This window comes from Lactuca serriola, chromosome 5 (assembly GCF_051521515.1).
Source record: "Lactuca serriola cultivar US96UC23 chromosome 5, Lser_US96UC23_V15, whole genome shotgun sequence".
Taxonomy (NCBI): Eukaryota; Viridiplantae; Streptophyta; class Magnoliopsida; order Asterales; family Asteraceae; genus Lactuca; species Lactuca serriola.
The window spans coordinates 343112703-343184791 of record NC_136412.1 but is presented as its reverse complement, the minus strand read 5'-3'; the positions used below and the strand labels follow the sequence as shown (position 1 = coordinate 343184791).

General features: G+C 36.6%; 1 protein-coding gene and 2 long non-coding RNA genes across 3 annotated transcripts; all 3 read right to left on the bottom strand.

Annotated features, from left to right (window-relative positions):
- Positions 1-29122: 29122 nt before the first annotated feature.
- On the bottom strand, positions 29123-30489 carry LOC145055426 (uncharacterized). Its single transcript, XR_013685181.1, has 2 exons — positions 29672-30489; positions 29123-29413 (listed from the first exon to the last, which is right to left on the bottom strand). It is a non-coding gene; the product is annotated as an uncharacterized LOC145055426 (long non-coding RNA).
- Positions 30490-43060: 12571 nt separating this feature from the next.
- On the bottom strand, positions 43061-45931 carry LOC145055424 (FRIGIDA-like protein 3). The gene is made up of 4 exons (XM_079003743.1): positions 45735-45931; positions 44195-45244; positions 43805-43977; positions 43061-43729 (listed from the first exon to the last, which is right to left on the bottom strand). The coding sequence occupies exons 2-4, from the start codon at positions 45222-45224 to the stop codon at positions 43292-43294; spliced, it is 1641 nt and encodes a 546-aa protein (XP_078859869.1). The 5' UTR covers positions 45225-45244; positions 45735-45931; the 3' UTR covers positions 43061-43291.
- Positions 45932-46871: 940 nt separating this feature from the next.
- Positions 46872-47607, bottom strand: LOC145055425 (uncharacterized). Its single transcript, XR_013685180.1, has 3 exons — positions 47321-47607; positions 47022-47216; positions 46872-46942 (listed from the first exon to the last, which is right to left on the bottom strand). It is a non-coding gene; the product is annotated as an uncharacterized LOC145055425 (long non-coding RNA).
- Positions 47608-72089: the final 24482 nt, after the last annotated feature.

The following is a 72089-nucleotide window of genomic DNA, read 5'->3' as shown; positions in this document are numbered from 1 at the left end:
GGCGAGTCTCGGGGTGACTCAGCGAGTTGATTCGCGGATTGGGGAAGTTCTGAGCATGGGGACTCGATGAGTCATCGGGTTGAATCGGCAAGTAGAGTCAGTCAGGTGATTGAATTTGACCAAGGGTTGACCAGTTGACTTCCAGGGGCATTTTGGTAATTGTTGGCTTTTTTTTTTGAGTTCAGTGTTGGTGTCGGCTAGTGGTGGAGATCGTATCAGTGGTCGGAGCATCTTAGTCTTATGTTTTCAGTCGGCAGTTGCGAGGTGAGTTATCCTCACTATATCGACAGGGTCTACGGCACCAAGGCCGGCCCTTTATCGGATTGTGATCCAGGTATTGTTGTTATGTTATTTGCTTTGTTATGTTACATACTGGTAATTAGGATGGTTTATGCTAGTGACCGGTTAGGTCGGTATCTTGGTTAGGATGATGTTATGCTATGTGATCTGCTAGATCGGTTTGATTAGATGTGAATTGTTATATGATTAAATGTTTATGTGCACATGGTTGTTGGACTGGAGTTGGGTTGAGGCGGGTCCTGCTTTGTGTTGTAGGCCAGCATACCCAGGGCGGACCGGTTATCCCGAAGGCCCAACAAGCGGTCCGGATAGGCTGTAGGCTCCAAGAGGGCGGACCAGACGTGCCGAGGCTCGGAGAGTGGACCAGGCCGACTGAAGGCCTAGTGCGGGCAGACCAGTCATACTATAGACTTAGAGAGTGGACCAGGTGGATTGAAGGCCCGGTGCGGGCGGACCAATCACACTGTAGACTTGATGTATATGGTAGGACTCGAAGGGTGGACCAGGTGGACTGAAGGCCGGTGCGGCGGACCAGTCACACAGTAGACCCGACATGCATGGTTGTTATGTGTTCTGTTATGTTATGGCATTTTGTGCGTGTATGGTATATGTGGTTGGTATTTTGGAGGTATCTCACTAAGCTTTCGGGCTTACAGTTGTGGTTTAATGTTTTTCAGGTTCTTCAGGAGACCGTGGCAAGGCAAAGGCGTGATCGTACCGCTCCTCATGATTATGTTTTATGATGTGGTTCTGGGAAGACTCTGATAATAATTGTATTGAAAACCTTTTTGTAATAACTTAATGAAACGGGGTTGTTTTTGAAAAGTTTAAATTGGTTGAAATTTTTAGAGCGTTACACATTCAAGACAATCTGTTTACATTCAACCACATTTCCCACTTTCAACATCTTCTTAAATTCATTAGATATGACCATTGCTTGTAAATCTTCTTTATGGTCATACAAACTTTGCAATGCAATGAACATGGTACCAAACCGAGTAGCACCTGGACGGATAATTTCTTTCCAACCGAGTCTTTTTCTTAACCAATTCAAGGGCCACTTATGATTATAAACAAAAATAGTAACCCTTGATGGAAGATTGACCAAACTTTTCACATTATCCAATTCTAAAAGATCCTTTAATACAAGATTAAGACAATGCGCTGCACATGGAGACCAAGTAATAGAAGGATATCTTTCACATAACTTAGTACCAGCAAGTTTGTAATTAGCAGCATTATCAGTTAACATTTGCACCACATTTTTTTTCTCCTACCATTTCAACAATCTCAGCAAACAAACACAAATTTGTAGCATTGCTCTCTATATCAGATGCATCAACAGATTTAAGAAATGATATCCCTTTCGGACAATAAACCAAGAAATTAATCAAATGTCGTTGTGAAACATCCCTCCACCTATCACTCATAATTGTGCAACCCGTATCAACCCATTGACTTCTTAACGAATCAATTATCAATGAAACCGACTTTTTTGCATCTGTCAATAAATTAACCCTCAGAGCATGATAATTAGGTGCTTTGTACCCATAACCAATACTTGCTATTTTATCTACCATAAGTTGAAAAAAATGAGAGTTGCAAGCATTCATAGTTATACATGCATCATAAAACCACATAGCAATAACTAAATCCACATCATGTATTTTTGCCTTACTTTGCATTGCAAATTTGATAGTGGGTTGGGAAGGATCATTTATACCTTTCGTAAAAAATGGATGCAAGTTTGAAGTAGATTTCCTTTTCCCCTTTTTCACAGTTGAAATTTCTGCTTCCTCCATCTCTTCATCATCATCCAAGATAGTAACACTAGTGGTACATTTTTCTTTTTCTTTTTGAGCGGTCTCTTTCAATTTCCCTTGCATAGTAAACCGCACTTCTTGACTAACTTTTGGGCATGCTGCTACCTCGCCTTTAACACCAGCAAGATGTTTCTTAACCTTGTTTATTCCACCACCACCTATAACTTTTTGACAAAAGTTACATATCCATGCCTTTTCCCCTTCTCATCAACGACTTGAGTAACATGTTCCCATGCTATATCCATCTTTGTTCGTACATTTGATTGAACCGAAGAATGGGATTGAGCTTGCAATGGTTCTTCTTCCCTTGATTCCATATCTAACTGCATTGAAAAGTAATGTTACAATCAAAACCTTGAAACAATAAATGAACTGTAATTGATAATTAACAATAAATAAACTTACAAAATAACATGGCCTATCACACTTGGTTAGCAGGAAGAATGGAATCCATAGAAGAATTGATAAATGATATGCATACAACAAAATCTATTCATATAACTCATATAGTGTTGTGAAATGGCTGAATTGATTTGATATAAATGGGACAAAGCTAACAGTGGGGTTCATTAAATCCTGAAATGCCATTGGAATGGAAAATATGATTACACGATAAGTATAGTTCTTTATTTTGTATCATATTAGTTAATGAAGCCATTCTCATTTGTTGAAGCAACTGTAACAAAACCTTAAATCACATAGAAAGAACAAAAAGAAAAAGAAAAAAAGATTATGTTTACTATGCCTCTGTACATGAAATCAAAAGCAAAGAAAGAAAAGAAGGAAATAAATAGAGCAGTTGGGCCATTCTCATTGGGAGAATAATGGGGATAGATTCAAGAGTTCTAAGTCAAATTAAATAAAATTAAAAAGAAACAAAAAAATAAGCAAAACAATGTTCATGTGTTTGTCATTGAGCAGTTGGATCTCTAATCTATCACTTGATTTCGATGTAGCATGGAAAAAAAAGTCGTTGTTTTCATAACAACAGTCGCTGATTTCATAACAATTAACAACAGTTGCAGGAAAAAAAACTCACCCGGAGAAGAATGGAAGTCGCCGGAGAATAACCTTCGCAGTTGGAAGTCGCTGCCTTCTTTAAGTCGTCGGAGAATTGCAGTCGATGCCTTCTTTCAGTCGCTGCTTTCGTTTCCCAGAGAAGAGAAGAGAAGAACGGCGTTTGTTACTTTGTTTTGAGGCCTGGAGCAGCGATACCCACTTAATTATCCAAGCCCTAAAAAACGGGCCAATCCGGTTTTTTACCGGTTCAAATTACCCGGTTCAACCGCGGTTCGTGGTAAACCCGTCCGGTTCGATCCGGTCGGTATTTTTACAAAAACCCGGTCTTAATTGACCCGTCTTCTCACCCGGGTCACGGTCCAACCGGTTCAACCGGCCGAGTCGACCCGGGTTTTAAAACATTGGTTATTACGATTTTAAGTCGCAACTAGGGGTGACATGTGCGTTACGGCTGGCAACAAGTTATTAATCTTATATTTTCGAAATTATTTCTATAAACATCACTTAAATAGTGTCATCTTTTTAATTTTTCTTTAAAACACAGGGATCGAGTTGGGAAATTCAGTAATAGGCAGGCAACATTTTGTAACTTTATGAAACATAAGGACCATTTATGTTATTTTGCTATTAGGAAGTGACTATCTATAAATTTGTTGAACATATTTACCAATTTTATAATTTTGCTATTAGACATGGGTATTTTTATAATTTTATGAAACAGGGGACCATTATTGTAGTTTTGTGAAAGAGTAAATTACACGAATGGTCCCTATGGTTTGGTGTAATTTATTTGTTTGATGCCTAATTTATTTTTTTAACTCGGAAAGTCCCTATTGTTTGTTTTTGTTACGCTTTTGGTCCCTACTCTTTGTTTTTGTTACACGCTTGATCAGGGTCGGCCTCGAGATTTCGGAGGCCCTGCGCAAATTAACCAAAAATATGCTCTAAAATTTGAAATATATAAAAATTTAAGCAAAACAATTATACTATTTCATATTCTATTACAAAAATACATAAATTACAATTTGATTCAAAATAATATATACTTTTTTTCTTCTGCTTGAAACAACCATCCTTCTAATATTACTCAACTTTTCGATAATATCATTCTAATATTTAAGCAAGTTTTAACATTTATGCAGTCTATAAATCTGTAACAAAAAATTAGAAATGAATCATAAAGAAAAAATGGGCAATTAGAATGCTATATTACACAATTTGTAGAGTGAAAGTCTCATTTGCTTCTAATAAAAAAAAATAGAAATCAGAAATTTATCTTCTTATTTTCAACACTTGAAACTACTCAGCATCAAAAACTTCGAACCCTTGAAATTGGACCGATAGATATTGTTTCTGAATTGAAGAAAACATGAACATAAATTCAGTAAAAAAATATGGATCGATAGATTTTGCTTCTGGAAGTCTAATTTCCTTTAGTTTCAAATTCTGATTTCTTCTTTTGAAACAAATATAAACTCAAAAAAAAAAGAACAATAAATTCAAGAAAAAATATGAATTCAAGAAAAAAAAACATAAATTACTACAATACAAAAATATGTATCAGATAGATAAAAAAAGTGTATAGTACCATCTGATTTTTGTCCATAAAAGAGGCCGAGACTTGAATTCTAATTTTCAGCACCTTCCTACCGATGATTGAAGGATTTTTTTCCTTATCATTTGGAAGATTTATGAAATAAAGAAGTAAGAACTCAATGGGTGTGAAATGTTTCATATGTTCGAAGATTGAAGGTTTTCATTTGAATGATTTTTCTGATTTCAAGCAAAGAATGAAAGAAGGAAATCGTTGCCAAGGAGCTCGACGGTGATTCGCTCAATCGATGGCATCATTAACTTGTTCCTCATACTTAAATCGTAATCACTATCACCGAGATTGAAGGAACCTAAGCGTTATTTTCTTCCCCAAAAACATCTGATTCCCGTTTATTTTCTCGCTTGCATCGTTCCGTTTTTCCACCTGATACATAACCTAAGCTAATACAAAGACCAAGGAATATTTGGGCCCCTAGATTTTAGTGGGCCCTGTTCAAAGGCACACTTTGAACATGCCTTGGGCCGGCCCTGTGCTTGATTCATGTCTTACCTAAAATGACTATTATTTAAATAGGGAAAAATGGTGAGGTATGTAAGGTAAAGTGAGGGGTGGGGTTGGGAGTGTGTTTATTTAAATAAATTAAAAAATCAAGTGCAAAATAGTCTTTTTAGGTAAGACAGGGACCAAACACGTACCAAAAACAAACAGTAGGGACCTTCCGAGTTAAAAAATAAGTTAGGGACCAAACACACAAATTACCCTAAACCATAGGGACCATTCGTGTAATTTACTCTTTGTGAAAGGTGTAACACCGTAAAAATTCAAACCAATTTAAACTTTTCAAAAACAACCCACTTTCATTAATTCATTACAAAAAGGTTTTCAATACTTTTATTACCAGAGTATTTTTCCCAGATCCATATCATAAAACATAAACACGAGGAGCGGTACGATCACGCCTTTGACTTGCCACAGTCTCCTGAAGTACCTAAAACATTAAACCACAACTGTAAGCCCGAAAGCTTAGTGAATTACCCCCAAAATACTACATACAACACATACGCCTTTCCAGGCCATAACAACACATACGCCCTTCCAGGCCAACACATACGCCCTTCCAGACCATAACAACACATACGCCCTTCCAGGCCATGACTCCATGGGATCTTCCGATCATGTCTCAGGGGATTTCCATCCCATATCTCTATTGACCTTCCGGTCCATATCATATTAACCTTCCGGTCCTTATCTACATGACATACATAGCACATACATATCATATAACCGAATATAACATGATGACCTTCCGGTCCATAACATACTGCTCATAACGTAACTTAACACATACAGCTCTCATAACATCTATCAGCATATATCTCATACTCTATTAGCATATAAGACCTTCATCATATAACCACATATAACATGATGACCTTCCGGTCCATAACATACTGCTCATAACGTAACTTAACACATACAACTCTCATAACATCTATCAACATATATCTCATACTCTATTAGCACATAAGACCTTCCGGTCACACATGTAACATCCTAACTATCAGGATACCGACCTTAACCAGGTCCCTAATGTGTACCATCCTAACTACCAGGATGCAAACATAGCAAAGCAATAACATAACAACAACACCCTGATTTCCATCCGATAGAGGGCCGGCCTTGGTGCCGTAGATCCTGTCAGTATAGTGAGGATAACTCACCTGTAACTGCCGACTGAAGAATAAGATCACGCTGCTCCGACCACCAGCACGAACTCCGCCACTTATCATTACCAAAAACCAAATCAATAAATACCAATAATTACCAAAATACCCCTGGAAGTCAACTGGTCAACCCTTGGTCAAAGTCCAAGTCCTCAGTCAAAGTCAACCTTCCTGGTTGACCCTACTCGCCGATTCAACCCGTTGACTCGTCGAGTTCCCATACTCAAAACTCTCATATCACGACTCAACTCACCGAGTCGCCCCAAGACTCGCCGAGTCCAACAAACTTTGAGTCCCTTCATGCTCAACTCATCGAGTCATCCTTCGACTCACCGATTCACGACTTAACCAGAAAAGGTTAGGACTCCTCGACCAGACTCGCCGAGTCCAAGAACAGACTCACCGAGCCTAAGGCAATCTTCAACAGACTCACCGAGTTGTTCTTCCAACTCTTCGAGTACCTGCCTATCTTCATCCAACTCGTCAAGTACACCCATGTGACTTGCCGAGTTACTACGCGATTCATGCCAAATTTGTAGTCCGACTCGTCGACTCATCTCCCAGACTCGCCGAGTCCATACGTAATACCTTCATTCAGACGATCACAGGCCAAACCATTGCTTCCAATACATAGATCTGGATTCCTAGGGCCAGGTCCATACGTAAAGTTTCCAACTTTACGTGCATGCAAGGCTCAACAAGCTCTACTCAAGCTAAAGTGAAGGTTTAAGGCAAGGATACTCTCAATCAAGCCCCAAAGCTATCACTTTCCAGATTCATGAGTCAGGACCAGTCTAGATCTATAGTAGCAACCACAGATCTAAACCCAATACTTGAAAAGAGGCTCATATATGATAATTTGGCCCTAAAACTTCATTCATGATCCATCTAAACACAACAAAGTCAAGGCAACAACTTTTTACCTTTAATCTGATGCCAACAAGCAAGGAAATCAGATCCACTTCGCTCCTCTATGATCCCACCAACTCTTGCTTCAAGTATCCTTTTCTCCAAGCTCCAAAACACACTTAAATCCCTCTCACTCTCAATTTAGGGTTTGAAATCGATGGGGAAAGTTTTTGGACGTCAAAGGGAGTGCTAAAGAGGCTGGGGTGGGACTTAAGGTTCCTTATATAGGGTGCAAACCCCAGGAATTATGGTTTCTCATTCCAGCACTGACTCGTCAAGTCAGTCACTTAGCACATGGCCAAATCGTGTCTCGACTCGCCGAGTCGATCTTCCTTAATTACACCAGGAACCTTGAACTTGCACTTCTGAACTTGGGGTGTTACAAAATGAAAGGAAATTTTTTACAAATTCCTTACTAGAAAAAGAACTATTTTGCAAGTTTGTGGAAAACATGGACACACACACGTGGCATGCCAAGTGAACACTGATTATGTTCTAGCTTTTGTGAAAATTTTCGACTTTTGGGTGAAAGTTGCAAGAATTTCGTAAATCTGGGTATAAACTGTGAATATCAGAAATTCTACAGGGACCCATTACACCAAAAACAGCTTCCAATGCGAAACTTTACCCCAAATGCGGGCATAAAGTGTCAATTCGCATAAGCTTCAGGGACTGAACTCGAAAAATCTCCCATTTCTTAGAATTTTTAGCCCAATTGGGAAACTGGGTAAATTCTGCCAATTCGCTGAAACTTAAGGGATGCAAAACAAAAAGTCTGCATTCTTCACACAATATTACTCCATATCGAAATTGGGTCTTTTCTGCCACTTCTTTAAAAATCCAGGGGTGCAAACGGAAAATGTTTTGTTTCCTTCTTCACATCGTTACCAGATGCCCGATAGTGAATTTTGACCATATCAAAGTCAAACTTGAACTACCATGGCGAAGACCTCCAAATCGAGTTGCCAACAGCGAAGGTAGTTTGATATCAAGATATCGAAGGTTCTTTCGACATTAACCCAAATCGTAACCTACTCATGTCGAACTCACTATCCAACACTCCAATTCGACATCCCAATCAAAAATCAAATACGTTCAACCCAATCATCCTATAGCGAAGGTACCAATTAACCAAAATCAAACCATGTCTTTCCCATTCGCATACCAGATGCACTATATGACCTCCTCATATCGAACTATCAGGCCTTACAACGAAACTTTGTTCGACACCAAGCAGGGGACTCTCGACCTCAAGGCGTTCGACATCAAATTCAACAACTTCGATTTACCCTCAAGTCATCCGACCTTCCATAGTGAATTCCAACCATCGTGACCAATAACGAACTTAATCGATCCCATTGCATCGAACGACCTGATACCCACACATCGAAGGCTGTTTGACCATCAACCCAAAACGAACGTTCATCATAATTCGATTTCTCAATACGAACAAAAGGAATATAAGTTGAATTCGATGTCAAGCTAAAGACTTTGACAATCGAAATCAATCTAGTACCAAAGTTCGTCTTCAAGCAACATCTAATTTCGACATCAATAAATCCAACCATAGGCTTTCGACTCTAGCAATTTCTAAGTCTACGATGCGAGACTTATGTAAACCATATCAACATTCGATATTGACCCTTTCGACCAACATATGAACCCATCGACTCATTGACCATTCGACTCCAAGTGGATATCGATTCCAATATTGTTTTCGTCTTCGACTCAATCAACGAACAACATCCAAAACAGAAATCAGTCAATTTTGACTTTTGGTGCTGACTTTGAACCAAAAACGTATTACAATTCCAAATTTACTGATTTTCGATTCTATGTGTTTTAGATTACCAAGCTATCTAGCTTTCGACATCAACAATCACATGTATCAACATTTGACATTGACTCTATCAAGAACAAGAGATCGAGAATGACGAACAGACGAGAACGAAATACTGAACTGACTACATGAACAGTAACAAATTACCATTTTGCGCTAAAACATGATGACAATATCAAACATGTGATTTGGGCTTGAAAGATTTCAATTTAATTGGACTTGAAGAACAGCGAAATTTTAAAATATTGGCCTATAACAACAAATTGATTTCGAAATTTAAAAAGAAATTATGAGAATATGATTTTGATTTTGATTTTTGGATTGATCTAACCAAAAAATAATTAGATCAATTGGGTTTGAAAGGAAATAGATCCAACGACTCAAAACGATCAAAAATAAAAAACAAATCGCACGAATCAAAATTAAAATTGAATTTCGATAAAACATGGATCGTTCTTCAATGATATCAACATGAATTTTTCAGAATCCACTTGAGAATTTGAGACACCTTCTTGATGATTCTCTCTCCGTTTGCAACATACAAATCAATCATTGAAGATCTTGATTCTTTTGTTGGAACAAGAAAATCTCCAATCATCATATTGTACCACCCACGATGCATGTTGTACAAACCGTTCTTCATGTTCTTCAAAGATCTAGCATCATCTTCATAAGAACCATCAACACTTTTGGGTTTTGAATTCAAATTCATTGCAACACTTGATGATTGTTGCTTTGGAACCCAGATTTGCTTCATAGATTTTGAATTCAAAACAACTTTCGAAGATTTTTGTGAAGAAACTCATTTATTCTTGCAGATCTTCTTTTTCTTTTTCTTCCTTTTCATCTTCTTAGATCTTGAAGATTTGAAATTAAGAACAACTTCATTCTTGACAACTTCAACTTTGCAAGTTTGAATCAAATCCTTTGGAGTTTGATACATTTGAACTTCTTGCTTTCGATAAGGAACCATTCCTTCAAAGAAATCACAAGAATTCAAGCATTCATCGATTTGAACTCTAATTAAACGAAGAACTTTCACATCTTCATCAAAATCACATTGAATTCCCATTTCTTGAAATTCAACAAACTTAAGAACATGAAGATCATTTGGGTCTTCAATGAGAGAAACATATTCCTTATCGAATAATTCTCTTACTTTTCCTTCCTTTTGATTAGCACTCCAAGATAGCATATTCATGGAAATTTGAATCAAACAATCAATCGTATTTAGAGGTTGAAATATTAACTTTCCCTGATCATCTTTCAATCCTCCATAAGAAATCAAAGTTTCCCATGATATCAACCCACCTTTCAACAATAACCTAGAAAATTGTTTATCATTCACTTTGTATTTGACATCTCCAATCATCACAACCCAAGAATCATAAGCCAAATACACCCTGATCACAAAACTTGAAAATTTTCTAGAGAGAGAAACTGGTTATGAATAAAATCTCTAGAGAGAGAAAGTGATACAAACAAGTATTCTAGAGAGAGAAAATCGAATTGTGGATCAAATCAAGGAAAAATTCGATTCCTAGAACACAAACTTTCTCAAAAATGAAAAACCCACAACAATGAAGATTCACTCAAATCATGTAGTCATGATGGATCAATTCTTGAGAGCTTCAAGAACACCTGCTCTGATACCAATTGTAGAGATCTTAATTATGATGACATGTGCGGAATTGAAAAGATCTAGTGAATCATACAAGAATCAAGAACACAAGGAGTAAATAAAATCATTTAAGATCCATTAGAATAGCAAGAGTACAAGTGATTTTGTTCTTTCTCTCACTAAACTAACACTCACAAATGAGTCTTTTTCCTAATGGGAGTCACTCACTTCCTAATTATAAGAAAGACTCAACCTATTTACACTTACAAAATGGTAAGCCTACACTCCACATCTAAGGAGAACTTTGCACCCTAAAATGCTACATAGCAATTAACATTTATTTAACAGTTTTCACTTCTCATAATTTTAAAGTTAAATTATTAGTTTTTTATATATTACAATTAACTCTCTCTCTCTCTCTCTCTCTCTCTCTCTCTCTCTTTCTCTTAAAGTCTGTAATACCATCTTCTTTCATTTTCATATACACCGATGCACCACTACTTGCAGGAAGATGAAAATTGTTGATACACCACCGTCAGCTGTCGTCGTCACCCCCTTCAGCCACCGTCGTCGTCTCTACAACAACCACCATCATACAACCTTCAAGAGCGTGACCACCAACATCTGCTTCATGCCTTATTTTATTCGTTATCGGATCTAGAACGCCGCCCTCTACCTTCTCCGATATCGTCTATCGGAAACCATAAGTCGTCGTCGTCGCTACTAGGGTTTCCATAGATCTCCACCTCCAACGTAGGACCTATCGCCGAAAACCCTAGCTCTGATGAAATAGGATGGTGTTTTCAGATCGTCGCCCTTCTTTCCATCTCTTTAAGATCTGATAACCCTTCTCTCCCCTTCTCCCAGATCCGAAAACCCTGTAAACCCACCTGTATAATGTGTCGTAGATCCGATAACCATGTAAACCCACATCTGTGATGTAAACCCTATTGGATTAATGTCTAAGTCCATAACTATATTTGGTATGTACTTGCCCCGGTTGTAGCATGGTCCTTTTGGGTTGCCTTCACCGGAGCAACTTGACTGGATGATTAGTGGAGAAAGAAGATATTATAGTTTATTAATATATTATATGAATAATATATTAAAATAGAAATCATATTGATTGATTAATATTGGTCAAGAATTAATTAAGAAATTAATTTTGTGATCAAAAGATATTAATTAAACTTAAAGGACTGAAATTGCAATTATAAGATAATTGAATTTTGGGTTGTGGATCTTATGGTTTATAGGGGGTGGACGAAATTAGGGTGGAAGCCCACCTTGAAATCGTCCAAGGCCTTATTCCAGAAGGTTCTTGGGGCTGCTTAAGGCCTAAGCTGTCCAATTAGGGTTTTGATTGAAACCCTAGGAGCTCAGCTATATAAGGACCGCTAGGGCATCCAAAATCGGCTACTAGAAGAACCCTAGAGTTCTTAGAGCCGATTTTGAGCCACCATCCTCTCTCTCCAAGATCATTCTTGTTGCCTTGGTGTTTGTGATCGATTATAGGTATTACATTTGTGATACTAGGCTCTCAAAGCTTGAAGATTCTTGCAATAATCTAAAGGTAATCATCTAAACTTGTTTTATTTGTTATTTTCGGATTTTGTATGCTAGATCTAGGGTTTGTAAGTTTTGGATAATTTTCATGTACAATAGAGAAACCTAGATCCAAAGTTTTAGGGTTTGCATGTGCACCATAGGATTGTTGTTATGCTCAAAACCCATCAAACCCATCTCTGTGGGGACATCAGAAATGGCCACTGCAAAGAAATAGGTATTTCAGTACAGCTCGGATTCACTTTGTAATACTTTACACTTTTGTTCCATTACATGAAGAAATCAAGTAAAAAATTTAAAGTGGAAGTCTCAAACAAAGTGGGTTTTTTGAGAAGTTCATTACTTGAATCTTTATACATATCGATGGTAGATGGAGATGGAGGGCTTAGATAAGTTTTTTGTTTATGTGTGTGTGTGTGAGTGAGAGTTTTTTGTTTGGTTGAAAGCTTTGAGCCCTGAAGTAGGTGTAACTATCTTTGAAGAACAATCTAGAACATGAAAGTTTTTTAGGTATGGTGTTTGATCTGAAATTTATTGATGATGACAATTGTTTGGTGTTTATCGAAGTGATACATGAGCTCCTAACTGAATTTATGGCTCGATGGATTCTGGGTTCTCGGAAAAAATCAAAACGGCCAAAGCATTTAATCCAAAAAAAACTCAAATTTGTGCTTTTGTTGAAAAAAAAAACATCTGAAGAACAATAAATTTTAGTGGATACTGGATATTTGATCTAAAAAAATGAGGGTGGAATGAAGAATGGGTGTTTGTTGAATTCCAGATAAGAAAGTCAGTTGATGAACTTAATTCATAATCAGAGAGAGAGAAAGAGAGAGAGAGAGAGAGAGAGAGAGTATTTTCTTTTCTCTTATTTTTTTATTTCTTTTTAATTGTTGTAATAAAAGAAAATTAAAATATTAAATAACCAGGGGCAAAATCATCTTAATAAAAAAGTTCAAAAAAAATCGGACCAAACTCACAACAAAATGAAAAGTTTGGACCTTTGGTGCTAGTCCAAACTTTTTTGGACCAAAATGACAATTTTCAGCTAACCACAGAGACCATTCGTGCAATTTAGTCCTTTTTATGCTTTCTTCGTCTTTTTAATTTCCATTTTGATTTAGACTTTCTTTTTACCTATTGTTTTTTTATTGTATTTAAATGGCGCACCTCACACTTACAGGACATTCCTTTGTTTTTTATATGTTTTCCCTTTAACCAGTTTTTATCTAATTAATTTTCAAAGTGGGTTATGTGAGATGATTGCACTATTCATTCCAAGGCAATCAATGTAAGAAATGATAGAATGAAGGGTAGTTTCGGATTTAGACCAACTCCAACCGTATCACTAAGACTGTATAGAGCAGGCAACGGGAGCATGCGTTAATCCGAGGTGGACCTCCCATATCATCGGTATAACGTGCGTAACACCGCCCCCTAGCCACTATTGAGCTTTACATCGAGTGACGTTTTTGTTGTAACGGGAAGAAACGAGTGGACTTTGCATTTATTTTTTGCAACGGTCATAAACTGGACCATTCAATAACAGCCAAAATGGTAAAAACAAACTATTTTATTTTTCAGTTTTCACTCAACATATATATATATATATATATATATATATATATATATATATATATATATATATATATATTCACTTTAATTATCACTCATCTTTTCTCGATTTAAATTTTTACATACCCTCATTTCATTTTTTTTACACAAAAAATCATATGGATCAAAACCCCAACACTCCTCCTCCAACCACAAATACACCTCCGCCTCTCGGTTTTGTACAATACGAATTGTACGCGAACATCCTCAACATTCAAGGCAACTTTTTCAATCCCGCCTCATCCCCATCACAATTCCCTACAACCCTTCCACAAAACATTTTCAAACCATTCACTACAATGCAACAAAATACCTCACAACCACCACCCATCCAATAAACTGTACCCGAGACGCAAGGAGAGGGAGCTGAAAAAAACGGCCCAGAAAGGGAGACCACGAAAGAAAGGGAAAGTGGTTGCGATGGAGCAATTGGAAGTCGAACCTCCAACATGGTGGACCATGGAGGAGGAATACGCGTTGGCGGTAGCTTGGTACGGGACATCAAAAAAAATCCAACGCAAGGAAACGATATGAGAAAAGTTGCTTTTTGGGAAGCCGTGATCGGGAAATTTTGTACCATTTTGAAGAAGGATGAAAAGTATCGCAATCACGACATATTTAGTAGCAAATAGACTCAAATAAGCAAGAAGTGGACCAAGTTCAATTCCGTCTACAACAAACTTTCCTCGCACAAGCAAAGTGGTGCAACCGATTTTGACGTTTATAGAGCGACTAGGGATCAATATCATGTCGAGACTAGTCACATTTTTAGCACGAAAAGATTTGGGAGATTGACAAGGAAAACCCAAAGTGGAATAAAACGGACACATTTATGGAACAACAATCGAAGAGGTCTCGCGGCTCGTGTTCAGTCAATGTTTCGGACGCACGCACGAACATCGACCTCAATGCGGACACGGATGAAATACCGGATGTAACATACACGTTTTGAAATCGTGTTTTGTAATTAATAATATTATTAAATACTATGTGATATTGCTAATTGATTTCTAACAGATAGCTTTTACAGGAATTGAAGTAACTATGTTTAGAATCACTCGGAAAATATTGGAAGTCTTATGAGATTCAATCTAATTTCAAATATTGAAATTTAACGAAAATATAAAATTTGAAATAAGTAAATTGTTTTTATTAAAAGTTGTATAGAATCTCGTTAGAAACATTTAGGCGAAAACCTCATCGAAATCCGAGTTATAACGAAGAAGTTATGACTATTTGAAGTTTCGCGACAAAACCGGCATGACGCCGAATGACGTATTTAATGAGTTATTGATAAACTATTTTTTTAGCCCTTATGATCTAAATGAAAGTCATAGTATTCGTTAAACCGAGAATTTTAGTAAAAAGAACGTCCAAATCTGACTTCATATGAGGAAATTATGATTTTTCTAAGTTTCAGTATAGCAGTAGACAGCTAAAAACTCGAAATAAAGATCGAGTGATTTTTAGCCAACGCAACCTAAACGAGAATCAAAGGTCTCATCAATAGTGGTACAATGGTAAAAAGACAGACGAAAACGGACATCGAATGAAGAAGTTATGAATTTTTAACGGACTTTTCCTGTCCCATCCCGTTAAAAAATATAACATTAAAAATAAATTCAAAATTAGCCGATAGAATTTAAATGAAAGTTGTAGAGTATAATCTCACCTACGCGTGGATATAAATAATGTCAAAAACGGAGCTCGTACGCAAAAGATATGAATTTTTGAAGTTCTTAAATAAAAATAAATGAAAGTTTGAAGCCTTATCCGAAGGGTATGCCCAACGTACTTTGTTTCGTACGCCCATCATACTTCGCATATATGCGACCCATAGATGGCCACGTATCGGATAAGATAGCCACGTCCGAGCCCGAGTTCCGATCTGATGACACATCGCATGTACGCGCCGCGCAGATGGCCGCCTCGTAGTACGCCCAAGGTACAGAGGACTTATGCCAAGTGTAGTCAGCAGCTTCGGTCCTCTATAAATAGAGACCGAGGGTCTCCGGTTTTAGGTTACATTCTCTTATACATCTCACTCTCTAAACCCCTTTTTACCCACTTTTAACCCCCCGAAGCTCCAGTATCATTCTCGACACCCGAAGCAAGCCCCGACGCTCCAAGGTTCCCGAGAAAATTATATTTTCAAGTCGAAACTCTGCCCGCGCAAGGTCCGGTTTTCGATAAAAATCCCTGGTTTCGTCATAGAAAGTTATATTTAGAGCCAAAGTGCTGCCCAAATTATCATTTAATCCCCGATTATTTCACAGTGAGTTTCAATATAGGAACAATTGTATGTTATGTGTTATATGGTCAATTTGCTTTCCCATGTTATTATGATAATGAGCTATTCCTTTGACAACGAAGTGTATGACATAAGCATCACTTGGGTACTGGTATGTAGCCTTTGGCCATGAAGTGTATGACATAAGCATCACTTTGGCATTAGCAGAATACAAAAACGGGGCTGAAAGCCTGTGTACTCTAGCGAAATGATATTCTGAAATTAAATTTGCTACGCCACTTGAGCTGAATTCTTATTGATGTATATCAAGTATTGAAATTGTTATGTCTCATTGATTACAAATCTTTGAATCTGATTATTCGTTGATATGGAAAGTCTGTCATATGATACTCATTTACCTTTCTTGTTCCTTGTCCCTCTTTGCTTCTGTTATATTGAAATGTATGTGACATAATGTTATATTGTAACTGTTATTGAACTCACTAAGCGTCACCCGTTTATCCCTCTCAAATTTTAAACTATTGCAGGTGATAAGCATCCAATATAGTTTTGTACTGGTAGAAGATGTAGAATGGACAATGTTATAATTTTTGTATTGTATTCCTGGGAAAGTATGTAATATATATATACAACTTTGTAAAAATCTTAATAGTCGGTTTGTATCCAGTGTATGTAAAAATCTTAATATGCATGTAGCATGTTTTGGAGTAACAATATTGTGAAGTATGAAAGTTTGGGTCTTTCAGAAATACAAAAGTTTAGAAAGTTCAGGTTCTCTCAATCATTGTATCATAGCAATAGTATAAGTGAACTAAATATTACAGATTGGTATTTAGACTTAAACCGTTGGAAGTTCAATATATGAACGGATTCATTAGGAATATATGGATACAAACCATAGGAAAGATTTAAGTAAAGTATTAGGTATTAATAAATCCTAATATATTCTAAAATACTATGTTGCTCCAAATTTTCAGAAGAATGGCTGAACAGGAAGGTAGCCATACACCAGAAGTGGGTGGAGATCCTAAACCTGGTGAAGTAAATACTCCAGTATCCCCTTGAGAGGAGAGACTCTTGGGTAAACTTACTGGTATTATTCGGCAGACTCTTGAAGAACACAAGAAGGATAATGATAAAGTCAAAGAGAAAGCCACTGGAGAATCTTCAAAAGGAAAGGTGAAACGTCCCTCGTTCAATGATTTCAAGAGTAGTGGTGCTACGTAGTTTTCAGGTGCCATTAATCCTATTGTTGTTCTTACCTGGATACAAAATAAGAAAAAAGTATTATGTATCTCTCATGTGATAAATGAAGACAAAGTTAATTATGCCTCCGCAATGTTCACCTGAGAAGCCCTGGTGTGGTGGGAAGCAACATTTGAGACTTTTAAAGAGTATGATCAGGAGAATTTGTCTTAGGGAATGTTCAAAACTTGCTTACTAGAAAAGTATTGTCCTATAGATATGAGAAGAAGATTGGAAAAGGAGTTCCTTGAACTTAAACAAGGAGGAATGACCGTGAATGAATATGAAACGCAATTCAATCAAAAAGCACGGTTTGCTACAAAGTATATTCCAACTGAAGATGATAAAATCCAGTTATTCATGGAAGGATTACAATATGAAACCCACGATTTCGTGAGTAATCAAGATGTTCTATCATTTGATAAAGCTGTTGAGTATGGCCGAAAGCGCGAGCATGACTTGGAGATACGCGGTGCCATTCTTTCTGTCTCAAAGCATCCACGTATCGATCGAACTGTTCCTGTTTCCTCTATTCCACCAGCTCAACCCATTTGAACTGAACCTATAAAGCAAGTGCAATCTCATAATGCCTCTCGTGGCCGCGGTAGGTCACAATATTTTTCTCTTCAATCGCCATTATGTCGAAATTGTGGAAAGAATCATCTGGGCGAATGCAGACTAGAAAAATGATCATTGGTCTGTTTTGGATGTGGAGAAATAGGCCACAAGAAGCCCATTTTTCCGATGAAGGATGTTACATGTTTTGCTTATGGTATTACTGGCCACATAAAGCGCTTATGTCCTACTCTTACTAGTCAGGTGACGGGGAGTCAAGCTTCTGTTCAACAACCAGCGAGAAGTCAAGCTCCTATTCAACAACCAAAGAGTACTCCAACTAAAAAGGAGGAGGTGCCAAAAGCTAAGGACCGTGCATTCCAGATTACCACAGAGGAGGCACGTGAGGTCCCAAATGTTGTGACGGGTACATTTCTTGTCAACTCTAAACCTGCTCACATCTTATTTGATTATGGTGCCTCAGATTCTTTTGTGTCTCATGAATTTGCACATTCCTTTCAAATTGCTAGCTATGCACTTGCGCAACCATTTCACGTAAATACTGCAAGTAGTGTATTATTACTTGATGATAAAATCTATAGGAATTGTGTCGTAGAAATTGAAGGCTATAATTTTCTTGCTAACCTGATTCCTATCTCCTTGCCCAACTTTGATATTCTTTTCGGCATGGATTAGTTGTCAAAGAAACATGCATAACTCTTATGCTATGAAAAGATAGTACACATTCTTATTGAAATGGGAGATCCTATCTATGTCTACGGTGAACAAAGAAACTAAAAAATAATCTATTTCCTAAAAGCTCGTAAATTCATATCGAAGGGATGTTCTATCTATCTAGCTTACACCGTCGATATCTCAAAAGAGGAAAAGAAAACAGTAGATGATGTTCCCGTTGTTAACGAATATCCTGATGTTTTCCCCAAAGATTTGTTTGGACTTCCTCGGCAAGTAAAATTCTGAATTGACCTTGTGCCTAGTGCTGCTCCAATTGCAAAGACTCCTTATCGTCTTGCACCAGCTGAAATGAAAGAAATGATGATCCAACTGCAGGAAGTACTTGACAAAGGCTTCATTCGACCAAGTACCTCTCCTTGGGGTGCTCCAGTATTGTTTGTCAAGAAAAAGAACAGATCGATGCGAATGTGTATTGATTACCGTGAGCTAAATACGGTGACTATCAAGAACAAGTATCCATTACCTCGCATTAACGATTTATTTGATCAACTTCAGGGTGTTAGCTATTTCTCGAAGATTGATTTGAGATCTGGCTATCATCAGTTGAAAGTACACGAGCAGGATGTACCGAAGACTGCCTTTCGTACTCGATATGGACATTATGAATTCCTTGTCATGCCATTCGGTTTGAAAAATGCCCCTGCCGTATTCATGGATATGATGAATCGGGTATGCCGTCCAATGCTCGATAAATCTGTCATCGTATTCATTGATGATATTCTAATCTATTCCAAGTCTAAAGCAGATCATGTCATTCATATTCGTGCGGTATTAGAATTTCTTCGAAAGGAGAAACTATATGCTAAATTCTCGAAATGTGAATTTTGGCTTAGTCAAGTTCACTTTCTCGTCCATGTGATTTCTGGTGACGGTATATCCGTAGATCCTACCAAAATCGAAGCCATTTAGAATTGGGAATCGCCTCGTAATGCTTCCGAAATTCGCAGTTTCTTGGGTCTCGCAGGATATTACCGAAGGTTCATTAAAGACTTTTCTCTTATAGTTGTACCTCTCACTAGTCTTACACGAAAGGAAGAAAAGTTCGAATAGGATGAAGCCCAAGAAAAAGCTTTCTCAACTTTAAAAGATCTTTTGACTCATGCTCCAATCTTATCACTACCAGAAGGTGATAATGATTTCTCTATGTATAGCGATGCTTCTAGGTTGGGACTCGTTTGTGTGTTGATGCAACATGGTAAAGTAATAGTCTATACCTCAAGACAACTGAAAGAGTATGAAAAGAATTATCCCACCCATGACCTTGAACTCGCTGCAATGGTGTTTGCCCTAAAACTTTGAAGACATTATCTTTTTGGTACAAAATGCCAATTGTTTACCGACCACAAAAGTCTCAAGTATATATTCAGTCAACAAACTTTGAATATGAGACAACAACGAGCCATGGAGCTGATCAAAGATTATGACTGTGCAATCCTGTACCATCCTGGAAAAGTCAATGTAGTTGTTGATGCACTTAGCAGAAAGCTTTATCGTAATAGTATGTGTTATACTATTACTCACACCACAGTAAAGTTCACTATTCTTGATGAATTAGAGAAATGGCAAGTAGAGGCCTTAAAGCCAGAAAATGTAAAGAAAGAAGGGATGGTACATTATGCTGATGTTTTACTTGATAATCCACGAGGATTAAAGGTATTCAAGAATCAGCTTTGGATTCCAAAGATTGGTGGATTAAGAAAGAAAATTTTAGATGAAGCCCATAAGTCTAAACTGTCCATACATCCTGGTACAAGTAAAATGTACTATGATGTAAGAGTTGATTATTGGTTGCCTGGATTAAAGAGAGACATTGGAAGATACGTGCAAGAATGTTTAGTATGTTTACAAGTCAAAGCTGAACACCAAAAGCCATATGGTACTCCAGAAAGTCTTAGTGTTCCCGTGTGGAAATGGGAAGAATTGTCCATGGATTTTATTACCAAATTGCCAAAGACCGCTAAACAGCACGATAACATTGGGTAATTGTCGACCGCCTGACTAAGAGTGCACATTTTCTCTCCATGCGTGAAACGACTCCAATGGAGAAATACGTACAATTTTACTTGGATGAAATTGTTGCGAGACATGGTGTGCCACTAAAGATCATTTATGATCGGATACTCGCTTCACTTCTCACTTTTAGGCGAGTATGCAACGTGAATTGGGATCTCGAGTCACTCTCAACACAACTTATCATCCCCAGAGAGATGGTCAGACGGAGAGAACAATCCAAACAGTAGAAGATATGCTTCGTGCATGTGTCTTGGAGTTCGGTGGTAACTGGGATAAGTATTTACCTCTTGTTGAATTTTCATATAATAACAGTTCCTACGCTTCAATCAAAACGCCACCATATGAAGCACTATATGGTCGGACATGTCGTACTCCATTATGTTGGCGTGATATAGGACAAAAAATCCTTGGAGGCCCTGAAATGATTCAAGACACCACCGACAAGATTCAAATAGTACAAGAAATAATGAAAGCGGACCAGTATCGACAGAAGTCCTATGTAGAAAAGAGGAGACGACCCATAGAATTCCAGGTGGGTGATTTCGTAATGCTAAAGGTATCCCCGTGGAAAGGCATTATGCGATTTGGGAAGAAAGGAAAACTAAGTCCTAGATTTGTTGGTCCTTTCAAAATCACCCAGAGGATTGGTAAATAGGCATACTGCTTGGAATTACCAGAAGATTTGGCAGGTATTCATGATGTGTTTTATGTGAGTCATATGCGTAAGTGTTTAAGCATATATGATGAAGCGGTTCCATTATCCGAAGTGAAATTGGATAATAAGTTAAAATATGTAGAAGAGCTTGAAGAGATCGTAAATGAAAGAACGACTAATCTATGTAATAAAGAAGTGGAGTTCATGCTTGTCAAGTGGAAACACCATAGAGGCCCAAATTATACTTGGGAAAATAAGAATGAGATAAAAGCAAAATATCCCCATTTGTTTTAATCAATGTAATTTCAGGGACGAAATCCTCAAAAGCAGGAGGTATTTGTAACATACACGTTTTGAAAGCGTGTTTTGTAATAATAATATTATGAAATACTATGTGATATTGAGTAACAGATGGTTTTTACTGGAATTGAAGTAAACTATGTTTAGAATCATCGGAAAATATTGGAAGTCTTATGAGATTCCAATCTAATGTCAAATATTGAAATTTAATGAAAATATAAATTTTTAAATAAGTAAAATTTTATTATTGAAAGTTGTAGAGAATGTCATTAGAACCATTTAGGCGAAAACCTCATCGAAATCCGAGTTATAACGAAGAAGTTATGACTATTTGAAGTTTCGCGACAAAATCGGCATGACGCCGAATGACGTATAAAATGAGTTATTGATAAACTATTTTTTAGCCCTTATGATCTAAATGAAAGTCATAGTATTCGTTAAACCGAGAATTTTAGTAAAAAGAACGTCCAAATCTGACTTCATATGAGGAAATTATGATTTTTCTAAGTTTCAGTATAACAGTAGACAGCTAAAAACTCGAAATAAAGATCGAGTGATTTTTAGCCAACGCAACCTAAACGAGAATCAAAGGTCTCATCAATAGTGGTACAATGGTAAAAAGACAGACGAAAACGGACATTGAATGAAGAAGTTATGAATTTTTAACGGACTTTTCCTGTCCCATCCCGTTAAAAATATAACATTAAAAATAAATTCAAAATTAGCCGATAGAATTTAAATGAAAGTTGTAGAGTATAATCTCACCTACGCGTGGATATAAATAACGTCAAAAACGGAGCTCGTACGCAAAAGATATGAATTTTTGAAGTTCTTAAATAAAAATAAATGAAAGTTCGAAGCCTTATCCGAAGGGTATGCCCAACGTACTTTGTTTCGTACGCCCAGCATACTTTGCATATATGCGACCCGTAGTCGGCCACGTCCTTCTCTCTTCGCACGAGGCACACATATCGGATAAGATAGCCACGTCCGAGCCCGAGTTCTGATCTGATGACACATCGCATGTACGCCCCGCGCAGATGGCCGCCTCGCAGTACGCCCAACGTACAGAGGACTTATGCCCAGTGTAGTCAGCAGCTTTGGTCCTCTATAAATAGAGACTGAGGGTCTCCAGTTTTAGGTTACATTCTCTTATATCTCTCATTCTCTAAACCCTTTTTTACCCACTTTTAACCCCCCGAAGCTCCAGTATCATTCCCGACACCCGAAGCAAGCCCCGACGCTCCGTAGTTCCCGAGAAAATTATATTTTCAAGTCGAAACTTTGCCCGCGCAAGGTCTGGTTTTTGATAAAAATCCTCGGTTTTGTCACAGAAAGTTATATTTAGAGCCGAAGTGCTGCCCAAATTATCATTTAATCCCCGATTATTTCACGGTGAGTTTCAATATAGGAACAACTGTATGTTATGTGTTATATGTTCAATGTGCTTTCCCATGTTATTATGATAATGAGTTATTCCTTTGACCACGAAGTGTATGACATAAGCATCACTTGGGTACTGATAAGTAGCCTTTGGCCATGAAGTGTATGACATAAGCATCACTTCGGCATTAGCATAATACAAAGACACGGCTGAAAGCCTGTATATTCTAGCGAAATGATATTTTGAAATTAAATTTTCTACGCCACTTGAGCTGAATTCTTATTGATATATATATCAAATATTGAAATTGTTATGTCTCATTGATTACAAATCTTTGAATCTGATTATTCATTGATATGGAAAGCCTGTTATATGATACTCATTTACCTTTCTTGTTCCTTGTCCCTCTTTGCTTCTGTTATATTGATATGTATATGGCATAATGTTATATTGTAACTGTTATTGAACTCACTAAGCGTCACCCGTTTATCCCTCTCAATTTTTAAACTATTGTAGGTGATAAGCATCTAGTATAGTTTTGTACTGGTAGAAGATGTAGAACGGACAATGTTATAATTTTTGTATTGTATTCCTGGGAAAGTATGTAATATATATACAACTTTGTAAAAATCTTAATAGTCGGTTTGTATCCAGTGTATGTAACTAAACTATCAATGTAAAATATTGTTTTATGAATATGCATGTAGCAAGTTTTGGAGTAACAATATTGTGAAGTATGAAAGTTTGGGTCTTTCAGAAATATGAAAGTTTAGAAAGTTTAGGTTCTCTCACCGGACGACTTGAACGACCTTGAAGAAATCTCTCCGCCTCGATGACCGATTGGTCACGACAAAGCGAGGCGTGCTCAACAACATGCGGAGGAAGGCGAAAGTAGACATCGAGAGAAAGCCGAAATGAAACAAAAATTTGACGATCACAACGAAATCGCGCGTAAAAGATATGAGTTGCAACAAGATCATTTGAAGTTCCTTCGTCGTGAAGCCGAGGAATATCGCATTGCGAAGGACTTGAAACTTCCTCAAACTAGCAAGGAGAACTTGTCACCGAGACGGTTGGAGGTGCTCCAAAAAAAGAATGTGAATATCAAGGAGAAATAGTTAGACGAAGATTAGTGTTTTTTTTTTCGTTGTAATGTTTTTTTTCGGTTACTGTTTTTTTTTCGATCAATGTTTTTTTTTTCCGTTGTAATGTAGTTTTTATTTTTTTTCGTTGTAATGTTGTTTTTAATTAAATATTTATTTTAATTATGTGTTATTTAATTTATATGATTTTTAAAAATTATTATGTCATAAATTTAAAAAATAAAACAAAATAGAAAAATAGAAATTAAAAACATAAAAAAAAAAAATAGAAAAAGATAGGTGTTATTAAATGTTATTTGGTGTTGTCAATTTCCATATTTGGTGTTATAACACCAAAAATATGAGTAGGATAATGAGGTAGACACTTTGAGTGTGATAACATGTATATAATAACTTGTTGCTCATAGCAAACAGCCTAAAAATTACATCATTTTTGTGTAAAACTAGCATCAAAATTCATTTTAACTTCAACCACACACTAAAGAGTTACACTAAAACATATTTTAATATTATAAAACATAAACAATAATTATAAAAACTACAAGTAAAATAATACCATTTAAAATGAAAAAGTATTTTGGTGTTATGAATAGTGACTTCTATATATAGAGGTTAAATTTCTTTCCACGAGAATAAAGACCACTTTTAGCGGTTGGTTGGAACATTTTCAGAGGTAAGATAACAAAAATGGAGGTACATTAGAGATGGTCTTACAAAGAAAACATATGTCGTGAGTTACACAAACAGTCCCTTAACTATATACCAAGTTTTAACGTTCATAATCTTACAATATTCATAATTATGAACTAGAAAGGTTACATCCGCTATGCAGGTGCCAGAAGTTTTCAATGTTGTTTCCGAATCAATAAATATGACAGTTGTATATAGTGCAAGGATGAAAAGTCCGGGCTTTGCCCCGGACCGTTTTTTTTCATGTTTTTATGAAAAAATGTAAAAGTTTTGATCGCAAGGACCAGAAGTGTCAAAATGACCAAAAAATGAAAGGGATAGGATTTAACAACTTTTTAGAAAAAGGATCAAAGTTGTCAAACCGTTAAAGTTTTGTGGCCAAACTTTAAATATTAAAAAGTTCCTAAAAAGTGTAAAAATATTGATTGCAATGACCAAAAGTGTCAAAATGGCTAAAGAATAAGGAGTAAAGTTGCCAAAAAACATCCAAATTTACTATTCCTAACTTTGAAGCCCAACAATAATATAGAGACCGATACTGTCAAAAAAATAACAAGTTTACTATTCCTAACATTCATTTCTTTAATATATATATATATTATGTACACATATTACTGTTCATTTCCTTTTTCAGATTCCCCTTGAAAGTCATTTTTATAGTTTTAGCTTTAAATTAATTTTGATGTAAAAGTTTTCTCTTTATAATTTTTAGATTAAATTATTACTAATTTATAAGTTGCATATTGTTTTTATTTTCTTGACGATTCACTTAGTAAAATAGTTCTCAACTGCAATGCGTGAAAATTTCTTCCACAAACTTTATCTATATCGAGATGCGTTTTTCAATATACCGGGTTTCTGTAACATCACGTAGACGGTCCAAACCATAGTATTAATTAATTACCAAATATGGTTTGTGAGGAGGTTTCACTATTCATTTTAGTTTTTATTTCCAAATCTAAATTTACTAAAAGAAAATCTTGTTATATATTGTGAACCATATATAAAATGTAAAATAACACTCTTTTTGGAAATAACCAATTATGTTCTAGTCATAAAATATTCTCATATTTACATATTTTCCCCTTAATTAATTTCTATTTAACAGTTTTCACCCTTCATAACTTTAAAGTTAAATTATTAATATTGTATACATTACGATTTGGTTCCTTATTATATTTTAAAGTTATATTTTTGGCTCCTTATATTTATATTTTTTAATAATCTTCTTTTATTAATTTTTTTAGGATACATTTTCAGGACTTATTTTCGTCTGTTTCCTCCATACATAATTGATTGTATCAAAATTTTATTTTGATATTTATGTGGTCCACTTTATATGGTTTAATCGTATTCTTTATATATGTGAGTTGTTGACTTTTGTAAATCACATTCTACAAACTGTAAATGAATTACCCCGCACATCAAAGCTAAGTTTTGATCCTCTACACAATTTATTTTTATAAATTTTGACTTTATTATTTTCAAACAAGCGTCACAACGCTCGGGGATATTCAAACACGTGTTTGTATTAGAGTGCTGCATTTTTTATGTAGATAAGCCTAAATTTGCCTTTATATAATATGGTTTTCAACAAAACGAAAAAAAAGTATTTTTTTTTTTAAATTTAGGCAAAGATTAGCAAAATAATCTAAACTAGTAGGTGATCCTAGCCTTTGTCCAAGACGTGTTTTTTTTAACACAAAAACCGTTGCATTTAAAACAACAAAAACTAAATAAAAAATATCATAAGTTGATGATTTCTTAATAAGCCACTAAAATGCACAAATCATTTATGTAATTATAACAAAAATACAAGATAGCGTAGGGATGCATAATAACAAAACCCATATAAGGATCAAAATTGCAAAACTGAACAAAATTCATAGATCATTTATGTAAAAGGATAAAAAGTGGCAAGGTGTCAAAAGTTATCGTTTTCATTTTCAAGGATCAAAATTAACAAAAGAGTAAATTGCAAAAATGGTCCCTGTGGTATGCAAAATTTTGAGGTTTTAGTCCAAACAGTGACTTTTTTGGTTTCGTAGTCCTTTTGGAGTGGTTTGTATGCAAAAATGGTCCCTCCGAAAACTGAAATGACTATAATACCCTTGAGGTATTTATTTTTCATTTTTCTTTCATTATTCTTAAAATTTAATATTTATTTATTTATTTTAACAATTAAAAAAATAAAAAAGGGTCCACCTCTCTCTCTCTCTCTCTCTCTCTCTCTCTCTCTCTCTCCTTCAAAAATCCGTAAAACCTCCCTTACCCTCCTCTCAATTCTCCACCTTTAACCACCATTACTCCACCATAGCATCACCGCTGCCACCACCTCTTTCCCCATCGGAAACCACCATCCCCACCCCACTGTTTCTGCCGGAGCTCTTTCCTCCACCACTTGCAGCCTCTTCACAATCTCAGATTTTTTGCAGACCAAACCTAGAAGAAAGTTTCTGATTATACATTTGAATACCAAACAAAAAATCTAATTCAAATCGACAGTGACACACAAATCCACCCACCGACCAAAGGGGATCGTTTTTTTTTCACCCACTGTTCTGATTGAGGCTCGCCAGCACCATCCCTATGTCAACCTAGTACCGTCATTCACAGCAGTAACGAATCACCACCATCTCATTCTGTTACTAGGGGATGGATAAAACGAAATTGAAGAACAAGAACCACCTGATGTGTCTTGTTCCACCCCCAATCAACCCCACCAAGGCTGTAGAAAAATGAAGAACAAAGGTACTACTTTCCCAATTAGTTTTCAGTGAACCACCTGATCATGTCTACTCCAACCTTCACTAAACTATAACCCCTTTCCTCTTTATATAATCTTTCGTTCTTGCTCCATGGAAGCTCTTTCAAGCTCTGTCTTCATTCCGCCCTTTCAAGAGACGCGCTCCTCCTCTACCTCTTCTACTTCACTCAGATTAAACTTCTGCTTCCCCAAAACCACGCTTCCTGGATTCCGATCTCGAGGTATTGCCGCTGTTACTCGCGAAGTTGCAGGCGACGGAGAAGATGATGAACAACCACTAGTTGATGACCTCGATTTCTCGATTGTGTATATGAGTAAATCGCGATTTTTTGGGTCTCAATTTTGACAGCGAATTAAGGTTTGAAAGAGGGAAGATGAAGGCTTGTCTGGAGAGAGAGAGAGAGAGAGAGAGAGAGAGAGAGAGAGAGGTGGGCCCTTTTTTATTTTTTTAATTGTTAAAATAAATAAATAAATATTAAATTTTAAGAATAATGAAAGAAAAATGAAAAATAAATACCTCAAGGGTATTATAGTCATTTCAGTTTTCGGAGGGACCATTTTTGCATACAAACCACTCCAAAAGGACTACGAAACCAAAAAAGTCACTGTTTGGACTAAAACCCCAAAATTTTGCATACCACAGGGACCATTTTTGCAATTTACTCTTAACAAAATGCTAAAGGTTTGTGGCATAATTTTGAGTCACTATTCCTTTGTGTGCTCTAGGGACCCAAATTGACAATGTCGAAAAGTTTTGTGACAACATTCGTAAGTGGTAAAGTTTTGTGGCAAAGTTCTTAAGAGGCAAAAAGTTATGTGGCAACATTCTTAAGCGGCAAAGTTTTGTGGCAAAATTCTTAATAGGCAAAAATACACTGTTCCTAACTCCTTTATGATTTAAAGTAGTATACTACACTATTCATTTGTGTGCTTTAGGGACCCAAATTGCTAATGTCGAAAAGTTTTGTGACAACGTTCTTAAGTGGTAAAGTTTTGTGGCAAAAATTCTTAAGAGGCAAAAAGTTACGTGGCAACATTCTTAAGCGTCAAAGTTTTGTGGTAAAATTTTTAATAGGCAAAAAGGTACTGTTCCTAACTGCTTTATAATTTAAAGTAGTATACTAATAGGCATAATTTCCGCAAGTCATTAACTACGAAATCTTTTAGGTGGTTGGAGCTTTTTAAAATATTTTTACAACTTGCTAAAATCCTTGTTTTCATTGGTGATATCCTGCGAAAATGTATACTAATTGGGGAAGTTTAAAAAACTATTTAGGAAAAAAAAATAGACAAAACTGCACAAATGGTCCTTGTGGTTAGCTGAAAATTGTCACTTTGGTCCAAAAAGGTTTGGACTAACATCAAAGGTCCATACTTTTTATTTTCTTACGAGTTTGGTCCAGTTTTCTATAAACTTTTTCATAATGACTATTTTACCTTTGGTATTTTCTTTTTCTATTTTTTTATTTATTTAAATGTTTTTTTTATTAAAAAAAAAATAAAAGAGAATCTTTCTTTCTCTCTCTCTTTCTCTTTCTCTCTCCTTACTTTACTGTGTTGTCACAAACACTCAAACCTAATTTGTGATTATACCAGAGATCTGGAGAATCATTGATGATCTCTCGCCTCTTCGATTTCATTTGACAGAGACCTGGAAACGACTTCTCACCTATTCGATTTCATCTTCAAGTGTCGGCGACAACACTCTCCTGGCGAAAGGAACTGCAGTCGAGGAACACAAAGCCATTAAGCATCTAGCTGAAAAATCAAACGATATCCCAGTTCAAATCAAGACACCCTGAAGCACCAATCATTTGTAGTTCTCAGTCGATCAAACCCAAGTTCCAGTACTCGGCCCAGCTATGTTCATCAACGGGTCCGGTTATGGCATCGTTCTCCACCATCATCAACGAATCAAATGGGTGTATTCGAAGAACCCCTAAATCAATAAATTGTAGCATATAAACTTACTGATCTTACCATTAAATGATTTTGACGAGACCTAGTTTCCAGATCCATGATAAATAGTTTCAAATCGCCAACGATCTCGGTTTTAATTTGATAAGATGAAGACCCATTTAGGAAAAAGTGATCAAATTTCATAAGACGAAGACCCAATTGAAGAAAAGCAGCAACAGTAGTCATCGATCTCGACTGTCTCTCTTCTGTTCAGCAGAAAACACGAAGAACAGTGGAGGGTGAAGCAGATCGAAAATAGCATAGCAGGTCGGGTAAACACACGAGTTAGGGAGAGAAAACATGGTGATGGTAGGAGGTGGATCAAACATAGCAGCAGGTGGTGGTGGTCGGAGTTAATGGTGGCGATAAGGCAAAGGGTGTTTGGTGATTATAGCGCTGGCTCTAGCTGCCCCGTTTCTCTTCTTCCGATAGCAAAGGAGAGGGAGAGGAAGGAGGAGTAAGGGGTTGTTAGTGATCGAAAACAACAGCAAGGTAGTAGTGGTGGCCGTTGCAACTTCCCCAGCAGCAGTGAGAGGCGACGATGGCAGCCGATGGTGATTGAACTCACGACGACAACATCGATCGGTGGCAACTTTTCCTCTTCCTTCATCTTCTTCGGTTGTGAACAACGAGTGGAGAGAGTGAGAGGTGACACGTACCGGTGATGGAGGGGTTATGGTATTCGAATGAGGAGGTGTGTTAAGATGGTGGTCGCAGGCAGCGTTCCCAACTGCCTGTTGTGTATTGTTCTGATGCTCATCGATGAGAAAGGAAATGAACGGAGATGGGGACAGCAGAGGGAGGAAGCAGCAACTTTGATCGATGGTGGGGTGTTTGGATTGTTGATTATTAAGAGAGAGAGATATATAGAGAGAGATTCTTTTTTATTTTTTTTTTAATCAGAAAAAAACATTTAAATAAATAAAAAAAATAAAAAAAGAAAATATCAAGGGTAAAATAATCATTATGAAAAAGTTTATAGAACATTGATCCAAATTCGCAACAAAATGAAAAGTTTGGACCTGTGGTGCTAGTCCAAACATTTTTTTGACCAAAGTGACAATTTTCAGCTAACCACACGGACCGTTTGTGCAGTTTTGTCAAAAAAAAATAATATATTGTCATATCTGGTAGGTTGTCTATATTGTAAAAATTAGAAACCATACTACAAAAATTTGTACCGTGTACTTAATGTTATCTTATAAGACCTCACTATGTTAAAAAAAAACAAACAAAAAAAAATCCTGATCCAGTTGTCTTATTTTTTTACAAACTTTTCAACCCTTCTTTGTCTAATTTTGTTAGCAAACTTTTTCACCTTACACATTTTAATCTTGTTAAAAAAACATGAGTTTAAACATTTTAGATGAGTATATCATTGTTGTTTTTCATGGTAGGTGTGAATTTTTTAACTGAAAACTTGAACTGGAATAGAACCGGAACCGGTTGGAACCAATTAGTGGTATGCGGTCTGGTTTTTGGTTATTTCAGTTTTGATTATGAATATCTTTTTAGATAGCATACTTCTTAGTAAAACCGAATCGGAACCGGTTGAAACCAGATAGTAGTATTCGGTCCGGTGCTCAATTTCCCGTTCACTTCTTAATTAGTCTTCGGTTATTCTGATTCTAGAACCGGTTAAATCCCTAGTTCATGGTAGTTAGAATATTGGGACGTGATATATTTTAGACCAATTATTAAAAACTTCCCTATTGAAATCCGGTCGGATATAAATTTCTTATAATTTGGTCAAATAGAATACAAGTTTGGAAGACAAATCTAATCTAATATTAATATATTTTCCAACACCCTATATTGAAGTATCTTATAGAAATAAATAGTATAAGTGATGAGAAACGTTTAAAAAAAATGTTCATTTTCATAGACTTACAATTGTTTGATCGGACGATTTCATTGAGGATGACGGTAATCATTTCAATAAGCATTACATTGATTTCAATCGAAATCCACCTTATAAATATTAATACACTAAAAAATATAATTACCTCCTACCTTTTATGCCTATAATTATTCTTATCCACTAAAATTATAAGAAATCACCATTCAATTTAATTTTATTTAATATATTCTTAATATAGTGTTAGTTAAAAATATTGAATGATAACATTTGTCATAATTTGTAGGAACATTTATAGGCATAAAAAGTAAATAAATTAAATATACTCCTACTTTTATTCCTATATATCTTTCTATCCATTTGAAATTATGACACGTGTATTAAAATATTATTAATCTTATCTAAATATATGACACATATCATCATTTCATTGGATAAGAAGATAAATAGAAAAAAAATATAGGAGAATATTTAATTTCTCTAAAAAGTAGGAAGCAGATATCAAAATCTATTGCCATCGCGATTTTTGGGTTATAGTTATATTGGAGGTTGGGTAAAAAAGGTAAGCATTTTAATTTATTATTTTTTTCCTTTTAGTTTCCTTTTTTAGTTCCTTATATGAATCGAATAACTATAAATTTTCGCAATAAATGCTAATAAAACCGGTATGAAAATATTTCCTAAAATAAACTTATTTAGGTATAAATACATGGGGTTTTCCATCGTTCATATTTTTCATCAAAAATTGAAGGTCAATAAGCTACAATTATTATTTGATTTTTTTTACTTTTATCGGTTTATGGTATATTTTGATATTAGATATTAGTTTGAATAATTTCATTGAACTAGTTCGTGATATTATTCCTTCTTGTTTAATTCAGGATCACGTGAAATACAATGAACACCAGAGCAACTCGAGTTTACCTCTTCTTGTTATTAGCATCCATGTCTGCAATATATCTTGTTCAGGTATGTAATTCGAATTCCCACACTCAATTTTTTCCCTTTCGTTTTCTTAAATCACATAGTAAGATCCAAACAAGATTTTTGTTATCACGTTTTAAGTTTTTTTTCCTCTTTATTATGTAAAATTAATATGTTGTAATCTTCCTTCATATAGAGATTAGAGATGAAAAAAACAAACGATCCACGTTCAAATTAGATAATGGCTTAATAATGTAAAATGGACAATTCGTAAGAATGGATTAAACAAGACTTGTCGCGGATTAAGTTCAACATAGTAACATAATTACACAAATTAGGAACTTTGATTTCAAATTGATACTCTAGACACTCTATAAAATTTTTATTAAAAGTCAACCTATAATAAACTATTTACAATTTACTTTTTCAAAAAAACAATACAAATTTAACCAATAAAAAAACCTTAAAAATCAAATAAGGTGTCTAAATGAAAAATTGGGGTGTCTTTTTAGTCAATCCTTCAAATGTACCCTTCAAATTACATGAGATTTATTTGGGATGCATGATGTGCGCCATGATTGTTTTAGGGTATAAATAACCAAGTTAAATATAAAAAAAATGCTAATTAAGAAGCAATGATCAGTTAATTGCCTTCTTAAATAAAAAATTTATATTAAAGAAATACGATCCATGAAAAACCAATCACTTTTTTAAATGAAAAATCAAGATGAAATTAAGGTTTTAAAAGAAATTAAGCAAATTAAAAGTGATTAGTTACATTTTGAATTATTGCACGTCTAATGTTATATAATTGTGATTGTTTAACATTTTGTTGTTTTTTATAAATATTTTAGGAAGTGGAAAGTACAAACCTGGAAAAGATGAAAGTGAGCGAAAACTCTGGACAAATCCCACCTCCGATCGACTGCACAGACAAATGTGAAGGATGTAGGCCTTGCACTCCGATCCTCATTCCCGTGTTCCCTGTTAAATCCGTTTGGTTTTGTCAATGTGGTGGCAAATTATACTTACCTCCTCCAGCCTAATGATGTATCTACCTTACTATAATTACAAAATTAGTTACAAATGTTTCATCATAAATGAGAATATTAAGCATATTTTTTGGTATGAGTCATTTGAATCTAAATATAATTTGATGATTTGTTATACAAATGATGCTTTTAAAACACGTATTTTTAGTCAAATGTATTTGAATGCTTGTTATACAAGAATCATCCAAAAACATGTAAAAAAAGATATAAACAATTATTATTAAGGTACTTGATATTGTTTGACCCAACTAGTTACATATTTTTTACGACCATATGCAACGTGCAGTCTAACAAAACAAAACTACAAAAATGGAAATATAGGATTTTTTTATGGAGAAATAATTATACTTAGTATGGGCATGATTTTTTTATAGACAAATAATTATACTTAAACGTTGCAATTTTGATATGGTTAGAAGCTATCTTGACATTGAACTATACGATTTTAACAAAGCTAGATTCTAATTCTAAGTTTGATATTCAATTAAGTTCTTAGGTAACATTTGGTACACTCCGACTAGATATAACTGGACTTGAAGGAACTAAGAAATTGTTTGTATGATATTTGGTAAAATTAGGACCGGACAACTAAATCACCTTTCAATACAAAATTTACAAATTCTGGGCATATACATATTGAGTAGTTGGGTGGAATGGTGCTATTCACCTTTTGAACATCTCTTGTAATTTGTTTGTTTGTTTGTTTTCTTTTCATGTTTCATACCTTTGTTTTTTTTTCTCTTTTCCATGATTTAGTTACTTGCTAATCATAGCTGTTTCCAAAAAACATACATATTTAGTATATTGAATACATAATTTCAATTAATATTTCGTCAATCAAACTCGTGAAACCCAATGTTATTATATCACATCTTTGATCAAATTCTCGAACCTCGATGTTATAATTTATAGGAAAAAAAATACAGCAAATACATGCAAGTATCAATCGGTTAAATACACATACCCGTATGAGAGATAAATTGAAAGTTTTTCAAAACTTCGAATTAAGATTTCTAAAACTTCCAACTTGAATAGGGAAAAAGAAAAAACAACTGATTTTCACCTGTGATCTTATTTTCATAACACAAAGGATTGCCAAAAATGAATACGATATAAATATCTAATCATGCACCCCAAATAAACCAGAAAGAGATTCAAATAAGTTTATCAAAACACACCTTAAATACAACATTAATCACATATAAATATAAGACAATCAGGTGTGACATTCATGTATTACATGAGTTTATTAAAAAAAAAACTATATACAAAATTCTAAACATTTGAGAAATTTGAGTATATAAGAAAAGTGAGAAAATATTGAATTCCAAAAATTAAAGTTTTTGTTTTTTCTCTTTTAAATTTAATCAAACAATTTAGACAAATAGATAAAAAAAATTAATGAATCTTTAATTTGGTAATTGTGAAATTAGAATGAAAGTTTATTAACGAAATTGATATGCATTTATTATTGTATATAAATACTATTTTGAATTTAATAAAATGAAAAAAAATCATAAAATAATATGTGGAATAAAAATTAATTTAAAATAACTACAAAATTACATATGACAAAATAAATAAGAATATGACATGTGACAAAAAAAATCTTTATTTATTAGAAAATATGACCCGAGTTTGGTTCGATTGTTTTTACTTTTGAAACGATTTGGAATATATCAAAAGCAATTAGAATTTGAAGCATTTACATTTTGATTCTCTTTTCTTTTTTAACTTGCGTTTGGTTTGCAATTATATCAAAAGGTTTTCACATATAAAAATAACAAATAAGTGAAATAACCAAATTGCCTTTAATAACTTTTTTTTTAAAGTTGGATTACCCTTCTTTAAAACTTATAAGTATATTTAAATAAATTTGTTTGTTCACTCTTATAATTTCCTATATTAATATTTAGATAACCCTTTAAACATGTAATCATTATTTTAATAAATGAATAGATTTAATATATTTTTGTCAAGTGTCACTCTAATATAACTCCTCATTAATATTATGTCACATGTCATGTAGATATATTAGACAATTCATTTCAAAATGCAAATTTACATTTTCTAATTATATGTTAAATTTGAAGTTATAATAACTTTAAAAATTTAATATATCTCTTAATTAATAATTTATTTAAAATGACTTATTTAAAATAACTGACTAATAATTATAAATTTTTATTATAAAAGTTTAATTAATTTTATAATCATGGTTCCCACAAGTTATAAACTAGTCGAGTAATAAAAATCCATTCACTAATTCATAGGTCTTATTTTTCGTTCATTTTATCATCTTTCTTCTCTTTATTAAGATAAGACAAAATTACATAAATGGTCCTTGTGATTGACAGAATAGACCAACTTTAGTCCTTATGATGAATTGTTTGTATAGATGGACCTTGTGGTTTCAAAATGTTGCTAAGACGGTCCTTTTAGCCAACAGTATTAAATTTTTCAGTTAAGTCCTTTGTGAAATAACACATTTACCATTTCTATCATAGGGACTGTTTATGTAATTTTGTCTATTATTTATTATCTTTATATCTTATTTATTTATATTTTTAAGGATTAATTTTTTTGACGTTTTTTTTTGAATATAATGCATAATTTTTTATTTTTTTCGATTACTTTTTTTGACTTTTTTGTTCAGATAAATTTCTTAAATTTTTTGACGCTTTATTCGAATACATGTATTAATGTTTTTTTTATGTTTTGTTTGAATAAAAGTTTTTTTATGCTTTGTTCGAATACATTTTTATTATAATTATTTCACGTTTTGTTTTCTTATAGGGAAATTGAGTAATCTAACCATTTTTGTATTGTGATTTTTTTAAATAACCACGTTTTTTTTAAATAACCACTTAGTTCGGAATTCATACATTTCCGACCATGTTATTAAACGGGTTAGATTTGACCTTATATTGCGGTCCCTCTGTCAAAAACCCCTCATTTAAACTATGTTTGAATTTCTCCGTTATGGGCTACTTTAAGTTCAAAAAATGTTTTCTACCGGTGAAAAGCTCCAACATTTGTAGGTATATGTCAAAAAAAATTTGTATGATTATATGCTAAAAAAAGTTGAAGTGTTTTGTATGATTTTAGGTGATTAATTGGAAATAATTCGTTTTTATTTGGTTTCAGAGGTTAACTTTGATTAATTGGAATTATTTTTTAACAGTAATACGGATTGGAAATAATTCGTTTTCCTTCGATTTTTTATAACTATATATGTGATTAATTCCAATTAATCACAATTAACCACCGAAATCGAAGCAAAACGAATTACTTCCAAATAATCACATATAATCATACAAAAAACACTCCAACTTTATTTTGAACATATAATCATACAAACAGTTGACACATATCCATAAATGTTGGAGCTCTTTACTGGTAGAAGATATTTTTCGAAGTTGGAGTAGCCTGGAATAGAGAAGTCCAAAACATAGTACAAAATTGATGTCTTGGACTGGGGGACCACAGTATCAACCCGGGTTTGACATATTTAATAATACGTCCCGGAATGTATACATTGTTGACTAAGTGGTTATTTTTTATAAAATACAATAAAAAAATGGTTAGATTACTCAATTTCCCTACAAAAAAATATTAAAAATGTATTCGAACAAAACGTCAAAAAAAATATTCGTACAAAACATAAAAAAAAAAAAAAAACATTAATAAATGTACTCGAATCATCTCTAGCGGACAATACATTCAAAAAGATTGATTGAAAGGATATATAACATCACATACACAAAGATTCAAAAAACAGAGGACAACTGTGGTAGAGATAAATCAGGTAATTGCATATGACAATTGAAATAGAAAAAATTCCATGATTAGAAGAAAAACAAAATTCAAAGTTTGAAGTTATACTAAAATTAAAGCGTTATAATAGTCAACATTCCATATATTGTACACTAACATTTATTCGAATTCAATGTATTAGTTGTCAAATTGAGAGGCATTAAAAGTTGCAGTCAATTTCCTTTCAATATAGGCTAAAACTAAGGAATATTTAATTGATTATAGAAAAATATTAATTAGGTGTCATTATAGGTTAATGACAAGTGGAATATTAAATAAATAAAAAAATTCAGAAAATGACATGTGTCCAAGTATATGGAAAACATGACATGTGTCCAAGTATATGGAAAACATATGTAGGAACATAATTCTAATTTTCAACAAAATAAAAACTTACTTATATTTATGAATGGACACGATATCATATTTGCATATCCCTTAACATCATCATTTGTATCACATAATTGCATCATACCATTATACTTGCGTTTTCAACCAATAACAGCAACATAGTTTTTGTTTTTATACAATAATATCTATATATATATATATATATATATATATATATATATATATATATATATATATATATATAACTTTATGATCGTTATATATAAATAAGATTTAAAATGATTACTGACTTTGAACAATTTTATTTTAGTTCATTAATAATTAGATAAAAACATAAAAGTTAGAATAATATTTTTGATAGACTCATGATAACAAACACAATCATACAGGGTAGTAGTTTAATGTTATTTTAACAATCCTAAAAATAAGGTCAACAGAACTACATGTACGAAAATATGGTGAAAAACTATAGAAACACACTAACGCAAATGAATTAGCTTTGTTAACATGACGTCTAAAAAGTATGGATGAAAGTGAAATACGTGCAATAAAATCTTGCAAGCCATTTAAATATCAACAAATTATATTCATTTATATATCAATAAATTATATTCATAGTTATAATTGAATGCACAAAGAAAATTAAATTCTTGCTAAAAAAATATTGTGAACCATTTATATATCAATAAATTATATTCATAATTATAACTAACTGCACAAATTAAATTAACTTCTTACTAAAAAAATCTTGTAAGCCATTTATATATTAACAAATTGTCTTCTAGAAATAATTGTACCATTCTTGTTAATTTTGAAAATTAAAACTCATTTAATTTAATCACTCTCAAAAGTAAAAATGTGGACATTTTTGAGATAAATATACTCAATGTAGTCTTACTGATGAAAAGTTCAACGTGGAAGGAGGAAGTTTTGCAATTTAATTGATAGTAAGCAATCCATGAGCAAAAATGCAAATCATATAATTAAAAGGGTTTTTTTATACTATTTTTTTTAAAGCTGTTTAGAGTGCTTCACAAAGTGTCAATGGGATTCAAATAAAAAAATTGTAGTCAAAATAGATTTAAGAGGTTTTTGATATTCGGATGTCATCATCTTATGATTTAGACCATGCAATTAGGTTCATTAGAACTTATTTACAAAAAAAAAAAAAAAAAAAAAAGGAAACACAATGTAGATCATAATGATTAAAAAAACAACCTTTTCATCCATGGCTAATGTTAATGCCTCATTTATATGTAAAAGTTATTTAGAGGATGCTAAATGTTATCTCACATCATTGAAAATCAATTTGCAAAAAAGAAAATCCACCACATCTTGATGTATAATAGATTGTCATGAATGGCTACCATGGCACCTTCAAACTTTCTCAATTTAAAAAACACATGTGATAAAGAAGAAAAGAACCGAATCATCAGTTATTTTCTTCCCTGCATATATGATTATTTGTCAAACTTCTATCTATTTTATCCAAATTAATATCATCGAATTAATTGTTCGGGACTGAGTTATAGATCGAAACATCATATAGTAAGGAGGGTTTACATGCTTGTTGTCAGCAATGACAAAGATGGTGTTGGACATCCTAATAAGATGGTGAGATAGTGATGAACAAAGTGAAAGGGGTCAGCTGTTTCTTGTCGGAGAAACAGAGACAAACCAGGAACGAAGATTAGAGATCAACACATTTGTGGGAGATGATGAAGTAGGAAAGGATCCCTTTCTAATGATGGTGAGGCGTTCGTTCCATTCACTTTAAGAAAAAAAATGAATCAACTGCCTAGGTCTGCAAGAAGATTTTAAGGACGGACTGTCAAACAAAAAATTATAAAGAGAGTGCCCCAAAAATGAAAACATAAATAATACATCATCTTCCTGATCGAAGTAGGACAACCTGCTGGTGGTTCATCCTTGGGTTAAGTTACAAAAAAAGTTTGAAGTGAGAGCATGGTCTACAAGAATAGCGGCAGATTAGTTTATCATCTCTAGCGGACAACACATTCAAAAAGATTGATTGAAAGGATATATAACATCACATACACAAAGATGCAAAAAACAGAGGACAATTGTGGTAGAGATAAATCAGGTAATTGCATATGACAATTGAAATAGAAAAAATTCCATGATTAGAAGAAAAACAAAATTCAAAGTTTGAAGTTATACTAAAATTAAATCGTTATAATAGTCAACATTCCATATATTATACACTAACATTTATTCGAATTCAATGTATTAGTTGTCAAATTGAGAGGCATTAAAAGTTGCAGTCAATTTCCTTTCAATATAGGCTAAAACTAAGGAATATTTAACTGATTATATAAAAATATTAATTAGGTGTCATTATAGGTTAATGACAAGTGGAATATTAAATAAATAAAAAAATTCAGAAAATGACATGTGTCCAAGTATATGGAAAACATGACATGTGTCACAAATATTTTCATTTATATGATAGATTTTGTTATACAAAATTTGATCACTTGAAAAAGGATGAATATAAAAACAACTTTTGTTTCTCATTTTCTTTAGTCTTCGCGTTCTTTTTAGTGTTAGCATCCACGGCAGTCTAGGTTCTACCCACCCGACCCGTTCCGAATTCGGGTAGAATGGGTCGGGTAGAACGGGTAACGGGTATGAACATTCGGATAATAGGTTAACCCGATAATAATATAGGTCGGGTTTTAGGTATGAATATTTATTTTCGGGTATATCCGAATACCCGAATTCGTTTTTTAAATAATACCAAATATGAAATGCAGTCACGTACGCACACTTCAAATAAAACAAAACCCTTCGTTTCCTTCTTATGAACAACGTCTCGACAGTCGACGCAAACTTGCAAAGGGATTACGGCGCTGAAACTGAAGTCCTGAACCGTCATCACAATTCTCAGTTTTTCACTATCGTACAGAATGAAATTAAAAAAGTACATAACATATTATAAAGATTTGTATCGTTATTATATATGTGCTTGTTAATTGTATGGAGTATTTTCCTACCCAATTCTTTATTAAACCAACCAACATGAAAAAATAAAAAATAAAAATGATCAATAAGTATCATTTAAGAAATTTTCGGGTATACCCGATAATTACCCAACCCGACCTCAAACCCAAATACCCAAAACCCGAAAACCCGAATTACAATATAGGTCGGGTATCGGGTATTATTTTCTTAAGGAAATACCCGTTCTACCCGACCCATTCTACCCGAAACCCGAAAATTTTACCCGTTCGACACCCCTAATCTAGGTATGCATTTCTTCCATCCACACACGTTTAATTTTATTCTTGTAGTTTTTTTTTAACAAGGACCAAACAAGATTCCCATTATTATTCGTTTAATACATTTTAATTTCACAATTTTTTTGGCTTCACACCAGATAAAGTTGTTGCCGGTGTCAAGGTGAATGCAATACTCACTTGCATATATTTTGAATAATTATATTCGGCGAAATCAAATATCTTCGTACATTTTGTTTTTATTTATCTTTCTATTCATTAGATCAAAACAAGTGTCAAAATCAAAAGATGAGTCAGAATAAAAAATTAATAGATTTCATATATCATATTTTATCAGTAGAAAGATGAATAGAAACAAAATATAAAAGGATATTTAATTTGTTTTATATTAAATGTGTTACTTTTTATGTATTTTGTTATAGGGAATTGCAAAAACGTCACAAGAAAATGTCGAAGTCACTAGCATAGTAGATCTTCCTGATAAGATTGATTGTAATAATCATTATTTAGGATGCACCCCTGTCTAGGGGTGTAAACGAGCCGAGCCGAGCCCGAGTCTGACCAAGCTCGAGCTCGGCTCGTTTAATTTTGAGGAAGCTCGAGCTCGATTCGAGCCTTAAAATGAAGCTCGAGCTCGGCTCGTTAACAATTTAGTGGGCTTGCGAGCCTAATCGAGCCTAAACGAGCCTCTCTCTCTCTCTCTCTCTCTCTCTCTCTCTCTCTCTATATATATATATATATATATATATATATATATATATATATATATATATATATATATATATATATACGCGAGCCCATGAATTGAAACTCGGCTCGAGCTCGTTTAATAAACGAGCCTCGTATTTAGGCTCGAGCTCGGCTCAGGCTCGTTTAATTCGATCTCAAGTCGAGCTTTTAACGAGTCGATCCCGAGTAGCTCACGAGTAGCTCGGCTCACTTTCACCCCTACCCCTGTCATCGTTCCTGTGTACCAGTTTACTTCGGTGTGGTTTTGTGAATGTGGTACCAAATTTTAAAAATCTCACCAATCCTAACTGTAATCGCTTTATGAGGTGTCCAGACTCTAAAGTGATATTTACGGATTTCTCTCTTTTCATGAAAAGGACATATTGGTGAATTTTTAAATTATTTTCTTCATAATAATTTTAAGTAAAAAAATTGTATGTGAAGCTAAATTGATAAAGATGGAGAAATTAAGATGGCAAGGCTAATTAGAAGTAAATACAAAAACTACTACGAATAAGTACAAAGTAACCCCGTATAACATGGAATTACCAAAACACACTCTTTGGCATTTGAAAGACATGATTAAGACAAAAGATCACATATGTATTTTTCTCAGCATATGTTAACTCTAGGACTATCATAGAGAACTTCAAGGCCAGGAAAACAATGTAGATTTCGGAGATCTTTCATTTAAAAAATAAAGTTGAGAGACTAAATGAGACTTGTCATAAATGCATTTCACTTCCAGTAATGATCATATCATCAACATATAATAAAAATAAAATAAAAGGAGAATGATACATATATTTGTGGTTCGAGTAAAGAGTCATGATTTGTATGGGTTACACGAAAATCCTAGAGAGTGAACGGTGGTGTTGAATTTATCGAACAAAGCAGGAGAGTCTGTTTAAGACCATATAACATTTTCATAGTTTTTCATAGACGATAAACATACCATGAAGGATGATCAACTCTACAAGCTATGAGGACACATGTAAACTTCCTTAGCAAAAGTCTCCACCTAATCAATATCATATTTTTTATTAAACCCATTGGAAAAAGGAGGACTTTGTATATATCAAATATATCTTCATATCTCATCTTGAGTTTATAAAGTCATTTTGAAATGAAATCCCAACATCAACGTCTTTTTGTTTAATATGTAAGTAACAAAACACTATGAAGTATAAACGGGAATGAGACACAAGTTTTGAACGTCCATGAGATTGCAACCAAACAAAACATGCACAACCCCAAACTTTAAGATCGTGTGTGGATGGTTCAACAGTGTATAAGACAAGAACTTGTATTAAACTTTGACATCTTCTAATATAGATAACTAAAAAAAAAGATAGTGGACTAAAACAATTAAACAAAGTTATAAATTTGAGACACAATAATCATCCAAAGACATACTAAGTTAACAACATCGATAATACATGTATTAAACGATTACAGTGTCAACTTATACAAACAAATTCAGAAATCAACAGGGCTAATATATATATATTATATTATATATATTCTTTTTTCTTCGGGCTTTTCATGTTTTTTTTTTTCCAAATTGAGTTCTTCATACGAAAAACTCAAAAGGGTTAATAAGACCTAGAAGTTAAAAGACGATGATAAGTAAAGTTTCTTCTTACAAGCTTTAGTGAAGATAAGGAGCTTGATACTGGTAAGCATTCCCAAAGTAGGTCCCATGGTTAGGAGCCAAATTGTAAGCAGGTGTACCCATAAAAGAGTGAACATGGTTTTCCGGTGGTGGTGGTCCAGCATAAGCATACTGTGGTCTGCTGTCATACATGTACTGTGTTGGCGGTGCATACCTGGCGGCATAGAAGTTTTTGTCGGCGGTGTTACGTGGCCCGTATCCCGCTACTGCTGCTGCTGCTACACCATTGGCACGGGGTCTCTTGGATTGAGGTTTCACTACTTCTGTTGCACGTTTCTTGTCTGCCTTGGCTTTTTCCAGCTCAGCAATCCGTTTTTGAAGTGGGTCCAGAGGGTACTCCTCTTCAAGCTTGTGTTCTTCAATGCATTTGGTAACTGCCTTTAGAGCAGATAGTTCTCTTTCACTCACATCATTCTGGGAACAGTATCAGTATCAGTATCAGTACCAGTAAGTCGGTAGCACAGTGACAGTAAAGGGGGAAAACAAAACCTGAGGGGTGGGAGAAGAATTTCCTGATTTGACAGTGGAAGGACTTTTGATTGCCTCTGCCAAGTAGGATTTCAGTAAAGAAACAGGAGAAAACTGGTGGGTGAGTTCAAATGCAAATGATAGGTTAACAGCATCGATATGCCTTCCGCTATTCACTAACACATCAATTACACCTGAAAAAAAAAACAGTAAGAAACAAGTAAATTAAACCAACAAGTGATACAAGAATTGAGTTAATTACAAGAAAGATCCAATGAAACCTTGAAATAAGGACCAAAATTGAAAAAAGTTTCGATTTTGAACTGGACACCGTAAAAATCAAAAAGCACAGGGACCATTTTGAAATTTACTTACAATATAAAGATTTAGAAGACAAGAAAATTTAGTGACCTGGCATCTTGTCAGACAACCCAAGGAAGCGACAAAGATCAGCAGTCTGGTGGCGGCGAGAGACCATTGGTATTAACTTGGATAAATCTTCATTAACAAAATCAGAATCAATACCGAAAGTAGCAACAAGTTGCAAGAAAGCATGAGCCTCCAATGAATTCCCATTACTTGCATCCAGATCAAGATCATCTAATTTGGGTTTCCATTCTTGTGCGATAATCTTTGCTCTGTTCTTCACATCTTCAGAGATCACCTTAGAAACAGTGTTAGCATCGAGATTCACAAGCAGAATGCTAAGACATTCCATCAACATGATGCATGTTCGCCTCAAACCTAAAAGATTTGCATCTTTTTTCCCATCTAGGTTTGAGTTTGACCCCTCTGAAATGTAGAACCCATAAAGTGAATCCAAAACCAAACCACCAGGGTCACCTGCAGCCTTCAATGCAATTGGAATCTCCTCCTTTATGGAAGCAAGATTCTTGCGATTATCGGATATGAATTTGTGGAGGCCTCCTGCATCCATCTCTTCGCATAACTTAGCAAGTTGGGGATTCGATAGCAGCTTCACATCACCATTTTCAAATAACCTTTTCATATCATCTTCTTCACTTTCAGGTGGATTCTGATCAGCACCACCTTGGTCTTCGTTGTTAACAGTTGAAGATTCCACGTGTCCATTTTTGTGTTTCCCTAAGACATTAGCAATGGCATTGACTGCAACATCTCTCTTCTCTTGAAGCCTCCCCAATGAAGCTTCTTCTTTAGCCATAACAGCAGCACGACGCTTTTCCAGAACTTGTTGCGCTTTAACTGTTTTCATTTCGAATTCCTTTTCTTGGTCTTCAAGCTCAGTGAAGCGCCTCTTCAAGGACTTCTCAAGCCCATGGAAATGTTCTTCAATTTGTTTCCATTTCAGGTTTAGGGTTACAGCTCGGTGGCTTTCTAGCTCTGCAAATGCTTTCTGAAGTTGTTGTATTTTGGAGTTTGTAGACTCCAAGAGTGTAGCAACTGAATCGGTATCTTCCATGGCAGGTTAGCAGTATAATCCTTCAAATAAAACGAAAAATCAAAACTGATACTATATCCGAAGAAATTGCAGAAGATGATAAATCAATTGAAGTGAATGACAACAATTAAAAATCATCCGATAAAGTTAGGAATTAAACCATTTCTCAGATGCCTAACCCTGACACATCACAATCATCTATGAGACTATGACAATACAAAAATCAATCGACTTATTAAACACGAACTCAAACTCTTTATTAGACATAACGTAAGCGAACTGAAAGTTTAGAAAAAACACGAAACTGATGATTAATTATGAAACAATTAACTTTGCCAGCTACCGTGACAGCTAGATCAACCAACACACAATGATTTCAATTACAAACATAACAACAAGATAAGCTGAAACATAATTCATAGAAAATGAAAACTATCATGAAGACAGATAATAAAAAGCAAAGCAATTGGATCTGAAGATCAACATTACAGTACGATTAGCTTAACAAAGTGAAAAGTAGATAGAACTTACAGCAGTAGGTGGCGATGGAATTGGAGGGTGGAGTCGGCGATCGAGGGCGGCGAATTGTGGAGTCCGATCAAGCCATTTTGGGTATGTGGAAGATAAAGAGGGTTTCGCGGGGAAGCACCCAATCCGTAGAGAGATAGAAGAGGAAAGTAGGAGGGTTCTGAGTTCTGACACAAAATTTGCTTTTGTGTTTTTGCTATTGCCAGGCTCAATTCGAGTTAAGGCACGCGCTTTCGTTAGGTGGGTGGCTGGATTTTCATCCATTTCCATTTATCTTTTATTTATTTTTAAATTAACTAATTAAGAGATAAAATCCAATACTAACAAAGTTTAGATAAAATTTTATAAATGGTCACGTGATTTTTAAAAAATAGCAAATTTGTGATAATTTTCAGAAGCATTACATTGGTGATCTATGTGGTTTATTTTTTGTACGGGTATGTTTTATTTTATTACAAATTTGACCTGTAATTATCAGGTATCAGGGTCGGCCGAGATTCCGGAGGCCCTGTGCTATTTAACAAAAATAGGTCCTTGAAACTTGTAAATCAAAAAATTTATGCAAAATTGTCACTTAAATATATTCATTTTCTACAGCATTTTACTTTTACAACATTTTAATTTTATTTTTATTTTTAGATTAAGCCATTAATATTTTTAAAAAATAAATGATCAATTATGAAAAAATCACATGAAAATCCATAGTAAAGAGCTCAGATTCCTAGCCAACTTCCATTCTAAAAGGAAACCTGCAACATATCATAAAGACATACATGCAATAAGCTGAAATTAGCAATTTTTGAAGTAAAAATCTTTCATTTACAAAGTAAATGTTAAGTATTAACAACAAAATACTTTCACTTTCATTTGTTTGATGCCAAATAAACAAAGAACTCATTCCAGTCCTTTACCTCACCAGAAACCACCAACATAAACAAACACCGGATCTAAACAATACAACAACATAAAGATTGATTTTTTAAGCTATTTACTTTCTACAATACCACATCAATTTCATGTTTGTAATTATCTGAAAATGTAAAATATCCACACCATAAAATGAATGAGCACAAACATATATCAAATATACAAATAAAAAAGATCCAGAAAGGAAAACATAAAATTATATTTGCTTGTGCCTTCACAAAAATCGGCAATTGATTTCCTTGCAACCTTGTTCCTTCTGATTTTCGAAAGTGATTTATGTGTCCCTTTAAAAATCCAAAAGTCAAAAATTAAAAACAAAAAACAATCGAGAAAAATCAAGAATTAGAAACTCCGTATACCTACATCAAAACCTCTAGCCGGATTGAAGTTCGATCTTCTAAAATCTGATTTTCGATGAGCAAGAAGAACAACCGAAAGATTGTAAGAACTCAAAACTGATTTTCGGGAAATCGATTTCCTCAATGCCTTGTTCATTCCTTCCGATTTTTTATTATTGAAACTGATGTTCTTATTTGCTTAGTTATTGTTCTTCTGAATCTGATTTTCAGAACTCAATTCTTGTAATCTTGTTCTTTTAAAATTAGAAATAAAAAATAAGCAGAAGAAAAAGAAGTAAGGAACAAGAAAAAAATTGGAAATACCTTTATCTCTACCTTATGTTTCTGATTTCGAAACTACAAGTCCACAACATGAAATCTCAAGCTTCTAACATCTGATTTTCGAGAAGAAAGAAGCGAAGAACGTGTTTTCTATTTTTTGAGAAAGATTTTAGGATGTTTGTAACTTTGTATCAGAATTTTGAGAAGGATGAAAGAAGTGAAGAACCGCTGCAGATTTAATTCCCGCTCTGCCCCATGTGGAAGAAGAAATCGAAGCGTTTTTTTTTCTCTTTTCCCGAAATTTCATCCTTTTTCCCGCTCGTCTTGCCTTATACGTGCAAACTGCCATGAATTAACCTAATGTGTTTTGCAATTTTTGGGCTCACTGAACACAAGCTAACGAAAATGCAATAAAAATTATGGGCCCTCTGATTTTTGGGGCCCTGTTCAGATTTACCTTCTGAACATGCCTTGGGCCGGTCTTGGTAATTATTATTGTATTCCGAAAACATAACTTATCAGGTAATTATATCTTTATCTTGTTCACGTTTAGATAATTTTTTTTGTATAAATTTGACAATTTAACTTGTTAAATGTGTTCACATATTATCATTGTCATCTGTTATAATATGTGACAATGCTAATACGTAAACATATTTAACAAATTAAATGGTCAAATGTATAAAAAAAATTACCTAAATATTAGTAATTTTTGTTTACAAAATTCTCAAAGCTTTTTATAGTTTCTTACCCACCATGTCAATTGTATATAACCACCACCTAATCGTACATTCGGAAGGTTTATTATCATAATGTGTATGTTTAAAATTATGATAATATCTTTTATAAAAATCATTCTTATTAATCGTTACAAAAACTTGATTCTTAAAATTAATATGTGCTTTAGAAAAATAATTTAACGGTTAATCACAAAAGTAACAATAAAGTGCCCAATTTAAAAAATATTTGACAACAATTAGATGTAAATAAAACATACACAACAAAAGTGTAAACTCCAAAAATATCAACTGAAAATTTAATTTTTAAACAACCTAAAACATTGGTTATTTTTTCAAAAGACAATCCAACTATAATGTATTATTAACAAATAGAGTGAGTCATAAAAAAATAGTGCAGAATAATGTAACATTCCAAAATTTTAAGTAAATATTTTATTTTTAAACCAACAAAATCAACCATTCATTCAATCATTTCCAAAAGCCATCAAGTATAAAGCAGTATTAATAGTTATCAAAGTACAGATCGAGTCATAAAATGTGGAACACCGGTGGATGCGATGCAATGTCCGTCCAATTCACATAACAGGTACCACCCAACATAAAAAACGGATATGCCCATCATACATTCAAGAGTCACAAAGACAGCTAGCAACTTACATATTATAATGAGAAAACTCACCTCACACTCGAATCGAACATACCACAGCTCGAACAGACGTGAAACTGTGCTACAACACACCTATTAAAGCACCCAAGGTCAAACCTTATACTACAATCTAAAACTAGCAATTTGACCAAAAGTCAATGTAACATCCGTAAAAATTCATAAAATTTAAACTTTTCAAAAGAACCTTTTTTATAAAGAAGTATTTACAAAACCCTTTTTTCCAAAACATTACTTTAAAACTCAGAGTAGCTTTTAACATAGTTTTCAAAACATTCACATTATCAGAGTTTCCCAGAAATCATAAGTCCAAAACGCGAGGATGTATATGGTCACGCCTTCACCTTAACACGATCTACAGAAGCACGTGAAACCATAAACCAAAACTTTAAGAACAAAGCTTAGTGAGTTCCCCCAAAATACCAACACACGAACAATAGCACATATACAAAGCAACATACTATGGCTCCAATCAATTATCGGGTTGGAATACCCTAGGCCCTTAGCCATCATATTGGAATGCCAACATACTATTGGTCCAATCAACCATCGGGTTGGAATGCCAACATACTATGGGTCCAATCAACATCAGATTGGAATACCCCAGGCCCTCAACCATCGAGTTAGAATGCCAACATACTATGGGTCCAATTAACCATCAGATTAGAATACCCTCGGCCCTGAATCATCAAGTTGGAATACCCCGTCCTGTTGGCTTACGCACAAAGCAGTGAAGCCTCAGCCACCGACCAAACATGTGCACATATAACAGATGATCATATAGTAGTCTACAGCTAGTCAAACAAATCTACAGATCACTAAGCATAGCAACATCTTATCTACCAGGATACCGATCTAACAGATCATAACAACACTCAATCATAAGATAACCAAGATAACAATCCAAAGGCTCGGTATTGGTGCCTTCGACCCGAACATGCAGTGAGGAGAACTCACCTTACAATGTCGAACCACACAAAAAACCTACGACTGCTGGCTCACGAAGAATCCTGAACTATCACAACAAAACAAACATCCAATTAACAATTGGATTACCATCATTGACTAATGATCCATACTTAGGGTAAATACCCATTTTACCCTTTCCCTAACTGGGCCAAATCCCAAGCCCAACTGTTTATTCAAAAGGCCCAAACTACTTCAAAGCCCATGATTGGCCCAATTTTCCATATTGGGCCCAAATTCCTTATTGGACCTTAATAAAAAGGTCCAGTCCTCTAATTAGCCCAAAACACAAGTACTCAAATAGTCTATTAGGGCCCAAGAATTAAATCCCAAAAAGGTGGCCCAACACAAAGCCTAATTGTGAAAACCCAACAGATGGCATACGTCGGGCGTACCCCAAAGGCATGTAAGGCGTACGCGAACCTCACATTGACTGCATATGGAGACGTTGACCAAGTACGTTGGGTGTACTTCTTCCTACGCGGGGCGTACCCTCGCAGAGCTTAAAACTTCCATAAGTGCTTAATGGATTAAGCACTTGAGCTCAAACTTCAGATCCATGATCCAATAGCACTCTAGAACCATAAAGTCTCAAACTTTAAGGATTTAGTCGTCCAAAAAGGGCTTAATACATGGTATTAATCCATTAAGACATCCTACAGAGAACAAGGGACCAAACTAGCTCAAGGGACCTCATTTTTATGCCTTAGGACCCATCCTATGGTCTGAAAGGACAGCCCAACACGACCAACACAAAGCATACAAAAAATTAGGACTCTTAGGACAAGAAGAATACCAAAAAGCAACCTAAACAAGATCTGAATAATCCAAGCATAAAGGTAGAAGCTTTATACCTTCTAAAGCATCCCAAGAAGATGATAATCCCAGGTCTACAAGCTTGCTTAGCCCCCCCCCCCCCCCCCAATCACCTTGATGCAACTTCTTCTTCTTCAACCACACAAGAAACACACTCTTAGCTCACACACATACACTAGAGAAGTTAGGGTTTGCCAAAAACGATTCCAGAACTTGGAGGCTGAAAAGATGGGGGAAAAGGGTCCATGATGCTTAAATACTCCACAAACCCTAAAAGTTAGGGTTTCACCCGGACTCACGTACGCCCAACGTACTCACATGTATGTCCAGCGTACTACTCATGATCCTATAATCACTCTTTTACCACTAGGGATCCTCATGGCCACGACTTTCCAATCCAAGGACCAAAAATGACGTAATTAAAACCCAAGGGATGATTCTGACTTTTACTTGAAAGTTGGGGTGTTACAACGCGCCCCCACTTAAATTTGATTTCGGCATCAGATTCATTCCTTACCATCCCCAGCAAGCCCGACATCTTGAGGGGCACACCCGCAACTTTGAACATATGACAACCTTCCCAAGGCGACTAAACCCAAAAGAAATCCTTTCAACCCGAAGAAGACGAATCCATAATCCCATACAGCAACCCAACCCTTCCTTATCTGAAACCTCAAGACTCGAATGGGTCTGACTCCATGACAGAACACCTTTACTGAACCAATGTTAAATCCATGACACTTATTCATCAATTATCTATTCAACTCCTAATGATAACAATTCCATGAACACAAAGAGATTCCAGACATGGATTTGCTTGACTGTCAGATGGGATGCTATAAATCTGAAAACCCAACATGACTTGTCCGACCTTCATACCGATAGAACCATCCAAGAGTACAAACACATGAACTAACTCCTGTCCCTCCAGCTGATGCCTTTGATATGTCGATTCCTTAACTCACACCTCATTAACTTACAGTCCTTTCACGTATACACTCATGATTCTTGATGCGATTTTCCACTAAAATCCATCCCGAAATGACCATCCATGAAATTTCTCATAAGTTCTTCCTTAAGGCCGATGAGCGTCCATCCATGATGTCACACCCCCAAACCAGAATGACGGAAAAGTTCGGGGGCGGAGGACGTCATGTATAGTATCACAACAATTGTATAATAGTAATCAAAGAAACACAACCATTGCATTTATAGAATATAGTATTTACATCTGTTCATAACATAGTTTGTATGACATCAAAAATGTATAACAAAAGTATAAAAGACGTGGCTCTAAAATCTCCGTCTTCTCAAAATCCTATGGGTGTAAATGTCTACTAGTTCCCTGAGAATACAATTGATTTTGAAAGTGTATCAACATTTAAGTTGGTGAGTTCATAAGTATGTATTTGAGATGGAAAGCTTGTCTTTGTTCTTTGAAAAATGTTATAGTGTACTTCCAAAAAATCCAATATTTTCTTTTAGTGAATGAAATGTAGACTTAGACCTTAAGTCCAAAATGTATGTAGCTACTGTATTCTGAAATAGTGAACTATACTTTGAAATAGTAAACCATAGTCGGTATTAGTAAAATGTAGTCTTATTAATAAATAAAACTATGTCATAAATGTTTCTTGAATTTGTATGTTGTACTAGTGTACCCAGTACTTAGAGAGGTAGTGTATCATAGTAATAGTGTTTGTATGAAAAACCTTTTTGTATGAATGCCTAGAACCCACCAGTTGTAGTGTACTGTGGTTTCATTATTTAAAATAAAACCTTTGAAGTAGTGTTAATCCCATAAACTGATACTTTAGTTGATATTATTGTGAGTTTCATATAACCATGCTTGATATGACTAGTGGCCTCTACAACATTCTTCAGGCGTCAAAATATTATGACATTTGTCACCCAGGGCTGCCGGCCTAGCTGTTGCAAGCAACTCAGGTGCGGGATTGTCAATCCCGTATAAATCTATACGCAAGTTCACGCTCTCCCTCCAGGAGACGCTGGTTATAATTTATAGGACTTAGTACTATACCCTGATGGGTACCCCGAAGTAGTGCCTCACAACCATGTAATAACTAGTTTACGTGTAATGTAGTAGTGTTCTCTTGTACTTGAAATTGTATGTATTACCTTGTAGTAGTGTATTTTGTAATGTAAATAATTATACTTTAATAATTATTTAGTAATGTATCCTTAAATTAGTGTAGTAGAATTGTGTTCCATAAACTATACTTATTATAGTTTATATACTTGTTTCTATATGGTGTTCTTTGAGCATGTAAAATAGTGTAGTGTCCCCCAAACTATACCTATTATAGTTTGAATGTATGTTTTTGTAATGTTATTGAACTTAGCAAAATAGTGTAGTGGTTCATAAACTATACCAACTATAGTTTTAAGCGTATACCCTGTAATGGACTGAAGCATTTGCAATATAATAGTGTGTATAAAGCAGTAGTAAGAGATTTATGAAAGATTACCCTTTTGCTCGACATGCTACAAAAGGGTTAAAAATATAAAATTATATTTTGGCAAATGTAGTGATGAATCATGTTGGAACAATTGCAAATGTTTTGAAATGGTTTGAAATCGTTTGAATGTTAACACAGGACTCCATGTATTAAACTTGTATCCCCCCCCTAAAACATTAAAAATAGTAAAAACGTAGGGGTATGAACTCACCTCTAGTGCGTGTTAGAGTCTGGATACTGGAACTGTAGAGATGATCCTCAGGCTAACGTACGTGGGAATAATGATATCCTAATATTATTTAAACATGTATTCGTATTTAAATTAGCAAAATAATTATTTAAAGTGTTAAACAACACTTAATCTATGTAAGAAATAATTACCGAAAATTATTTGGAGTGTAGAAGAGAGTTTTCGATCTAGCCTTCACCGAAATCCTTGATTTATGTCTTAAATCCTCAACAGAGAACTAGGTTCTCGGTCTTATGGTGTTTTCGGTTGGGAACTTGTTTTCGGTCGGATGAAGATTTGAAGATTGTTCTTGGTGCTCTTGGTGGAATTTATGAAGATTTGAAGGTTTGTTCTTGAATTTTTGAAGGTTCTTGGATGAACTTTGAGAGCAAAATGTGTGTATTTTCGGTTTGAAAGGTGAGAAAATGACTAAGTTTTCGAGTGAAATATATATAGCGGTTGATTTTTCGGCCGGAAAGGGGGTTCTCGACCGAAAAAGGTTTTCTGTCCGAGGTCTGATTTTAGTGGGGGAGGTTTCTGGTCCGAGGAGCTTGCGGCCGAGAAGGGTTTTCGGTGTGAAGGTTCTTTCCAAAGGGAAAAATGTTGATTTTTTAGTGTATTTTCTTCTAAACACTTATATAAAAACATCATTTATATAATTTAAATCGTGTTCTAACCCTCATAAATTTAATGAAACAAATAAAACTCGAAATTTTATTTAAAGGGTTTGACTTTTCTTGAATTGAAAGTAGTGGGTTGTTATACGTGAATCTACCCCCAGCCCCTGACCGGAGACACCACAAAACATGCAGAAAAGATCCTCAAAACAAGTTGATAGCGAAACTCTCCTAATCTAAATCAATATGATGTACCAAAACCTTTATATAACCTTTGACTCTCTGTCATGCCATTACCAACCCCCGACTCGACAAGAAAAAGATGTCAATCCAAGATTTTCCGCATTTCGTCCAATCCCCTAACAACAACTTGTGAACAACCAAAACACGATGCACACCTTCCACATATACTTTCTGATACCTGACTGTTACCCTTAACAATCCTTGACCGCTTCATATCCAAACCAACTTATTTATGGGTCTTCCAATCCCCATCATCACGTCAATACTAAGAGTACCACAAACAGAAGAAATGAATAATCATGTCCATTAGGCCCACGACGTATGACTGGAATGCTCCCGATCTCACACCGACTTTGTCGACATTATATAATTCTCCCCACACTCAGAGCCTAACGATACTTACCTCCTTCTATTTCCCTATAAGGACCTAATCAACTTCCCACACAACACCAAACGAGCACAAAAATGTTTAAACCCTACCACGCACGATTCCATTTCACATAAAAACTGCTATCCAAGAGAAAGTTTGCAAAACCATGGTCGCACACGACCCGAATGCTACCTTGAATAGCCCACAGATATACACAAAGAATTACCGTCATGCGCACTCTTAGGGAGCCCCTAACCTCATGATTGATCGTAACAAGATCCCATACTTAATTGAGAGTGAACAGATTCTACCAACATGAAACTAGCTCGAGAAGGCTTCCACTCCCCCATTGAGGGTAAACATAGCCAAGGACCAAGGGAACATAAATACACTACACAGGAGGGTAGGTGACACATTCATTGGTCTTAAACTATCACCACTTGAAACCTTCATAGAATTTCCGATGAATCATGAAATCAATGACCAATGGTTTAAGACACCTTGACACCTAAACTAGAGAACCATAAATCCAACTGGAGCTGGACATACCCACTTCTAGAAAGGGTTCACTGATCAACATTTGCCCAACAAATTTGAAAGCAACAATCCGAACATCGAACTAACATAACCCTCAATGAATGACACTTAACCTGAGAATCCCAATTCTCCCCCACTTAGAACTCGAACCACCGCTCATTGGTGGTGAAACCGAAACATAACCCAAGGACCAACCAGGTACAACCATACTTGACCATGGAATGAATAACATACGCAAAATAGCCATCCAGATACGGATCAAACGAACCCCAATAGAAACCTAAATTCCATGGTCAAGTATGGTTGCAATCCAACTACCGATCTGACATACCGATTTACAACCCATACATACCTTCCTTGCTTGCAATCCAACTACAATTCGACACCTGGCTTTCCCATCTCCCACGAATACGGGCCCTTGCTCTCATCGCTAAGGTACTCATGCCACATCAATCCATTTGCGCACACCGATGCTGATAAAGTGTCGCCCACCACTACGACCAACAGACCTCAAGCTGAGAATCAAACCTAACTCGGGAGGTCACAAGCGTTCCCACTCTTTCAAACTTGAAAATCTAAAGAGCAAGATCCTTGCCACAGATAAAGACAATTTAATCTGACAATCTGCAACTTAAATCCCAGATGCGATTTCCAAGCCGATCATATCAACCACTCCCTTCCCGTGTCTCGAGGCCCGAGACACGACCTTTAACAAAACACACAAGACTTTCAACCATCATACTCATATGAGTCTGAACCACTCAACCAATATCAATATCGTCATAGGACCTAAACAAACACAAAACCCATCCTCGTATGAGCAAATCAAACCAAAAGATCGACAGATACGAAACCACTGCCTCGAACCATGGTATCCAACCATGCTATCTATCCTGAACAGCCCTTAGAATCCCCGAAATCTTCCTTAAAGAGAGTATGGATCTTGTTCTTCTAGTAGTACGGGCCCAATGCTACCTTCCATACCTATCCATACTTTCCTCAAGAATCACCTTAGATCCTCTAAGACCTAGTCACAAAATACTCCCGAAACCTGCTCAATAGTGGAACAACTGCACTAAAACACTCCCTAAGCTATCCTAGGGTGCCACACTTCTCTGTCATTAGTTGCTGAAGAACTCTTCACAATGTTAATTAGTTATTCCATGAATACAACCACATGAAACAAAGCTCAGATAATCCTTCGAGTAACAAACTCATCCCTACAACGGTTGGACTTAAACAAGAGTTGCGCAGCAGGATCAAATCCGTCACTCTGAGATTATCTAACCTTTCTCACATCTGACTTGACATATTTACTTAATATCTAACTCATGAGATTCACAAAGCACAAGGCAAGCATCATTCGTGCAGAGGAGCCAACTGGCACTAAAATGTAACAAAATCAGCTAGATCCTCATACGAAATCCTCGATCTCAAACTTCTATCATCGTGCGTGCATCTTCTGTAACACCCCGACTCATAAGTATAAGTTTTAAAGCTTTACATACATCTTTATGGACCTACTCGACGAGTTGGTTTCCCTAACTTGTCGTGTAGAGGCAGGTTAGCCCGCGTAGATTATTGGACCTACTCGACGAGTCGGAGGACCCTGACTCAACGAGTAGGAGCTGGAAAATGAAACCCTAATTTTTAGGGTTCTACACCTTATTTAAAGGGTCATTAGCCTCCACCAGCCTCCCTTTACCATCCCCTTGAGCTCAGAAAACCCTAATCGCGATTTTACTCCATTTTTGTGTTTTAAGAAGCTTGGAAGGTGAATTTGTGGAGAGGACTTGAAGTCTAAGGAGCTTGGAACAAGGAAAAGCTTGTGGATTTGACTTCTACTTCATCTTGGCATCATCTGGAAAGTAACAATTTGTTACCTTGATGTTTCTCTAAGCTAGATCTCTTCATGCTAGTTTTAGGGCTATTTCTAGGTTGTTATGGAGCTATTTCGGGTATCGGCCATGATCTAAAGTTGTAACTTTAGATCTGGATTCCTCTAGGTCCCAAATTCCTAAAGCTATCGACTTTATCTCGTATTGACCTCTAACCATGCCCTAAACCTCATTCTAGACTTGGTTTTGGTGTTCTAAACCTTTAAGACCTTGCATACACGTAAAGTTTGCAAATTTACGTGAAATTTATGCCTTTGGAAGCTAGATCCACAGTTTGGAGCTTTGGAGTAGCTTTAAAACGTCTTAATGAGAAATGGACTGAAGGGACTCGATGAGTTGCATGGTCAACTCGACGAGTCCGATGAAGATTAGTCGTTGTTGGTTTTGTTGTATTAGTGTCTAAGTCAATAACTATATTTGGTATGTACTTGTCCTGCTTTAGCATGGTTTATTTGGGTTGCACTTCACCGGGACAATTTGGACTTTTGAGAAGAGGATAATTATGATTTATTAATATATTATAAGTTATAATATATTAATATGAAATAATATTATTTAATTAGTATTGATCAAGAATTAATTTGAAATTAATTTTGTAATCACAAGAGACTAATTAAATTTATAGGGATTGATTGTGTAAATCATTCATTCTTATAATGTGGGCTAATGATTTATGATTCCTTATGTTGGGCTTAACCCATGTGGTGACCCATGGGTACTCCATGGAGGTTAAAACCCATGGATCATGAGGAATGTGGAAAGTCATGCACATTAGGGTTTACAAGGTGTAACTCTAATGTAACCACACTGTGTAAGAAGACCTTTGGTTCAAGAAATTGGCACCTAGAGTCATTGCAAGAGTATGGCCGCGTTTTGTGAGCTAAATAGTCCTCTTCCAAGTTTCCAAGTGTTAGTGGTGATTTGTGATTCCACTTGAGGCATTCACACTATTGGTGCTAGGATCTTAAATCTCCAAGCAACAAACTACAAGACAAGGTATGTTATCTAACTTGTTTTATTACCCAAGTATCAAAGTTTTGTATGCTAGTTAGGGTAATACCTTGGAAATTGAAAGTTTGCATGTATAATAGAGAAAACATAGATCCAAGGTATTTAGGGTTGCATGTACACCTTAGGAGTGTTAGAATGCTCATAACCCTTCAATGGTATAAGAGTCTAGGTTAGTTTTCTTATATATTTGATGATACTTGTTTTCAAAGCTTGAAAAATCAGTTTTTTGCTGTCTGGAGAGTGGACTCGCCGAGTCCACTGGGGAACTCGACGAGTCCACCCTATATAATGACCAACTCGGCGAGTTAGTTCATGCACTCGACGAGTTGGTGCTCCTGGATGCAGGATTTTGAGTTTTAAGGCTGGAATTAGACTAGGATCATTACCCTAAACTGTTTTTGAACTTATAAACTTGTTTTTGACATGGTAAAGATCATGCTTATCGAATTTAAAAGATAATTGTCAAAGTTTCATGTTTTGTATTAGTTTATTTGGTTAGGCTAATTACATGAAATTTGTTTGATATGAATTGTTTTGTTCTTATGATTTTAATATAGATCATAGGAAAATTGTTTGATTTTCTTGTTAGAATTTTTGATCTAAATGGTTTTGATGAACTCCATAACTTGTCCTCAAGTTATGGAAAATGAAAAGTTTTTCTTTCAAAGAGATCATTAAGATTATAGGTTATGAACTTGAAGAGTATTTTTCCCATAAATGGTTTTATGAACTCCATAACTTGTCCTCAAGTTATGGATTTCCAAGAGTCTTTTCATTAAAACCTATATTAAACTCATAATTTATGGATTTGAAAAATTTTGACAACTTTCTAAACTTGCCCTCAAGTTTTGGAATTTGTAAATGTAAAAGTCTAACTTTTGAAGCATTTAATTCCAAAGCCTAGAATTTTAAAGTTTAAAATTCTACCCTTTTACTATTATAATATTATAGGTTTAATATATATATATATATATATATATATATATATATATATATATATATATATATATATATATATATAAGAAAAAAGTCAGTCTTACCATTAGTATGCCTCATTCACGAAGCCCGTCTATAAGGGGTATAAGGTTACTGCCTATAAAATGACAGTTTAATGGGTGTCCACTCTCACATATTGCTTCCTTGACTGGTGGAGGGTCGTTAGCCGAACGGATAGGATAGGACTCTAATTATCCCTTCATTAAAAGTATAATGATAAATATAAAGTAACTAAACACTTATAAATTCCTAAATCTTATTTACTTAGGAAAATGTGGATATGGTGCTAACCCATGAAATTGCACTTTGCACCTTGTTAAGTCGTTAGTGGAGCGTGTGTGGTTAACCAGCACACTAATTTTGACTGATAGTGCGTGGAAAAGGATAGCTTGATGTTAATCATATATCAATGGAGTGTGTATGGTTAACTGACACATTGATTAGGTGGTTGTAACATTGGGTGTACCCAGCTAATTTGCATGGTTATTCACACCTTGTTTGTGATCCTCGGCATCCCAATTACAAACTTGAAGGGCATAGTCGAGATTTAAACATGCCATTGACAAGTTTAATGAATCTCAAAGGATCTAGGAATTTCAATCCGTTTAAAACTTAATTATCAATTTCGTTTTTCTTGGTGGAAATTGGTAAATCGTCATTTACATACTTTCAAATATTTTGCAATAGGATTACGGAATCCCTCTTTCGAATTGTAAAATATTGTGTTGGTCCTAGCCTTATTATTTCATTTGGGTGTTACATTAAGGACTTAAATCAACTAACTTGAATTTCTCCTGTTATAGATGTCTAGTTGTCTCTTCCTAAATCCTTTGTAACAAGCTTTCCTCTTGAACATGATGTCCCACATGGCGATTAAGGTCAAAGATTAATCCCTTTGTCGTGCATTAGTGGAAATGGAAATCATACTTCACTTCCTCCACCTCCTCCAATTATTCTCCCCAACCCACAAGTTCAAAGACTTGAAAAATTCAAGGTCACTTAAGCCCTACTTACAATGAAACATCTAGATGGAAGGTCTGTGTGTACTCACGTCTTGGAGATGAAGTCACATATTGACAAGATGAGAGTATTGGGTGTCGTTGTCTTGAGGAAGTTGGTTGTTGAATGGATTCTTCAATCATTGCTCGGGTCATATAGTGAGTTCATTAAGGACTAGTATGTGACAGACCACGACATGACCCTTATTGATCTTACCTATTTACTTGTTGCTGCTGAATCAGCAATGATTTGGCGCACTGGAAAAGCAAATTTGATTGCAAGATTTACTTCTCAAACTTCCATGGGCATTGAAAATGGAGACAATGGAAGTCCAGAAAAGATTTCTCTTCCCAATGGAAAGGGATCGACCATGGTCAACCCAGTTGACCAAAAGGTAAAGATAAAGGCTAAGTCTGAGATAGTCCCATGTACCGTTCCTAAAGAGTCTATATGTTTCTATTGCCAATAGAAGGGACATTGGTTGCAAAGCTGCCCTGACTACCTAAAAGATCTGAGAGAAGGTATAATAAAAAAAAGTTTGACTCTGCTTCAGGTAAGTCTACTATCTAACTCTGTTAAGTTCCTAATTGTTGATTCTTAATACATGATGTGACAAGGTTGCATTTTTGATGTTTTGTAGGATCATGCAGAAGGAAGGAAGCTTAAAAGTAAGAGTATGTTGAATCTGATCGCGAAGATGGATTTCAATTGCATGGTTCGAATATCGGATTTTTGAACTGCTGCTTAGGAGTTATGATAGATTGCTAGGAAATATGTAATCACATAGTTTTCATTTGTAATTGCATTGTAAGGAAAGTTTTTCCGCATTTTATAAATAAATAAAATTTTGTTTTATTTTTGTTATATCTCCTTACAATGGCATTTATGGAAAAATTGATGTTTGTATGTTTCTAAGTTAGCAATATGAATTTGATTCTTTCGTTTATGGTAGTGTCGAGAATTTGCCAAATAAGGATAGATTCTCATCACCCAAGTTTCAATTGGATAGAAAATTGGAATCGTACAAGTTGTGTACGATGAATGAGAACTTTCATCTTTGGTAAATTAAGACTTATTACTTGTTCACATGTATATGTGAGTCAAGTGAAGGACTAGGGGATTGGGTACACTAGGTGTGCACTGGTCAGGTCCACCACAAAGAGAGATAAGACTATTCGTTATGATTTACTATAGTTTAGTAAAAATATGGATATACTTACAAGTTTAAGTATAATTTTGAAACATTGGAAAACTTTCAATGTATGGCAGAATGAATGAGAAGAATCAAATTAGGCAGAAAGATAAAAGCTTCTCCAATCTGGAAAGATGTGAGAGTACTTAAGTATCGTGTTTTATGATCATCTTACTGACTATGGAAAACCATATCACAATTGATTCTCTAATGACATCTTAGTCCACTTATGTGGCTAAGAAGAGGAATCATGGATTGTTGAAATGGTTAAATCAAGAAGATAAGTCATACTTCGTTCCAAAAACAAGTTTTGGAGTTATACTCCAAAATTGTAACCTTGAGTGACATAATCTCAAGAAATGATTATAACACTTATCAAGTGTAGAGTAAAATGTTTGTTACTCTTGTACATTTGAAATTGGTAAGTTGTGATGTCTTGGTAAAGACAAAGACCAACTAAGGCCAATGGTGTGGAGTGTTTGTCATGATAAGAATCCGTACTAACTCTTAAATATTTGTTTGTCAAGGAATGGTTCATGACAAGAGAATCTTATATGTCAAGAGGTCAGTGAGAGTCTTAAAGATCTTGAAAGTTTCAAGAACTAATCAAGAGTAAACCTATTGTTAAACACTAGCACACGACTTGAGGTTTCTAACCTATTGTGTTAACATATTCTTGTTTCTATGCCCAATCCAGTTAAAGTTAACTATGCATGAGAGTTTTATGAGTTCTCAATTGTTTGCATAACAACTAGGAAGCAATGGTAGGCCCTTGTGCTTCCAGATGGCAAGAAATTAAGATTGAACAAGTTCAGTCCATATGAGTTTGGATTTGTCACTAACCATGTCTTGTGATTATGGTTTTGACAAATTCACATGTATATGAACACATACACCATAAAAATATAAGTGTTAAAAGGTTTCTCTTCAATTCATGAAAATGATTGTGAGGAAACGCTTTCACTAAGTAGATTTTAAGAAGATAGAATTGTGATATTTTCATTCTCCAATTCAATTATGATTACGACATCCCTATTCATTATTTGAATTGTGAGAAATGGCAAAGGTTCTAAACATTTGAGACTTATTGATGTAAGTTCTAAAATTGTTAAGACACACATGTGAGCTATCTAAGAAAGGTGTATGATTTTGAGAAGCCTAGATAAAGTCTTATCGAAGCATCTCGTATCAGAAATCTGAACTTTGGTAATGAAAGTCAATAAGTATTGATTTCTAGAAGTCCAAGTGATTTCTGAATACATGTTAAAGCTAGTGGGAGCATAAGTATTATGTCAGTAAGTTAATAATTATTATGCTGGTGGGAGCATAATTATTACGGTAAGTGTTGCAAGTTAACAATGTTAATTATAGAGAACAAAAGTTTCAATTTGCAAAGTTGCAGGGTTTGAAAATGTTGTTTTGCTATAATTAAGGGAGAGGAATTCATACTTCCTTTCAAAATCTAAAAGCTTAAATTGAGATTTTAATCAAATTTAGTCAAATATATATATGAATGTTATGTTGGAATGGTTCAACATAAGGGATTCAATATATGGAAATGTTAATTGCGTTCTCAACATTTGATTATGATTACGACATTCCTTTTCATAATTCGAATTATGAGAACATGGCAAATAAAAAATATTGTAGCAAAAGACTGATCAAGTATCATGTCTTTATGTTAGACACTTTATGTTACACATTATGAATTGTGTCCCATATGCTTCGGGTATAGGATCGATTGCATGTGCTATAATATTCTCGTGTTCTAATTTTCCAAAATCCTAGGGCATTAAGAGGGAAAAAGGAATAGAACCGGATTTGACTAAAGTGGTTAAACAACTGTTAAGGATAATCTAAGGTTCGTCAAAGATTGGTCGCTTAAGGACATTTTGAAGTATAGTAATGGATGGACCATATTGACATTATTATGAATAGACAGGAGTCTATTAAATATGAGTTGTCGTATGGAAAATATGGAATGTTTCCATATTGGGAGTTGAAGAATAGATGAGAAATTTAGAAACTTTTATGCAAGAAGGATATTAAAAGGAATGTACTTTGAATTTGAGACTTCGTTTCCATTGAATTGTCTTGTAACAATCTCCAAATGAATACTTTGTAATATCGTTGGCCAAGTCTCCGTGACTTTTGGAACCTAGATATTACAAAGGAGTCATTGCATGATAGTTTAGAATCTAACACTTCCTTTGTAGCACCTGATTTCGGGTACGTAAATCTTATTTGAGTATTTTCCATTTTTAGCCTTGGACTCGGCGAGTCATAGGTCCGACTCGCCGAGCAGAGACGGGACCCGGAACACGTTTAAGTTGGTGACTCGGCGAGTCCATATTCCGGACTCGGCGAGTCACCGCTGTTGGATGAAACCCTAAGTTTCAGGGGTTCGCACCCTATTTAAGCCTCATGTCCGCCCCAAGCCAGCCCCCATTCACCCTCAGAGCCCCCAACCCTCGTTCAAAGCTTATTTCCTTGAGAGTTTGAAGCATTATTGTGTGTTCTTGAAGGTTTTGAGAAGGAAGTGGAGTAGATCAAGAGGAAGGGAAGGAAGCCAAGCATCTTAGTGTTCTCTCAGTGATTCCTTTGAGGTATAACCCGTTTTCCCTCTGTTTCTATGCTTATTACTCCATTAAGTCTTTCTTGAGCCCTTCCCCAAGCTTGTATGTGCAATACAATTCGTAATAAGTTGATTGGCCTATAGATCTAGGTGTGGTTGAGCTCCAGGAGCTCAGATCTGTTGCCTTTATGGACCCATATTGCATGAAGACCCTTGATCTACCCTTTTGGGTGCATTTTGAACCCTAAAACCCTTAGTGGTGAATATCTACACGTAAAGTTGGAAACTTTACGAGTGATTCATGCTCTGGGAACCCAGATCTGTGAATGGCATGGACTGGATCCAAGCAAAATCGCGTTTATAGTGCTTGCATGGTAACGACCCGACGAGTCGTTCATCTGACTCGGCGAGTCTGCTCGCGAGTCTCCGAGTTTGTCCCCTTTTCGTAGTGTCGAGTGTGAGCCGTGAGTCACGGGGTGTGACTCAGTGAGTTGGAAGCCAAACTCATCCATGAAGGAACTCGGCGAGTCAATGCCCTGACTCGGCGAGTTCAAGGCAATCTTCTTAGATCAAGAACAGACTCGGCGAGTTGTTCATACAACTCGGCGAGTCTTAGCATAAGTGTTCATAGGATGAAGATGAACTCGGCGAGTTGTTCATACAACTCGGCGAGTAGGATGAAGGACTTGAACATCAGTTTGGAAGGAGAACTCGTCGAGTCAACGCCTAACTCGACGAGTAGAAACGGGATTCAGGACAATCGTTTGGGTAGGGACTTGGCGAGTTGGAGAGCCAACTCGGCGAGTCGGGTCAACTGAAAGTTGACTCTGATTTGGACTTATGACATGATCAGGGGTAAAATGGTCATTTTACCCAAAGGTCAGTTAGCAGTGATTGATTGAGTATGTTGTGGGAATTACAGCCGGAGGATTTCCAGAGCAGCAACAGCAGCAGTAGACAGTCAGTTCCCGATCAGATCAGCAGCTACTTTGAGGTGAGTTACCTTCCAGTAGCGGTGGGTCTACAGCCACAATGCCGGCCCACCAGTAGGAGTCGTATGATAGATGATTGTCTTTGTGATATCATCTAGGTTTGCTACTACCTGATATGTTATATGCTAGCATGATATGTTATATGTGATAGAAGTAGAGATCGGTTGTTAGGACCGAAGGGTAGTTCAGACACCCCAGAAATGTCTGACAGTATGTGATGATATGTTTGCATGCTGGCTTGTTATGTTGTATGCGATAGAGGTAGTAGGAGGGGACCAGTCCCCGAGTTCGGTTGTTAGGACCGAAGGGTAGTCCAGACACCCCATATATGTCTGATAATATGTTATGTATGATATATGTGTAAGTAGCAGTAGGGGGTGAAACAGTCCCCGAGGATCGGTTGTCAGGACCGACGGGTAGTCAGCACCCCAGAATAGCTTGACACGGGTAGTCAGCACCCCATAATGGCTTGACACGTGTAGGATGGCGCCCCAGAATGGCCGCACGGGTAGTCGGCACCCCAAAATGGTCGTACCGGGTAGTCAGGCACCCCAGAATAGCCTGGCAGTATGTATGATATGTGTTGTATGGTATGTGGTACGATGGGGGATCTCACTAAGCTTTGTGCTTACGTTTTTCAGTTGTTGTTTCAGGTACCTCTTCAGCCAAGGGGAAGGAGCAGGTGCGGTAGCGGCTCATCACACACACAGCCTTTGATTCCGCATTTATGAGTTTACCCTGGGATTGATACTCTGACATTTTGGTTGTTTAACTGTTATGGATTTCAAATTCGGTTCTCGATGTGAAATGGTTTAATTAAGCAATGTTTTAATTATTAATGTTTTCTAAAGTAATGTTTTAAAAACGAAATTTTTGGACGTGAAAATTGGGTCGTTACATCCTAGCAGTGACAAGAATTTAAAATTCTTACACTTGCAACAAAAAATTTGGAATTATGAAATAAGCGTCATTGAAGTATTGTCAGTTGATCTATTTCACAAAGTAAGGGCCATAGACAAATATAGTGTACATGCTTGGAGCATGGCATAACTGTTTTTTAGACAAACATAGTGTGCATTCTTGGAGCATGACATGAATATTGTTTTAATTCAAGTATTAAGTTGATTATTCGAAACATTATACAATGAATAATGAGTAATCAATATAGCTCAAAAGTTTTGGGGCCATATAGTATTAGTATTATTCTTGTGTTTTCACTTTGCATGTTTTGACTTCCCGAATAAATAGGTTATTCAAACCATCCACAATCGATCATACTTTGGAAGTAGGTATTGAGGCAAGACTGTCATGAATGAGATGTAGTTTGTCTAAGTGTTTTAGATATAGCTGCAGTGTTCAAGAGTACTCCTAGAATAAGATTCGAGTATTGGATTTAACCCACGCTCATCTGAATCACTTCATGGATTTTATCACGAGTGATTGTGAGACGATAATATCTTATATTCTTGAAACAGAGACATGTAAGTTGTAGTTGCAAGTCGGTTGCACATTGACATATGTAAACGCACCAGTAACTAGGATGTTATAAAACATATCGTTGTGTGTAATTTGATGAGTAAGCACAACCAAGCATTTTGGCCGAAATTTATTCGTTCCTTTTACCCCCATGTGGATAAAAGCGATATATGTGGGCCCCTCGATGATGTAGTGATGACACCAGGGCTGGACTGATTTGATTTGTTCAATTAGTCGGTCGTCATAAATCAGAAATCGGGAAACAACAGATGGACAAAGAGAATGATTATAATACATGTCTCAGTCCATATAATATCTAGAATGGAGGAATATATGATCCCTTATCTAATGGACACGTCATTGACTAGATCAGAGTTCGACATCGCCTTTTAAGAGCTACGATTGCTAGTCGGGTTGGAGTCATGCTTGCAATGATAGTTATTAGACTTATCCAAGTGGGAGTGTAACATCCCAAGGTTCAGGTGCAACTATTCAACCCCCCTTCTTTTCTCTTGTGGTCAAGTTTAGCCCTTTATTGGAAAATGTGGCAAATGAGTACGCTAGGCGTACTCGGGAGTACGCTGGGCGTACTCATGCGCTTAATTTGGACGCGGAGTCGCCAAGGTACGTTGGGCGTACCCAGAGTTACGTCGAGCGTACCCGGCCCAGGTGCAAAACCCTAATCTGGCTTGTGCACTATTTAAAGGGTGCTAAGGCTCATTTCTCAGCCCAGGTGCAAAACCCTGTAAGCAGATAGAGTTGATTGAGATTGTTACCCTCGTCTGAATGCTGCTTGCTTCGTGCTATGTGGGACTCTGAATAATGGGAGTTAGCCATTAGGTGAATACGTCACGTCACATGTGATCAGGGTTGAATACTCTTAGAGTGCCGGATTTGATCGTACTACGCAGCTCTTGTTTGAGTCCAACCGTTGTAGGGACGAGTCGGGTACTCGAAGGATTATTTGAGCCTCGTCACATGTGATGGTATTCGGGTAATGGCTAATTGGCATTACAAGGAGGCATGCAGCAGCTGAGGACTGGATAGAGTAGAATCAGAGATTTCCCTAGGGCAAGCCTAGGATGAGTATAGCAGTGATCAACAATAGTGAAAGGGATCTGGTGGAGTCGAGGCATTCCTTGAAGAAGGTACGGATAGATGTGGAAGGTAGTATGGGCCCATACTACTGAAAGCAGAGGATCTATACCCGAACCAAGGAAGGCCAAGATAAGACCAGGGAACTTGTAAGTAGCAGTGATCCCTCAGGAAGTATCGGTATCACTAATGATTGTTATTATGTATTGCAGAATGGTGGTACTTCGATCGAGGCCGATAGATGGCGGTTCAGGAGAGGGGTCAGGTTCGGGATCAGGTTCCGAGCCGGTAGATGAGGGACTACGCGAGTTCATCGCGTCAGAGATCACCAGGGGTATCCTTGAGTCGACTCCCATTATCTTCGGGTCGATCAAGGAAGGGATCATCGAGTTGATGGAGGATCGCCTTCGGGCATTCAGGAGTGATATGGCATCTAGCCAGTCGGGATCTCGCACACTGTCCTTCAAGGACTTCAGGGGCAGTGGTGCGCCGGATTTTCACGGGGTGAAAGACCCCATTGCTGCCAGGCGATGGATTGCGGACATCGAGTCTGCACAGTTGACTAGCTTCTGCCCCGAGGGGTCGAATGTGAGGTATGCAGCAGGATGTTTACGAGACCGATCTCGAGATTGGTGGGAGTCAGTGGGTGACTCGTTGGGAGCCTCAACTATCGAGGCTATGACCTGGTCGGACTTTGTGACCAGGTTCAGGGCAGAGTTCGCGCCGGCTGTCGAGCTTCAACAGCTGGCCAGGGAGTTTTTGGACATGAGACAGACGACGGAGATTGTGGCGGAGATCACCGCCAAGTTCCGGGAGAGGGCCCTGTTGGTGCCCCAGTATGCGGGCGATGAGGACATGAGGAGGACCCGCTATCATGACATGCTCCAGGCTGATATCCGGGAGCACGTTAGTTTTTCAGCTTGCCCTACCCGGGACTCCATGATTGCCATGGCGAGGGAGAGGGAGATAGATTTGGAGCACATCCGGAAACGGAAGTCAGAGGAGGGACAGACAGGAGGGGCTTCAGGGAAGAAGCCCAAGGGATCAGATGGTAGGCCGAAAGGCCAGTCAGGACCGAGCCGCTGCAGGAAATGCGGCAGGCCGCACGAGGGGGTGTGCAGGTTGGGATCATCAGGCTGCTACAAGTGCGGCAAGTCTGGGCACTTTAGCAGGGATTGCATTGCTCCGGCAGCAGTTATTTAAACGTCTGAGTTGCTGTGTTTCCATTGCAACCAGAGGGGCCACAAGAAGGCCAATTGCCCCCAGTTGACAGTTTCAGTGCCAGTGAAGGCGCCAGCTCCAGCGACCCTGCGGATCACAAATGGCCGGCAGGGCAAGGCAGAGGCTCCAGTGGTGAGGAGTCGGGCATTTCAGCTGACCGCCGAGGAGGCACGCGCCGCACTCGATGTGGTGATGGGTATGATTCTTTCCTTCTATTTTATTTTTATGATGTTATGATATTGATATGTGCTCCGTATGTATGTGTATGCATTAGGATCGTTCCATGTGAACGACATCCCAGTTTAGGTGTTGTTCGACTCGGGTGCATCCCGATCATTTGTTTCCCTTGCGCTTAGCAAGAAGTTTCATGAGTCTTCGGGCGAGTTAGATTGCCCTTTAGAGGTAGAGATTGCTGATGATCGATCGGTGCGAGCATCGATGGTGTTTCGAGATTGCGTATTGCGTTTGTTTGAGGAGCGCTACTTGGTAGACTTGGTTCCCATTCCGTTGCGTGGGAACATGGTGATTATAGGCATGGATTGGTTGAGCCCCAATGGGGCGGTGATAGATTGCGCACAATAGCTAGTTCGAGTCAGGACCCTAGGTGGGGGAGAGTTAGTGATTCATGGCGAGAGGCCACAGTGTAGACCTACAGTCTGTTCGGCAGCGAGGGCTAGACGATACCTTCAGCAGGGATGCGTAGGATATGTCGCGTACGTGATGGATACACGGGAGGCGGGTAAGGCGATGGTGAACGAGGTTCCGGTGGTGCGAGATTTCGCAGATGTTTTTCCAGAGGAGCTTCTTAGGATACCTCTGGAGCGACAGGTTGAGTTTAGGATTGACCTCGTTCCTGGTGCGGCTCCGATAGCCAAGGCACCGTATCGGTTGGCTCCTCCTGAGATGCAGGAGTTGTCTACACAGCTGCAGGAGCTGTTAGACAATGGATTCATTCGACCGAGTAGTTCACCCTGGGGAGCCCCGATTTTGTTCGTGAAGAAGAAGGACGGGTCGCATCGGATGTGTATAGATTACCGGGAGCTGAACAAGGTAACGGTGAAGAACCGTTACCCACTCCCGAGGATTAATGACCTCTTTGACCAGCTTCAGGGAGCATCTTGGTTCTACAAGATTGATTTGCGTTCGGGTTATCATCAGATGAGGGTTAGGGAGGAGGATACGCAGAAGACTGCGTTTCGAACGCGCTATGGCCATTATGAGTTCGTGGTGATGTCGTTTGGGCTCACCAATGCTCCTGCCGCGTTCATGGACCTCATGAACCGCGTATGTAGACTGATGCTGGATCGGTCTGTGATAGTCTTTATTGATGACATCTTGGTTTATTCCAAGACACAGGAAGAGCATGAGGAGCATCTGAGAGAGGTATTGGAGACCCTGAGGAGGGAGAGCTTGTATGCCAAGTTCTCCAAGTGTGAGTTTTGGTTGCGCGAGGTGCAATTTCTCGGACACCTTGTCAACCAGAACGGGATTCTGGTCGATCCGGCCAAGGTCGAGGCCGTGATGAGATGGGAGGTTCCGAAGTCTCCATCTGAGAGTCGGAGTTTCCTAGGATTGGCAGGCTATTATCCGAGATTCATTCAGGACTTCTCCAAGATAGTCGTACCCCTGACGCGGCTGACGAAGAAAGCCGTAGTCTTTCGGTGGGGACCCGAGCAGCAGGCTGCGTTTGAGACACTGAGACAGAGATTGTGCGAGGCGCTGATCTTAGCCCTGCTAGAGGGCGTAGAGGATTTTGTGGTTTATTGTGTCGCGTCCATTTCAGGGATGGGCGTGGTACTGATGCAGAGGGGGCATGTCATTGCCTATGCTTCGAGGCAGCTCAAGCCTCACGAAGCGAACTACCCGACGCATGATTTGGAGTTGGGGCGGTGGTTTTTGCCCTCAAGATTTGGCAACATTACCTCTACGGGGTTCGATGTACCATCTACACGGACCACAAGAGTTTGAGGTACCTCATGGATCAGCCGAATCTGAACATGAGGCAGCGTTGGTGGTTGGACGTGGTGAAGGATTATGATTGCGAGATCCTTTACCACCCAGGGAAGGCCAACGTGGTGGTCGATGCACTTAGCCACAAAGCGGCGCCGATTAGGGATATCTGCATGAGGATGACCGTAGTGACTCCCCTGTTGGAGCAGATTCGGGAGGCTCAACAGGAGGCTATCAAGGAGGAACATCGGAAGAGCGAGCGTGTGGTAGGCCAGGTTTCCTCCTTCGATTATGATAGCCGAGGACTATTGACACTACACCGTAGGGTGTGGGTGTCGTATCACGGAGGTGTGCGCCAAATCTTGATGGAGGAGGCGCACAAGTCCTGATTCTCTATTCATCCCGGGGCGACGAAGATGTATAGGGATCTTCGTCTAGATTATTGGTGGCCCTGCATGAAGCGGGATATGGCTTGGTACGTCGAGCGGTGCTTGACCTGCAGGAAGGTCAAGGCCGAACATCATAGACCGCATGGCAAGATGCAGCCGTTGGACATACCGTTGTGGAAATGGGAAGATATCACGATGGATTTTATCATGAAGCTTCCAAGGACCGCACGTGGAGTGGATTCGATTTGGGTCATCGTGGATCGATTGACCAAGAGTGCTCACTTTATCCCAATTCAGGAGAGCATATCGGCCAAGAAATTGGCCGACATCTATATCAGGGAGATCGTGGCGCGACATGGGGTAACAGTATCGGTTATCTCGGACAGGGATGTGCGTTTTACTTCCAGGTTTTGGAAGAGATTTCATGACGATTTGGGCACTCATTTATATTTTAGCACCGCCTTTCACCCGCAGACAGATGGCCAGAGCGAGCGGACCATCCAGACTCTGGAGGATATGTTGCGGGCGTGCGTGCTAGACTTCGGTGGTAGCTGGGATACTTATCTTCCCTTGGCTGAGTTCTCTTACAACAACAGCTACCACACCAATATTGACTGTCCCCCATTTGTGATGCTGTACGGTCGGAGGTGCAGGATCCCGATATGCTAGGGTGAAGTTGGCCAGAGAGTCATGGGGAGCACCGAAGTGGTGCTCAAGACGACCAAGAGGATCCAGCAGGTTCGGAGCAGGCTTCAGACTGCTCAGAGTCGGCAGAAAAGCTACGCCGACAAGCGCCGATCCGACCTGGAGTTCCAGGTCGGGGATATGGTTCTCCTGAAGGTGTCGTCGTGGAAGGACATCATTCGATTCAGGAAGCGAGGCAAGTTGGGCCCGAGATTCATTGGACCGTTCCGAGTTGTGGCCCGGGTGGGCAAGGTGGCGTATAGGCTGGATCTGCCAGTCGAGCTCAGCCAGACCCACAACACTTTCCATGTTTCTCAGTTGCGGAAGTGCCTAGTGGACGATTCAGCAGTAGTGCCATTAGAGGATATTCAGGTTGATGACAGCCTGAATTACATTGAGCGCCCAGTCGCAATCCTCGACAGAAAGTCGAAGGACTTGAGGAACAAGAGGGTGGAGCTCGTAGAGGTGCAATGGCAGCACCACAACGGTTCAGAATGGACTTGGGAGCCGGTGGACGAGATGATGGAGCATTACCCCGAGCTGTTTCAGGATCGAGCAGCAGACTTCGAGGACGAAGTCTAAAATAAGTGGGGGAGATTTGTAGCACCTGATTTCGGGTACGTAAATCTTATTTGAGTATTTTCCATTTTTAGCCTTGGACTCGGCGAGTC

What these genes read in the sequence shown, in the direction of transcription:
- LOC145055424 (XM_079003743.1), bottom strand. Translation starts at nt 45,224, where the DNA reads ATGGAAGATACCGATTCAGTTGCTACACTCTTGGAGTCTACAAACTCC. An exon ending in GTTGTCTGACAAGATGCCAG is followed by an intron (nt 43,978 to 44,194) that starts GTCACTAAATTT and finishes TTTTTTTTTCAG; the next exon opens with GTGTAATTGATGTGTTAGTG. An exon ending in ATTCTTCTCCCACCCCTCAG is followed by an intron (nt 43,730 to 43,804) that starts GTTTTGTTTTCC and finishes TACTGTTCCCAG; the next exon opens with AATGATGTGAGTGAAAGAGA.